This window comes from Mesoplodon densirostris, chromosome 4 (assembly GCF_025265405.1).
Source record: "Mesoplodon densirostris isolate mMesDen1 chromosome 4, mMesDen1 primary haplotype, whole genome shotgun sequence".
Taxonomy (NCBI): Eukaryota; Metazoa; Chordata; class Mammalia; order Artiodactyla; family Ziphiidae; genus Mesoplodon; species Mesoplodon densirostris.
This window is the reverse complement of record NC_082664.1, coordinates 7,795-77,454: the sequence shown is the minus strand read 5'-3', so window position 1 is coordinate 77,454 and position 69,660 is coordinate 7,795.

Sequence of the window (69,660 nt, the reverse complement as noted above, 5' to 3'; positions counted from 1 at the left end):
GGGTAACGTGTAGGGTTGGTGGTAGGATTCCGTGCAGGCCTAGGTTTAGGCTTAGGGAACGGCAAGGTTTAGGGCACAGGTTAGGGGACAGAAACGTGTTAGGGTCAGGGTATGTGCTGACGCACGGGTCATTGTCTGCGTACAGATTAGGATTAGGGTATGGCGTAGGGTAAGGTGTAGGGATGGTGGTAGGTTTCCGTTCAGGGTTAGGGTTAGGGTTAGGGAACGGCAAGGTTTAGGGCACAGGTGAGTGTACGGAAACGTGTTAGGGTCAGGGTACGTGCTGACGCACGCGTCAGTGTCAGCGTCTGGATTAGGATTAGGGTACGGCGTAGGGTAAGGTGTAGGGTTGGTGGTAGGTTTCCATTCTGGGCTAGGTTTAGGGTTAGGGAACTGCAAAGTTTAGGGCACAGGTGAGGGTACGGAAACGTGTTAGGGTCAGGGTACATGCTGACGCACGGGTTAGGATTAGGATACGGCATAGGGTAACGAGTAGGGTTGGTGGTAGGATTCCGTGCCGGCCTAGGGTTAGGCTTAGGGAACGGCAAGGTTTAGGGCACAGGTGAGGGTACGGAAACGTGTTAGGGTCAGGGTATGTGCTGACGCACGGGTCATTGTCAGCGTACAGATAAGGATTAGGGTACGGCGTAGGGTAAGGTGTAGGGATGGTGGTAGGTTTCCGTTCCGGGCTAGGGTTAGGGTTAGGGAACGGCAAGGTTTAGAGCACAGGTGAGTGTAAGGAAACGTGTTAGGGTCAGGGTACATGCTGACGCACGGGTTAGGATTAGGGTACAGAGTAGGGTAACGTGTAGGGTTGGTGGTAGGATTCCGTGCCGGCCTAGGGTTAGGCATAGGGAATGGCAAGGTTTAGGGCACAGGTGAGGGTACGGAAACGTGTTAGGTTCAGGGTATGTGCTGACGCATGGGTCATTGTCAGTGTATAGATTAGGATTAGGGTACGGCGTAGGGTAAGGTGTAGGGATGGTGGTAGGTTTCCGTTCCGGGCTAGGGTTAGGCTTAGGGAACGGCAAGGTTTAGGGCACAGGTGAGTGTACGGAAACATGTTAGGGTCAGGGTACGTGCTGACACACGGGTCTGTGTCAGCATAAGTTTAGGATTAGGGTACGGCGTAGGGCAAGGTGTAGGGTTGGTGGTAGGTTTCCATTCCTGGCTAGGGTTAGGGTTAGGGAACTGCAAGGTTTAGGGCACAGATGAGGGTACAGAAACGTGTTAGGGTCAGGGTACATGCTGACGCACGGGTTAGGATTAGGGTACGGCGTAGGGTAAGGTGTAGGGTTGGTGGTAGGTTTCCGTTCCGGGCTAGGGTTAGGCTTAGGGAACGGCAAGGTTTAGGGCACAGGTGAGTGTACGGAAACATGTTAGGGTCAGGGTATGTGCTGACGCACGAGTCAGTGTCAACGTACGGATTAGGATTAGGGTATGGCGTAGGGTAAGGTGTAGGTTTTGTGGTAGGTTTCTATTCCGCACTAGGGTTAGGGTTAGGGAACGGCAAGGTTTAGGACACAGGTGAGGGTACGGAAACGTGTTAGGGTCAGGGTACTTGCTGACGCACGGGTTAGTGTCAGCGTACGGATTAGGATTAGGGTACGGCGTAGGGTAAGGTGTAGGTTTTGTTGTAGGATTCCATTCCGCGCTAGGGTTAGGGTTAGGGAACGGCAAGGTTTAGGACACAGGTGAGGGTACGGAAACGTGTTAGGGTCAGGGTACATGCTGACGCACGGGTTAGGAGTAGGGTACGGCATAGGGTAACGTGTAGGGTTGGTGGTAGGTTTCTATTCCGCACTAGGGTTAGGGTTAGGGAACGGCAAGGTTTAGGACACAGGTGAGGGTACGGAAACGTGTTAGGGTCAGGGTACATGCTGACGCACGGGTTAGGAGTAGGGTACGGCATAGGGTAACGTGTAGGGTTGGTGGTAGGATTCCGTGCCGGCCTAGGGTTAGGCTTAGGGAACGGCAAGGTTTATGGCACAGGTGAGGGTACTGAAACGTGTTAGGGTCAGGGTATGTGCTGACGCACGGGTCATTGTCTGCGTACATATTATGATTAGGGTACGGCGTAGCATAAGGTGTAGGGATTTCCGTTCCAGTCTAGGGTTAGGGTTAGGGAACGGCAAGGTCTTGGGCACAGGTGAGTGTACGGAAACATGTTAGGGTCAGGGTACGTGCTGACGCACGGGTCAGTGTCAGCGTATGGATTAGGATTAGGGTACGGCGTAGGGTAAGGTGTAGGGTTGGTGGTAGGTTTCCATTCCGGGCTAGGGTTAGGGTTAGGGAACTGCAAGGTTTAGGGCACGGGTGAGGGTACGGAAACGTGTTAGGGTCAGGGTACATGCTGACGCACGGGTTAGGATTAGGGTACAGAGTAGGGTAACGTGTAGGGTTGGTGGTAGGATTCCGTGCCGGCCTAGGGTTAGGCATAGGGAATGGCAAGGTTTAGGGCACAGGTGAGGGTACGGAAACGTGTTAGGGTCAGGGTATGTGGTAACGCACGGGTTAGGATTAGGGTACGGAGTAGGGTAACGTGTAGGTTTGGTGGTAGGTTTCCGTTCCGGGCTAGGGTTAGGGTTAGGGAATGGCAAGGTTTAGGGCACAGGTGAGGGTATGGAAACGTGTTAGGGTCAGGGTACATGCTGACACACGTGTTAGGATTAGGGTACGGCGTAGGGTAACGTGTAGGTTTGGTGGTAGAATTCCGTGCCGGCCTAGGGTTAGGCTTAGGGAACGGCAAGGTTTAGGGCACAGGTGAGGGTACGGAAACGTGTTAGGGTCAGGGTATGTGCTGACACATGGGTCATTGTCAGTGTACAGATTAGGATTAGGGTACGGTGTAGGGTAAGGTGTAGTGATGGTGGTAGGTTTCCGTTCCGGGTTAGGGTTAGGGAATGGCAAGGTTTAGGGCACAGGTGAGGGTATGGAAACGTGATAGGGTCAGGGTACATGCTGATGCACGGGTTAGGATTAGGGTACGGCGTAGGGTAACGTGTAGGGTTGGTGGTAGGATTCCGTGCCGGCCTAGGGTTAGGCTTAGGGAACGGCAAGGTTTAGGGCACAGGTGAGGGTACGGAAACGTGTTAGGGTCAGGGTATGTGCTGACGCATGGGTCATTGTCAGCGTACAGATTAGGATTAGGGTACGGCGCAGGGTAAGGTGTAGGGATGGTGGTAGTTTTCCGTTCCTGGCTAGGGTTAGGGTTAGGGAACGGCAAGGTTTAGGGCACCGGTGATGGTACGGAAACGTGTTAGGGTCAGCGTACGTGCTGACGCACGTCTCCGTGTAAGCATACGGATTAGGATTTGGGTACGGCGTAGGGTAAGGTGTAAGTTTTGTGGTAGGTTTCCATTCCGCGCTAGGGTTAGGGTTAGGGAACGGCAAGGTTTAGGACAGAGGTGAGGGTACGGAAACGTGTTAGGGTCAGGGAACTTGCTGACGCACGGGTCAGTGTCAGCGAACGGATTAGGATTAGGGTACGGTGTAGGGTAAGGTGTAGGGTTGATGGTAGGTTTCTGTTCCGGGCTAGGGTTAGGGTTAGGGAACGGTAAGGTTTAGGGCACCGGTGAGGGTACAGAAACGTGTTAGTGTCAGGGTACATGCTGACGCACGGGTTAGGATTAGGGTACGGCGTATGGTAATGTGTAGGGTTGGTGGTAGGTTTCCGTTCCGGGCTAGCGTTAGGGTTAGGGAACGGCAAGGCTTAGGGCACAGGTGAAGATACGGAAACGTGTTAGGGTCAGGGTACATGCTGACGCACGGGTTAGGATTAGGGTACGGCGTAGGGTAACGTGTAGGGATGGTGGTAGGATTCCGTGCCGGCCTAGGGTTAGGCTAAGGGAACGGCAAGGTTTAGGGCACAGGTGAGGGTACGGAAACGTGTTAGGGTCAGGGTATGTGCTGACGCACGGGTCATTGTTTGCGTACATATTATGATTAGGGTACGGCGTAGGGTAAGGTGTAGGGATTTCCGTTCCGGGCTAGGGTTAGGGTTAGGGAACGGCAAGGTTTTGGGCACCGGTGACTGTACGGAAACATGTTAGGGTCAGGGTACGTGCTGACGCACGGGTCAGTGTCAGCGTACGGATTAGGATTAGGGTACGGCGTAGGGTAAGGTGTAGGGTTGGTGGTAGGTTTCCATTCCGGGCTAGGGTTAGGCTTAGGGAACGGCAAGGTTTAGGGCACAGGTGAGGGTACGGAAACGTGTTAGGGTCAGGGTATGTGCTGACGCACGGGTTAGGATTAGGGTACGGAGTAGGGTAACGTGTAGGTTTGGTGGTAGAATTCCGTGCCGGCCTAGGGTTAGGCTTAGGGAACGGCAAGGTTTATGGCACAGGTGAGGGTACTGAAACGTGTTAGGGTCAGGGTATGTGCTGACACATGGCTCATTGTCAGCGTACAGATTAGGATTAGGGTACGGCGTAGGGTAAGGTGTAGGGATGGTGGTAGGTTTCCGTTCCGGGCTAGGGTTAGGGTTAGGGAAGGGCAAGGTTTAGGGCACAGGTGAGGATACGGAAACGTGTTAGGGTCAGGGTACATGCTGACGCACGGGTTAGGATTAGGGTACAGAGTAGGGTAACGTGTAGGGTTGGTGGTAGGATTCCGTGCCGGCCTAGGGTTAGGCTGAGGGAATGGCAAGGTTTAGGGCACAGGTGAGGGTACGGAAACGTGTTAGGTTCAGGGTATGTGCTGACGCATGGGTCATTGTCAGCGTACAGATTAGGATTAGAGTACGGCGCAGGGTAAGGTGTAGGGATGGTGGTAGTTTTCCGTTCCTGGCTAGGGTTAGGGTTAGGGAACGGCAAGGTTTAGGGCACAGGTGAGTGTACGGAAACGTGTTAGGGTCAGCGTACGTGCTGACGCACGTCTCCGTGTAAGCGTACGGATTAGGATTTGGGTACGGTGTAGGGTAAGGTGTAGGTTTTGTGGTAGGTTTCCATTCAACGCTAGGGTTAGGGTGAGGGAACGGCAAGGTTTAGGACACAGGTGAGGATACGGAAACGTGTTAGGGTCAGGGTACTTGCTGACGCAAGGGTCAGTGTCAGCGTACGGATTAGGATTAGGGTACGGCCTAGAGTAAGGTGTAGGGTTGGTGGTAGGTTTCCATTCAGGGCTAGGGTTAGGGTTAGGGAATGGCAAGGTTTAGGGCACAGGTGAGGGTACGGAAACGTGTTAGGGTCAAGGTACATGCTGATGCACAGGTTAGGATTAGGGTACGGCGTAGGGTAACGTGTAGGGTTGGTGGTAGGATTCCGTGCAGGCCTAGGTTTAGGCTTAGGGAACGGCAAGGTTTAGGGCACAGGTTGGGGAAAGAAACGTGTTAGGGTCAGGGTATGTGCTGACGGACGGGTCATTGTCTGCGTACAGATTAGGATTAGGGTATGGCGTAGGGTAAGGTGTAGGGATGGTGGTAGGTTTCCGTTCAGGGTTAGGGTTAGGGTTAGGGAACGGCAAGGTTTAGGGCACAGGTGAGTGTACGGAAACGTGTTAGGGTCAGGGTACGTGCTGACGCACGCGTCAGTGTCAGCGTCTGGATTAGGATTAGGGTACGGCGTAGGGTAAGGTGTAGGGTTGGTGGTAGCTTTCCATTCTGGGCTAGGTTTAGGGTTAGGGAACTGCAAAGTTTAGGGCACAGGTGAGGGTACGGAAACGTGTTAGGGTCAGGGTACATGCTGACGCACGGGTTAGGATTAGGATACGGCGTAGGGTAACGAGTAGGGTTGGTGGTAGGATTCCGTGCCGGCCTAGGGTTAGGCTTAGGGAACGGCAAGGTTTAGGGCACAGGTGAGGGTACGGAAACGTGTTAGGGTCAGGGTATGTGCTGACGCACGGGTCATTGTCAGCGTACAGATAAGGATTAGGGTACGGCGTAGGGTAAGGTGTAGGGATGGTGGTAGGTTTCCGTTCCGGGCTAGGGTTAGGGTTAGGGAACGGCAAGGTTTAGAGCACAGGTGAGTGTAAGGAAACGTGTTAGGGTCAGGGTACATGCTGACGCACGGGTTAGGATTAGGGTACAGAGTAGGGTAACGTGTAGGGTTGGTGGTAGGATTCCGTGCCAGCCTAGGGTTAGGCTTTGGGAACGGCAAGGTTTAGGGCACAGGTGAGGGTACTGAAACGTGTTAGGGTCAGGGTATGTGCTGACGCACGGGTCATTGTCTGCGTACATATTATGATTAGGGTACGGCGTAGCATAAGGTGTAGGGATTTCCGTTCCAGTCTAGGGTTAGGGTTAGGGAACGGCAAGGTCTTGGGCACAGGTGAGTGTACGGAAACATGTTAGGGTCAGGGTACGTGCTGACGCACGGGTCAGTGTCAGCGTATGGATTAGGATTAGGGTACGGCGTAGGGTAAGGTGTAGGGTTGGTGGTAGGTTTCCATTCCGGGCTAGGGTTAGGGTTAGGGAACTGCAAGGTTTAGGGCACGGGTGAGGGTACGGAAACGTGTTAGGGTCAGGGTACATGCTGACGCACGGGTTAGGATTAGGGTACAGAGTAGGGTAACGTGTAGGGTTGGTGGTAGGATTCCGTGCCGGCCTAGGGTTAGGCATAGGGAATGGCAAGGTTTAGGGCACAGGTGAGGGTACGGAAACGTGTTAGGGTCAGGGTATGTGGTAACGCACGGGTTAGGATTAGGGTACGGAGTAGGGTAACGTGTAGGTTTGGTGGTAGGTTTCCGTTCCGGGCTAGGGTTAGGGTTAGGGAATGGCAAGGTTTAGGGCACAGGTGAGGGTATGGAAACGTGTTAGGGTCAGGGTACATGCTGACACACGTGTTAGGATTAGGGTACGGCGTAGGGTAACGTGTAGGTTTGGTGGTAGAATTCCGTGCCGGCCTAGGGTTAGGCTTAGGGAACGGCAAGGTTTAGGGCACAGGTGAGGGTACGGAAACGTGTTAGGGTCAGGGTATGTGCTGACACATGGGTCATTGTCAGTGTACAGATTAGGATTAGGGTACGGTGTAGGGTAAGGTGTAGTGATGGTGGTAGGTTTCCGTTCCGGGTTAGGGTTAGGGAATGGCAAGGTTTAGGGCACAGGTGAGGGTATGGAAACGTGATAGGGTCAGGGTACATGCTGATGCACGGGTTAGGATTAGGGTACGGCGTAGGGTAACGTGTAGGGTTGGTGGTAGGATTCCGTGCCGGCCTAGGGTTAGGCTTAGGGAACGGCAAGGTTTAGGGCACAGGTGAGGGTACGGAAACGTGTTAGGGTCAGGGTATGTGAGGACGCACGGGTTAGGATTAGGGTACGGAGTAGGGTAACGTGTAGGTTTGGTGGTAGAATTTCGTGCCGGCCTAGGGTTAGGCTTAGGGAACGGCAAGGTTTAGGGCACAGGTGAGGGTACGGAAACGTGTTAGGGTCAGGGTATGTGCTGACACATGGGTCATTGTCAGTGTACAGATTAGGATTAGGGTACGGTGTAGGGTAAGGTGTAGGGATGGTGGTAGGTTTCCGTTCCGGGCTAGGGTTAGGGTTAGGGAATGGCAAGGTTTAGGGCACAGGTGAGGGTATGGAAACGTGTTAGGGTCAGGGTACATGCTGACGCACGTGTTAGGATTAGGGTACGGCGTAGGGTAACGTGTAGGTTTGGTGGTAGAATTCCGTGCCGGCCTAGGGTTAGGCTTAGGGAACGGCATGGTTTAGGGCACAGGTGAGGGTACGGAAACGTGTTAGGGTCAGGGTATGTGCTGACACATGGGTCATTGTCAGCGTACTGAATAGGATTAGGGTACGGTGTAGGGTAAGGTGTAGGGATGGTGGTAGGTTTCCATTCCGGGCTAGGGTTAGGGTTAGGGAACGGCAAGGTTTAGGGCACAGGTGAGTGTACGGAAACATGTTAGGGTCAGGGTATGTGCTGACGCACGGGTCAGTGTCAACGTACGGATTAGGATTAGGGTATGGCGTAGGGTAAGGTGTAGGTTTTGTGGTAGGTTTCTATTCCGCACTAGGGTTAGGGTTAGGGAACGGCAAGGATTAGGACACAGGTGAGGGTACGGAAACGTGTTAGGGTCAGGGTACTTGCTGACGCACGGGTTAGTGTCAGCATACGGATTAGGATTAGGGTACGGCGTAGGGTAAGGTGTAGGTTTTGTTGTAGGATTCCATTCCGCGCTAGGGTTAGGGTTAGGGAACGGCAAGGTTTAGGACACAGGTGAGGGTATGGAAACGTGTTAGGGTCAGGGTACATGCTGACGCACGGGTTAGGAGTAGGGTACCGCATAGGGTAACGTGTAGGGTTGGTGGTAGGATTCCGTGCCGGCCTAGGGTTAGGCTTAGGGAACGGCAAGGTTTAGGGCACAGGTGAGGGTACTGAAACGTGTTAGGGTCAGGGTATGTGCTGACGCACGGGTCATTGTCTGCGTACATATTATGATTAGGGTACGGCGTAGGATAAGGTGTAGGGATTTCCGTTCCAGTCTAGGGTTAGGGTTAGGGAACGGCAAGGTCTTGGGCACAGGTGAGTGTACGGAAACATGTTAGGGTCAGGGTACGTGCTGACGCACGGGTCAGTGTCAGCGTATGGATTAGGATTAGGGTACGGCGTAGGGTAAGGTGTAGGGTTGGTGGTAGGTTTCCATTCCGGGCTAGGGTTAGGGTTAGGGAACTGCAAGGTTTAGGGCACGGGTGAGGGTACAGAAACGTGTTAGGGTCAGGGTACATGCTGACGCACGGGTTTGGATTAGGGTACGGTTTAGGGTAACGTGTAGGGTTGGTGGTAGGATTCCGTGCCAGCCTAGGGTTAGGCTTAGGGAACGGCATGGTTTAGGGCACAGGTGAGGGTACGGAAACGTGTTAGGGTCAGGGTACTTGCTGACGCACGGGTCAGTGTCAGCGTACGGATTAGGATTAGGGTACGGCGTAGGGTAAGGTGTAGGTTTTGTTGTAGGTTTGCATTCCGCGCTAGGGTTAGGGTTAGGGAACGGCAAGGTTTAGGACACAGGTGAGGGTATGGAAACGTGTTAGGGTCAGGGTACATGCTGAGGACGGGTTAGGATTAGGGTACGGCATAGGGTAAAGTGTAGGGTTGGTTGTAGGTTTCCATTCCGACCAGGGTTAGGGTTAGGGAACTGCAAGGTTTAGGGCACAGGTGAGGATACGGAAACGTGTTAGGGTCAGGGTACTTGCTGACGCACAGGTCAGTGTCAGCATACTTATTAGGATTAGGGTACGCCATAGGTTAAGGTGTAGGGTTGGTGGTAGTTTTCCGTTTGGGCTAGGGTTAGGGTTAGGGAACGGCAAGGTTTAGGACACAGGTGTGGGTACGGAAACGTGTTAGGGTCAGGGTACATGCTGACGCACGGGTTAGGATTAGGGTACAGAGTAGGGTAACGTGTAGGGTTGCTGGTAGGATTCCGTGCCGGCCTAGAGTTAGGCTTAGGGAATTGCAAGGTTTAGGGCACAGGTGAGGGTACGGAAACGTGTTAGGTTCAGGGTATGTGCTGACGCATGGGTCATTGTCAGCGTACAGATTAGGATTAGGGTACGGCGCAGGGTAAGGTGTAGGGATGGTGGTAGTTTTCCGTTCCTGGCTAGGGTTAGGGTTAGGGAACGGCAAGGTTTAGGGCACCGGTGATGGTACGGAAACGTGTTAGGGTCAGCGTACGTGCTGACGCACGTCTCCGTGTAAGCATACGGATTAGGATTTGGGTACGGCGTAGGGTAAGGTGTAAGTTTTGTGGTAGGTTTCCATTCCGCGCTAGGGTTAGGGTTAGGGAACGGCAAGGTTTAGGACAGAGGTGAGGGTACGGAAACGTGTTAGGGTCAGGGAACTTGCTGACGCACGGGTCAGTGTCAGCGAACGGATTAGGATTAGGGTACGGTGTAGGGTAAGGTGTAGGGTTGATGGTAGGTTTCTGTTCCGGGCTAGGGTTAGGGTTAGGGAACGGTAAGGTTTAGGGCACCGGTGAGGGTACAGAAACGTGTTAGTGTCAGGGTACATGCTGACGCACGGGTTAGGATTAGGGTACGGCGTATGGTAATGTGTAGGGTTGGTGGTAGGTTTCCGTTCCGGGCTAGCGTTAGGGTTAGGGAACGGCAAGGCTTAGGGCACAGGTGAAGGTACGGAAACGTGTTAGGGTCAGGGTACATGCTGACGCACGGGTTAGGATTAGGGTACGGCGTAGGGTAACGTGTAGGGATGGTGGTAGGATTCCGTGCCGGCCTAGGGTTAGGCTAAGGGAACGGCAAGGTTTAGGGCACAGGTGAGGGTACGGAAACGTGTTAGGGTCAGGGTATGTGCTGACGCACGGGTCATTGTTTGCGTACATATTATGATTAGGGTACGGCGTAGGGTAAGGTGTAGGGATTTCCGTTCCGGGCTAGGGTTAGGGTTAGGGAACGGCAAGGTTTTGGGCACCGGTGACTGTACGGAAACATGTTAGGGTCAGGGTACGTGCTGACGCACGGGTCAGTTTCAGCGTACGGATTAGGATTAGGGTACGGCGTAGGGTAAGGTGTAGGGTTGGTGGTAGGTTTCCATTCCGGGCTAGGGTTAGGGTTAGGGAACTGCAAGGTTTAGGGCACAGGTGAGGGTACGGAAACGTGTTAGGGTCAGGGTACATGCTGACGCACGTGTTTGGATTAGGGTACGGTGTAGGGTAACGTGTAGGTTTGGTGGTAGGATTCCGTGCCAGCCTAGGGTTAGGCTTAGGGAACGGCAAGGTTTATGGCACAGGTGAGGGTACGGAAACGTGTTACGTTCAGGGTATGTGCTGACGCATGGGTCATTGTCAGCGTACAGATTAGGATTAGGGTACGGCGCAGTGTAAGGTGTAGGGATGGTGGTAGTTTTCCGTTCCTGGCTAGGGTTAGGGTTAGGGAACGGCAAGGTTTAGGGCACAGGTGAGTGTACGGAAACGTGTTAGGGTCAGCGTACGTGCTGACGCACGTCTCCGTGTAAGCGTACGGATTAGGATTTGGGTACGGTGTAGGGTAAGGTGTAGGTTTTGTGGTAGGTTTCCATTCAACGCTAGGGTTAGGGTGAGGGAACGGCAAGGTTTAGGACACAGGTGAGGATACGGAAACGTGTTAGGGTCAGGGTACTTGCTGACGCAAGGGTCAGTGTCAGCGTACGGATTAGGATTAGGGTACGGCCTAGAGTAAGGTGTAGGGTTGGTGGTAGGTTTCCATTCAGGGCTAGGGTTAGGGTTAGGGAATGGCAAGGTTTAGGGCACAGGTGAGGGTACGGAAACGTGTTAGGGTCAAGGTACATGCTGATGCACAGGTTAGGATTAGGGTACGGCGTAGGGTAACGTGTAGGGTTGGTGGTAGGATTCCGTGCAGGCCTAGGTTTAGGCTTAGGGAACGGCAAGGTTTAGGGCACAGGTTAGGGGACAGAAACGTGTTAGGGTCAGGGTATGTGCTGACGCACGGGTCATTGTCTGCGTACAGATTAGGATTAGGGTATGGCGTAGGGTAAGGTGTAGGGATGGTGGTAGGTTTCCGTTCAGGGTTAGGGTTAGGGTTAGGGAACGGCAAGGTTTAGGGCACAGGTGAGTGTACGGAAACGTGTTAGGGTCAGGGTACGTGCTGACGCACGCGTCAGTGTCAGCGTCTGGATTAGGATTAGGGTACGGCGTAGGGTAAGGTGTAGGGTTGGTGGTAGGTTTCCATTCTGGGCTAGGTTTAGGGTTAGGGAACTGCAAAGTTTAGGGCACAGGTGAGGGTACGGAAACGTGTTAGGGTCAGGGTACATGCTGACGCACGGGTTAGGATTAGGATACGGCGTAGGGTAACGAGTAGGGTTGGTGGTAGGATTCCGTGCCGGCCTAGGGTTAGGCTTAGGGAACGGCCAGGTTTAGGGCACAGGTGAGGGTACGGAAACGTGTTAGGGTCAGGGTATGTGCTGACGCACGGGTCATTGTCAGCGTACAGATAAGGATTAGGGTACGGCGTAGGGTAAGGTGTAGGGATGGTGGTAGGTTTCCGTTCCGGGCTAGGGTTAGGGTTAGGGAACGGCAAGGTTTAGAGCACAGGTGAGTGTAAGGAAACGTGTTAGGGTCAGGGTACATGCTGACGCACGGGTTAGGATTAGGGTACAGAGTAGGGTAACGTGTAGGGTTGGTGGTAGGATTCCGTGCCGGCCTAGGGTTAGGCATAGGGAATGGCAAGGTTTAGGGCACAGGTGAGGGTACGGAAACGTGTTAGGTTCAGGGTATGTGCTGACGCATGGGTCATTGTCAGTGTATAGATTAGGATTAGGGTACGGCGTAGGGTAAGGTGTAGGGATGGTGGTAGGTTTCCGTTCCGGGCTAGGGTTAGGCTTAGGGAACGGCAAGGTTTAGGGCACAGGTGAGTGTACGGAAACATGTTAGGGTCAGGGTACGTGCTGACACACGGGTCTGTGTCAGCATAAGTTTAGGATTAGGGTACGGCGTAGGGCAAGGTGTAGGGTTGGTGGTAGGTTTCCATTCCTGGCTAGGGTTAGGGTTAGGGAACTGCAAGGTTTAGGGCACAGATGAGGGTACAGAAACGTGTTAGGGTCAGGGTACATGCTGACGCACGGGTTAGGATTAGGGTACGGCGTAGGGTAAGGTGTAGGGTTGGTGGTAGGTTTCCGTTCCGGGCTAGGGTTAGGCTTAGGGAACGGCAAGGTTTAGGGCACAGGTGAGTGTACGGAAACATGTTAGGGTCAGGGTATGTGCTGACGCACGAGTCAGTGTCAACGTACGGATTAGGATTAGGGTATGGCGTAGGGTAAGGTGTAGGTTTTGTGGTAGGTTTCTATTCCGCACTAGGGTTAGGGTTAGGGAACGGCAAGGTTTAGGACACAGGTGAGGGTACGGAAACGTGTTAGGGTCAGGGTACTTGCTGACGCACGGGTTAGTGTCAGCGTACGGATTAGGATTAGGGTACGGCGTAGGGTAAGGTGTAGGTTTTGTTGTAGGATTCCATTCCGCGCTAGGGTTAGGGTTAGGGAACGGCAAGGTTTAGGACACAGGTGAGGGTACGGAAACGTGTTAGGGTCAGGGTACATGCTGACGCACGGGTTAGGAGTAGGGTACGGCATAGGGTAACGTGTAGGGTTGGTGGTAGGATTCCGTGCCGGCCTAGGGTTAGGCTTAGGGAACGGCAAGGTTTATGGCACAGGTGAGGGTACTGAAACGTGTTAGGGTCAGGGTATGTGCTGACGCACGGGTCATTGTCTGCGTACATATTATGATTAGGGTACGGCGTAGCATAAGGTGTAGGGATTTCCGTTCCAGTCTAGGGTTAGGGTTAGGGAACGGCAAGGTCTTGGGCACAGGTGAGTGTACGGAAACATGTTAGGGTCAGGGTACGTGCTGACGCACGGGTCAGTGTCAGCGTATGGATTAGGATTAGGGTACGGCGTAGGGTAAGGTGTAGGGTTGGTGGTAGGTTTCCATTCCGGGCTAGGGTTAGGGTTAGGGAACTGCAAGGTTTAGGGCACGGGTGAGGGTACGGAAACGTGTTAGGGTCAGGGTACATGCTGACGCACGGGTTAGGATTAGGGTACAGAGTAGGGTAACGTGTAGGGTTGGTGGTAGGATTCCGTGCCGGCCTAGGGTTAGGCATAGGGAATGGCAAGGTTTAGGGCACAGGTGAGGGTACGGAAACGTGTTAGGGTCAGGGTATGTGGTAACGCACGGGTTAGGATTAGGGTACGGAGTAGGGTAACGTGTAGGTTTGGTGGTAGGTTTCCGTTCCGGGCTAGGGTTAGGGTTAGGGAATGGCAAGGTTTAGGGCACAGGTGAGGGTATGGAAACGTGTTAGGGTCAGGGTACATGCTGACACACGTGTTAGGATTAGGGTACGGCGTAGGGTAACGTGTAGGTTTGGTGGTAGAATTCCGTGCCGGCCTAGGGTTAGGCTTAGGGAACGGCAAGGTTTAGGGCACAGGTGAGGGTACGGAAACGTGTTAGGGTCAGGGTATGTGCTGACACATGGGTCATTGTCAGTGTACAGATTAGGATTAGGGTACGGTGTAGGGTAAGGTGTAGTGATGGTGGTAGGTTTCCGTTCCGGGTTAGGGTTAGGGAATGGCAAGGTTTAGGGCACAGGTGAGGGTATGGAAACGTGATAGGGTCAGGGTACATGCTGATGCACGGGTTAGGATTAGGGTACGGCGTAGGGTAACGTGTAGGGTTGGTGGTAGGATTCCGTGCCGGCCTAGGGTTAGGCTTAGGGAACGGCAAGGTTTAGGGCACAGGTGAGGGTACGGAAACGTGTTAGGGTCAGGGTATGTGCTGACGCATGGGTCATTGTCAGCGTACAGATTAGGATTAGGGTACGGCGCAGGGTAAGGTGTAGGGATGGTGGTAGTTTTCCGTTCCTGGCTAGGGTTAGGGTTAGGGAACGGCAAGGTTTAGGGCACCGGTGATGGTACGGAAACGTGTTAGGGTCAGCGTACGTGCTGACGCACGTCTCCGTGTAAGCATACGGATTAGGATTTGGGTACGGCGTAGGGTAAGGTGTAAGTTTTGTGGTAGGTTTCCATTCCGCGCTAGGGTTAGGGTTAGGGAACGGCAAGGTTTAGGACAGAGGTGAGGGTACGGAAACGTGTTAGGGTCAGGGAACTTGCTGACGCACGGGTCAGTGTCAGCGAACGGATTAGGATTAGGGTACGGTGTAGGGTAAGGTGTAGGGTTGATGGTAGGTTTCTGTTCCGGGCTAGGGTTAGGGTTAGGGAACGGTAAGGTTTATGGCACCGGTGAGGGTACAGAAACGTGTTAGTGTCAGGGTACATGCTGACGCACGGGTTAGGATTAGGGTACGGCGTATGGTAATGTGTAGGGTTGGTGGTAGGTTTCCGTTCCGGGCTAGCGTTAGGGTTAGGGAACGGCAAGGCTTAGGGCACAGGTGAAGATACGGAAACGTGTTAGGGTCAGGGTACATGCTGACGCACGGGTTAGGATTAGGGTACGGCGTAGGGTAACGTGTAGGGTTGGTGGTAGGATTCCGTGCAGGCCTAGGTTTAGGCTTAGGGAACGGCAAGGTTTAGGGCACAGGTTAGGGGACAGAAACGTGTTAGGGTCAGGGTATGTGCTGACGGACGGGTCATTGTCTGCGTACAGATTAGGATTAGGGTATGGCGTAGGGTAAGGTGTAGGGATGGTGGTAGGTTTCCGTTCAGGGTTAGGGTTAGGGTTAGGGAACGGCAAGGTTTAGGGCACAGGTGAGTGTACGGAAACGTGTTAGGGTCAGGGTACGTGCTGACGCACGCGTCAGTGTCAGCGTCTGGATTAGGATTAGGGTACGGCGTAGGGTAAGGTGTAGGGTTGGTGGTAGGTTTCCATTCTGGGCTAGGTTTAGGGTTAGGGAACTGCAAAGTTTAGGGCACAGGTGAGGGTACGGAAACGTGTTAGGGTCAGGGTACATGCTGACGCACGGGTTAGGATTAGGATACGGCATAGGGTAACGAGTAGGGTTGGTGGTAGGATTCCGTGCCGGCCTAGGGTTAGGCTTAGGGAACGGCAAGGTTTAGGGCACAGGTGAGGGTACGGAAACGTGTTAGGGTCAGGGTATGTGCTGACGCACGGGTCATTGTCAGCGTACAGATAAGGATTAGGGTACGGCGTAGGGTAAGGTGTAGGGATGGTGGTAGGTTTCCGTTCCGGGCTAGGGTTAGGGTTAGGGAACGGCAAGGTTTAGAGCACAGGTGAGTGTAAGGAAACGTGTTAGGGTCAGGGTACATGCTGACGCACGGGTTAGGATTAGGGTACAGAGTAGGGTAACGTGTAGGGTTGGTGGTAGGATTCCGTGCCGGCCTAGGGTTAGGCATAGGGAATGGCAAGGTTTAGGGCACAGGTGAGGGTACGGAAACGTGTTAGGTTCAGGGTATGTGCTGACGCATGGGTCATTGTCAGTGTATAGATTAGGATTAGGGTACGGCGTAGGGTAAGGTGTAGGGATGGCGGTAGGTTTCCGTTCCGGGCTAGGGTTAGGCTTAGGGAACGGCAAGGTTTAGGGCACAGGTGAGTGTACGGAAACATGTTAGGGTCAGGGTACGTGCTGACACACGGGTCTGTGTCAGCATAAGTTTAGGATTAGGGTACGGCGTAGGGCAAGGTGTAGGGTTGGTGGTAGGTTTCCATTCCTGGCTAGGGTTAGGGTTAGGGAACTGCAAGGTTTAGGGCACAGATGAGGGTACAGAAACGTGTTAGGGTCAGGGTACATGCTGACGCACGGGTTAGGATTAGGGTACGGCGTAGGGTAAGGTGTAGGGTTGGTGGTAGGTTTCCGTTCCGGGCTAGGGTTAGGCTTAGGGAACGGCAAGGTTTAGGGCACAGGTGAGTGTACGGAAACATGTTAGGGTCAGGGTATGTGCTGACGCACGAGTCAGTGTCAACGTACGGATTAGGATTAGGGTATGGCGTAGGGTAAGGTGTAGGTTTTGTGGTAGGTTTCTATTCCGCACTAGGGTTAGGGTTAGGGAACGGCAAGGTTTAGGACACAGGTGAGGGTACGGAAACGTGTTAGGGTCAGGGTACTTGCTGACGCACGGGTTAGTGTCAGCGTACGGATTAGGATTAGGGTACGGCGTAGGGTAAGGTGTAGGTTTTGTTGTAGGATTCCATTCCGCGCTAGGGTTAGGGTTAGGGAACGGCAAGGTTTAGGACACAGGTGAGGGTACGGAAACGTGTTAGGGTCAGGGTACATGCTGACGCACGGGTTAGGAGTAGGGTACGGCATAGGGTAACGTGTAGGGTTGGTGGTAGGATTCCGTGCCGGCCTAGGGTTAGGCTTAGGGAACGGCAAGGTTTAGGGCACAGGTGAGGGTACTGAAACGTGTTAGGGTCAGGGTATGTGCTGACGCACGGGTCATTGTCTGCGTACATATTATGATTAGGGTACGGCGTAGCATAAGGTGTAGGGATTTCCGTTCCAGTCTAGGGTTAGGGTTAGGGAACGGCAAGGTCTTGGGCACAGGTGAGTGTACGGAAACATGTTAGGGTCAGGGTACGTGCTGACGCACGGGTCAGTGTCAGCGTATGGATTAGGATTAGGGTACGGCGTAGGGTAAGGTGTAGGGTTGGTGGTAGGTTTCCATTCCGGGCTAGGGTTAGGGTTAGGGAACTGCAAGGTTTAGGGCACGGGTGAGGGTACGGAAACGTGTTAGGGTCAGGGTACATGCTGACGCACGGGTTAGGATTAGGGTACAGAGTAGGGTAACGTGTAGGGTTGGTGGTAGGATTCCGTGCCGGCCTAGGGTTAGGCATAGGGAATGGCAAGGTTTAGGGCACAGGTGAGGGTACGGAAACGTGTTAGGGTCAGGGTATGTGGTAACGCACGGGTTAGGATTAGGGTACGGAGTAGGGTAACGTGTAGGTTTGGTGGTAGGTTTCCGTTCCGGGCTAGGGTTAGGGTTAGGGAATGGCAAGGTTTAGGGCACAGGTGAGGGTATGGAAACGTGTTAGGGTCAGGGTACATGCTGACACACGTGTTAGGATTAGGGTACGTCGTAGGGTAACGTGTAGGTTTGGTGGTAGAATTCCGTGCCGGCCTAGGGTTAGGCTTAGGGAACGGCAAGGTTTAGGGCACAGGTGAGGGTACGGAAACGTGTTAGGGTCAGGGTATGTGCTGACACATGGGTCATTGTCAGTGTACAGATTAGGATTAGGGTACGGTGTAGGGTAAGGTGTAGTGATGGTGGTAGGTTTCCGTTCCGGGTTAGGGTTAGGGAATGGCAAGGTTTAGGGCACAGGTGAGGGTATGGAAACGTGATAGGGTCAGGGTACATGCTGATGCACGGGTTAGGATTAGGGTACGGCGTAGGGTAACGTGTAGGGTTGGTGGTAGGATTCCGTGCCGGCCTAGGGTTAGGCTTAGGGAACGGCAAGGTTTAGGGCACAGGTGAGGGTACGGAAACGTGTTAGGGTCAGGGTATGTGCTGACGCATGGGTCATTGTCAGCGTACAGATTAGGATTAGGGTACGGCGCAGGGTAAGGTGTAGGGATGGTGGTAGTTTTCCGTTCCTGGCTAGGGTTAGGGTTAGGGAACGGCAAGGTTTAGGGCACCGGTGATGGTACGGAAACGTGTTAGGGTCAGCGTACGTGCTGACGCACGTCTCCGTGTAAGCATACGGATTAGGATTTGGGTACGGCGTAGGGTAAGGTGTAAGTTTTGTGGTAGGTTTCCATTCCGCGCTAGGGTTAGGGTTAGGGAACAGCAAGGTTTAGGACAGAGGTGAGGGTACGGAAACGTGTTAGGGTCAGGGAACTTGCTGACGCACGGGTCAGTGTCAGCGAACGGATTAGGATTAGGGTACGGTGTAGGGTAAGGTGTAGGGTTGATGGTAGGTTTCTGTTCCGGGCTAGGGTTAGGGTTAGGGAACGGTAAGGTTTAGGGCACCGGTGAGGGTACAGAAACGTGTTAGTGTCAGGGTACATGCTGACGCACGGGTTAGGATTAGGGTACGGCGTATGGTAATGTGTAGGGTTGGTGGTAGGTTTCCGTTCCGGGCTAGCGTTAGGGTTAGGGAACGGCAAGGCTTAGGGCACAGGTGAAGATACGGAAACGTGTTAGGGTCAGGGTACATGCTGACGCACGGGTTAGGATTAGGGTACGGCGTAGGGTAACGTGTAGGGATGGTGGTAGGATTCCGTGCCGGCCTAGGGTTAGGCTAAGGGAACGGCAAGGTTTAGGGCACAGGTGAGGGTACGGAAACGTGTTAGGGTCAGGGTATGTGCTGACGCACGGGTCATTGTTTGCGTACATATTATGATTAGGGTACGGCGTAGGGTAAGGTGTAGGGATTTCCGTTCAGGGCTAGGGTTAGGGTTAGGGAACGGCAAGGTTTTGGGCACCGGTGACTGTACGGAAACATGTTAGGGTCAGGGTACGTGCTGACGCACGGGTCAGTGTCAGCGTACGGATTAGGATTAGGGTACGGCGTAGGGTAAGGTGTAGGGTTGGTGGTAGGTTTCCATTCCGGGCTAGGGTTAGGCTTAGGGAACGGCAAGGTTTAGGGCACAGGTGAGGGTACGGAAACGTGTTAGGGTCAGGGTATGTGCTGACGCACGGGTTAGGATTAGGGTACGGAGTAGGGTAACGTGTAGGTTTGGTGGTAGAATTCCGTGCCGGCCTAGGGTTAGGCTTAGGGAACGGCAAGGTTTATGGCACAGGTGAGGGTACTGAAACGTGTTAGGGTCAGGGTATGTGCTGACACATGGCTCATTGTCAGCGTACAGATTAGGATTAGGGTACGGCGTAGGGTAAGGTGTAGGGATGGTGGTAGGTTTCCGTTCCGGGCTAGGGTTAGGGTTAGGGAAGGGCAAGGTTTAGGGCACAGGTGAGGATACGGAAACGTGTTAGGGTCAGGGTACATGCTGACGCACGGGTTAGGATTAGGGTACAGAGTAGGGTAACGTGTAGGGTTGGTGGTAGGATTCCGTGCCGGCCTAGGGTTAGGCTGAGGGAATGGCAAGGTTTAGGGCACAGGTGAGGGTACGGAAACGTGTTAGGTTCAGGGTATGTGCTGACGCATGGGTCATTGTCAGCGTACAGATTAGGATTAGGGTACGGCGCAGGGTAAGGTGTAGGGATGGTGGTAGTTTTCCGTTCCTGGCTAGGGTTAGGGTTAGGGAACGGCAAGGTTTAGGGCACAGGTGAGTGTACGGAAACGTGTTAGGGTCAGCGTACGTGCTGACGCACGTCTCCGTGTAAGCGTACGGATTAGGATTTGGGTACGGTGTAGGGTAAGGTGTAGGTTTTGTGGTAGGTTTCCATTCAACGCTAGGGTTAGGGTGAGGGAACGGCAAGGTTTAGGACACAGGTGAGGATACGGAAACGTGTTAGGGTCAGGGTACTTGCTGACGCAAGGGTCAGTGTCAGCGTACGGATTAGGATTAGGGTACGGCCTAGAGTAAGGTGTAGGGTTGGTGGTAGGTTTCCATTCAGGGCTAGGGTTAGGGTTAGGGAATGGCAAGGTTTAGGGCACAGGTGAGGGTACGGAAACGTGTTAGGGTCAAGGTACATGCTGATGCACAGGTTAGGATTAGGGTACGGCGTAGGGTAACGTGTAGGGTTGGTGGTAGGATTCCGTGCAGGCCTAGGTTTAGGCTTAGGGAACGGCAAGGTTTAGGGCACAGGTTGGGGAAAGAAACGTGTTAGGGTCAGGGTATGTGCTGACGGACGGGTCATTGTCTGCGTACAGATTAGGATTAGGGTATGGCGTAGGGTAAGGTGTAGGGATGGTGGTAGGTTTCCGTTCAGGGTTAGGGTTAGGGTTAGGGAACGGCAAGGTTTAGGGCACAGGTGAGTGTACGGAAACGTGTTAGGGTCAGGGTACGTGCTGACGCACGCGTCAGTGTCAGCGTCTGGATTAGGATTAGGGTACGGCGTAGGGTAAGGTGTAGGGTTGGTGGTAGGTTTCCATTCTGGGCTAGGTTTAGGGTTAGGGAACTGCAAAGTTTAGGGCACAGGTGAGGGTACGGAAACGTGTTAGGGTCAGGGTACATGCTGACGCACGGGTTAGGATTAGGATACGGCGTAGGGTAACGAGTAGGGTTGGTGGTAGGATTCCGTGCCGGCCTAGGGTTAGGCTTAGGGAACGGCAAGGTTTAGGGCACAGGTGAGGGTACGGAAACGTGTTAGGGTCAGGGTATGTGCTGACGCACGGGTCATTGTCAGCGTACAGATAAGGATTAGGGTACGGCGTAGGGTAAGGTGTAGGGATGGTGGTAGGTTTCCGTTCCGGGCTAGGGTTAGGGTTAGGGAACGGCAAGGTTTAGAGCACAGGTGAGTGTAAGTAAACGTGTTAGGGTCAGGGTACATGCTGACGCACGGGTTAGGATTAGGGTACAGAGTAGGGTAACGTGTAGGGTTGGTGGTAGGATTCCGTGCCAGCCTAGGGTTAGGCTTTGGGAACGGCAAGGTTTAGGGCACAGGTGAGGGTACTGAAACGTGTTAGGGTCAGGGTATGTGCTGACGCACGGGTCATTGTCTGCGTACATATTATGATTAGGGTACGGCGTAGCATATGGTGTAGGGATTTCCGTTCCAGTCTAGGGTTAGGGTTAGGGAACGGCAAGGTCTTGGGCACAGGTGAGTGTACGGAAACATGTTAGGGTCAGGGTACGTGCTGACGCACGGGTCAGTGTCAGCGTATGGATTAGGATTAGGGTACGGCGTAGGGTAAGGTGTAGGGTTGGTGGTAGGTTTCCATTCCGGGCTAGGGTTAGGGTTAGGGAACTGCAAGGTTTAGGGCACGGGTGAGGGTACGGAAACGTGTTAGGGTCAGGGTACATGCTGACGCACGGGTTAGGATTAGGGTACAGAGTAGGGTAACGTGTAGGGTTGGTGGTAGGATTCCGTGCCGGCCTAGGGTTAGGCATAGGGAATGGCAAGGTTTAGGGCACAGGTGAGGGTACGGAAACGTGTTAGGGTCAGGGTATGTGGTAACGCACGGGTTAGGATTAGGGTACGGAGTAGGGTAACGTGTAGGTTTGGTGGTAGGTTTCCGTTCCGGGCTAGGGTTAGGGTTAGGGAATGGCAAGGTTTAGGGCACAGGTGAGGGTATGGAAACGTGTTAGGGTCAGGGTACATGCTGACACACGTGTTAGGATTAGGGTACGGCGTAGGGTAACGTGTAGGTTTGGTGGTAGAATTCCGTGCCGGCCTAGGGTTAGGCTTAGGGAACGGCAAGGTTTAGGGCACAGGTGAGGGTACGGAAACGTGTTAGGGTCAGGGTATGTGCTGACACATGGGTCATTGTCAGTGTACAGATTAGGATTAGGGTACGGTGTAGGGTAAGGTGTAGTGATGGTGGTAGGTTTCCGTTCCGGGTTAGGGTTAGGGAATGGCAAGGTTTAGGGCACAGGTGAGGGTATGGAAACGTGATAGGGTCAGGGTACATGCTGATGCACGGGTTAGGATTAGGGTACGGCGTAGGGTAACGTGTAGGGTTGGTGGTAGGATTCCGTGCAGGCCTAGGGTTAGGCTTAGGGAACGGCAAGGTTTAGGGCACAGGTGAGGGTACGGAAACGTGTTAGGGTCAGGGTATGTGAGGACGCACGGGTTAGGATTAGGGTACGGAGTAGGGTAACGTGTAGGTTTGGTGGTAGAATTTCGTGCCGGCCTAGGGTTAGGCTTAGGGAACGGCAAGGTTTAGGGCACAGGTGAGGGTACGGAAACGTGTTAGGGTCAGGGTATGTGCTGACACATGGGTCATTGTCAGTGTACAGATTAGGATTAGGGTACGGTGTAGGGTAAGGTGTAGGGATGGTGGTAGGTTTCCGTTCCGGGCTAGGGTTAGGGTTAGGGAATGGCAAGGTTTAGGGCACAGGTGAGGGTATGGAAACGTGTTAGGGTCAGGGTACATGCTGACGCACGTGTTAGGATTAGGGTACGGCGTAGGGTAAAGTGTAGGTTTGGTGGTAGAATTCCGTGCCGGCCTAGGGTTAGGCTTAGGGAACGGCATGGTTTAGGGCACAGGTGAGGGTACGGAAACGTGTTAGGGTCAGGGTATGTGCTGACACATGGGTCATTGTCAGCGTACTGAATAGGATTAGGGTACGGTGTAGGGTAAGGTGTAGGGATGGTGGTAGGTTTCCATTCCGGGCTAGGGTTAGGGTTAGGGAACGGCAAGGTTTAGGGCACAGGTGAGTGTACGGAAACATGTTAGGGTCAGGGTATGTGCTGACGCACGGGTCAGTGTCAACGTACGGATTAGGATTAGGGTATGGCGTAGGGTAAGGTGTAGGTTTTGTGGTAGGTTTCTATTCCGCACTAGGGTTAGGGTTAGGGAACGGCAAGGATTAGGACACAGGTGAGGGTACGGAAACGTGTTAGGGTCAGGGTACTTGCTGACGCACGGGTTAGTGTCAGCATACGGATTAGGATTAGGGTACGGCGTAGGGTAAGGTGTAGGTTTTGTTGTAGGATTCCATTCCGCGCTAGGGTTAGGGTTAGGGAACGGCAAGGTTTAGGACACAGGTGAGGGTATGGAAACGTGTTAGGGTCAGGGTACATGCTGACGCACGGGTTAGGAGTAGGGTACCGCATAGGGTAACGTGTAGGGTTGGTGGTAGGATTCCGTGCCGGCCTAGGGTTAGGCTTAGGGAACGGCAAGGTTTAGGGCACAGGTGAGGGTACTGAAACGTGTTAGGGTCAGGGTATGTGCTGACGCACGGGTCATTGTCTGCGTACATATTATGATTAGGGTACGGCGTAGGATAAGGTGTAGGGATTTCCGTTCCAGTCTAGGGTTAGGGTTAGGGAACGGCAAGGTCTTGGGCACAGGTGAGTGTACGGAAACATGTTAGGGTCAGGGTACGTGCTGACGCACGGGTCAGTGTCAGCGTATGGATTAGGATTAGGGTACGGCGTAGGGTAAGGTGTAGGGTTGGTGGTAGGTTTCCATTCCGGGCTAGGGTTAGGGTTAGGGAACTGCAAGGTTTAGGGCACGGGTGAGGGTACAGAAACGTGTTAGGGTCAGGGTACATGCTGACGCACGGGTTTGGATTAGGGTACGGTTTAGGGTAACGTGTAGGGTTGGTGGTAGGATTCCGTGCCAGCCTAGGGTTAGGCTTAGGGAACGGCATGGTTTAGGGCACAGGTGAGGGTACGGAAACGTGTTAGGGTCAGGGTACTTGCTGACGCACGGGTCAGTGTCAGCGTACGGATTAGGATTAGGGTACGGCGTAGGGTAAGGTGTAGGTTTTGTTGTAGGTTTGCATTCCGCGCTAGGGTTAGGGTTAGGGAACGGCAAGGTTTAGGACACAGGTGAGGGTATGGAAACGTGTTAGGGTCAGGGTACATGCTGAGGACGGGTTAGGATTAGGGTACGGCATAGGGTAAAGTGTAGGGTTGGTTGTAGGTTTCCATTCCGACCAGGGTTAGGGTTAGGGAACTGCAAGGTTTAGGGCACAGGTGAGGATACGGAAACGTGTTAGGGTCAGGGTACTTGCTGACGCACAGGTCAGTGTCAGCATACTTATTAGGATTAGGGTACGCCATAGGTTAAGGTGTAGGGTTGGTGGTAGTTTTCCGTTTGGGCTAGGGTTAGGGTTAGGGAACGGCAAGGTTTAGGACACAGGTGTGGGTACGGAAACGTGTTAGGGTCAGGGTACATGCTGACGCACGGGTTAGGATTAGGGTACAGAGTAGGGTAACGTGTAGGGTTGCTGGTAGGATTCCGTGCCGGCCTAGAGTTAGGCTTAGGGAATTGCAAGGTTTAGGGCACAGGTGAGGGTACGGAAACGTGTTAGGTTCAGGGTATGTGCTGACGCATGGGTCATTGTCAGCGTACAGATTAGGATTAGGGTACGGCGCAGGGTAAGGTGTAGGGATGGTGGTAGTTTTCCGTTCCTGGCTAGGGTTAGGGTTAGGGAACGGCAAGGTTTAGGGCACCGGTGATGGTACGGAAACGTGTTAGGGTCAGCGTACGTGCTGACGCACGTCTCCGTGTAAGCATACGGATTAGGATTTGGGTACGGCGTAGGGTAAGGTGTAAGTTTTGTGGTAGGTTTCCATTCCGCGCTAGGGTTAGGGTTAGGGAACGGCAAGGTTTAGGACAGAGGTGAGGGTACGGAAACGTGTTAGGGTCAGGGAACTTGCTGACGCACGGGTCAGTGTCAGCGAACGGATTAGGATTAGGGTACGGTGTAGGGTAAGGTGTAGGGTTGATGGTAGGTTTCTGTTCCGGGCTAGGGTTAGGGTTAGGGAACGGTAAGGTTTAGGGCACCGGTGAGGGTACAGAAACGTGTTAGTGTCAGGGTACATGCTGACGCACGGGTTAGGATTAGGGTACGGCGTATGGTAATGTGTAGGGTTGGTGGTAGGTTTCCGTTCCGGGCTAGCGTTAGGGTTAGGGAACGGCAAGGCTTAGGGCACAGGTGAAGGTACGGAAACGTGTTAGGGTCAGGGTACATGCTGACGCACGGGTTAGGATTAGGGTACGGCGTAGGGTAACGTGTAGGGATGGTGGTAGGATTCCGTGCCGGCCTAGGGTTAGGCTAAGGGAACGGCAAGGTTTAGGGCACAGGTGAGGGTACGGAAACGTGTTAGGGTCAGGGTATGTGCTGACGCACGGGTCATTGTTTGCGTACATATTATGATTAGGGTACGGCGTAGTGTAAGGTGTAGGGATTTCCGTTCCGGGCTAGGGTTAGGGTTAGGGAACGGCAAGGTTTTGGGCACCGGTGACTGTACGGAAACATGTTAGGGTCAGGGTACGTGCTGACGCACGGGTCAGTTTCAGCGTACGGATTAGGATTAGGGTACGGCGTAGGGTAAGGTGTAGGGTTGGTGGTAGGTTTCCATTCCGGGCTAGGGTTAGGGTTAGGGAACTGCAAGGTTTAGGGCACAGGTGAGGGTACGGAAACGTGTTAGGGTCAGGGTACATGCTGACGCACGTGTTTGGATTAGGGTACGGTGTAGGGTAACGTGTAGGTTTGGTGGTAGGATTCCGTGCCAGCCTAGGGTTAGGCTTAGGGAACGGCAAGGTTTATGGCACAGGTGAGGGTACGGAAACGTGTTACGTTCAGGGTATGTGCTGACGCATGGGTCATTGTCAGCGTACAGATTAGGATTAGGGTACGGCGCAGTGTAAGGTGTAGGGATGGTGGTAGTTTTCCGTTCCTGGCTAGGGTTAGGGTTAGGGAACGGCAAGGTTTAGGGCACAGGTGAGTGTACGGAAACGTGTTAGGGTCAGCGTACGTGCTGACGCACGTCTCCGTGTAAGCGTACGGATTAGGATTTGGGTACGGTGTAGGATAAGGTGTAGGTTTTGTGGTAGGTTTCCATTCAACGCTAGGGTTAGGGTGAGGGAACGGCAAGGTTTAGGACACAGGTGAGGATACGGAAACGTGTTAGGGTCAGGGTACTTGCTGACGCAAGGGTCAGTGTCAGCGTACGGATTAGGATTAGGGTACGGCCTAGAGTAAGGTGTAGGGTTGGTGGTAGGTTTCCATTCAGGGCTAGGGTTAGGGTTAGGGAATGGCAAGGTTTAGGGCACAGGTGAGGGTACGGAAACGTGTTAGGGTCAAGGTACATGCTGATGCACAGGTTAGGATTAGGGTACGGCGTAGGGTAACGTGTAGGGTTGGTGGTAGGATTCCGTGCAGGCCTAGGTTTAGGCTTAGGGAACGGCAAGGTTTAGGGCACAGGTTAGGGGACAGAAACGTGTTAGGGTCAGGGTATGTGCTGACGCACGGGTCATTGTCTGCGTACAGATTAGGATTAGGGTATGGCGTAGGGTAAGGTGTAGGGATGGTGGTAGGTTTCCGTTCAGGGTTAGGGTTAGGGTTAGGGAACGGCAAGGTTTAGGGCACAGGTGAGTGTACGGAAACGTGTTAGGGTCAGGGTACGTGCTGACGCACGCGTCAGTGTCAGCGTCTGGATTAGGATTAGGGTACGGCGTAGGGTAAGGTGTAGGGTTGGTGGTAGGTTTCCATTCTGGGCTAGGTTTAGGGTTAGGGAACTGCAAAGTTTAGGGCACAGGTGAGGGTACGGAAACGTGTTAGGGTCAGGGTACATGCTGACGCACGGGTTAGGATTAGGATACGGCGTAGGGTAACGAGTAGGGTTGGTGGTAGGATTCCGTGCCGGCCTAGGGTTAGGCTTAGGGAACGGCCAGGTTTAGGGCACAGGTGAGGGTACGGAAACGTGTTAGGGTCAGGGTATGTGCTGACGCACGGGTCATTGTCAGCGTACAGATAAGGATTAGGGTACGGCGTAGGGTAAGGTGTAGGGATGGTGGTAGGTTTCCGTTCCGGGCTAGGGTTAGGGTTAGGGAACGGCAAGGTTTAGAGCACAGGTGAGTGTAAGGAAACGTGTTAGGGTCAGGGTACATGCTGACGCACGGGTTAGGATTAGGGTACAGAGTAGGGTAACGTGTAGGGTTGGTGGTAGGATTCCGTGCCGGCCTAGGGTTAGGCATAGGGAATGGCAAGGTTTAGGGCACAGGTGAGGGTACGGAAACGTGTTAGGTTCAGGGTATGTGCTGACGCATGGGTCATTGTCAGTGTATAGATTAGGATTAGGGTACGGCGTAGGGTAAGGTGTAGGGATGGTGGTAGGTTTCCGTTCCGGGCTAGGGTTAGGCTTAGGGAACGGCAAGGTTTAGGGCACAGGTGAGTGTACGGAAACATGTTAGGGTCAGGGTACGTGCTGACACACGGGTCTGTGTCAGCATAAGTTTAGGATTAGGGTACGGCGTAGGGCAAGGTGTAGGGTTGGTGGTAGGTTTCCATTCCTGGCTAGGGTTAGGGTTAGGGAACTGCAAGGTTTAGGGCACAGATGAGGGTACAGAAACGTGTTAGGGTCAGGGTACATGCTGACGCACGGGTTAGGATTAGGGTACGGCGTAGGGTAAGGTGTAGGGTTGGTGGTAGGTTTCCGTTCCGGGCTAGGGTTAGGCTTAGGGAACGGCAAGGTTTAGGGCACAGGTGAGTGTACGGAAACATGTTAGGGTCAGGGTATGTGCTGACGCACGAGTCAGTGTCAACGTACGGATTAGGATTAGGGTATGGCGTAGGGTAAGGTGTAGGTTTTGTGGTAGGTTTCTATTCCGCACTAGGGTTAGGGTTAGGGAACGGCAAGGTTTAGGACACAGGTGAGGGTACGGAAACGTGTTAGGGTCAGGGTACTTGCTGACGCACGGGTTAGTGTCAGCGTACGGATTAGGATTAGGGTACGGCGTAGGGTAAGGTGTAGGTTTTGTTGTAGGATTCCATTCCGCGCTAGGGTTAGGGTTAGGGAACGGCAAGGTTTAGGACACAGGTGAGGGTACGGAAACGTGTTAGGGTCAGGGTACATGCTGACGCACGGGTTAGGAGTAGGGTACGGCATAGGGTAACGTGTAGGGTTGGTGGTAGGATTCCGTGCCGGCCTAGGGTTAGGCTTAGGGAACGGCAAGGTTTATGGCACAGGTGAGGGTACTGAAACGTGTTAGGGTCAGGGTATGTGCTGACGCACGGGTCATTGTCTGCGTACATATTATGATTAGGGTACGGCGTAGCATAAGGTGTAGGGATTTCCGTTCCAGTCTAGGGTTAGGGTTAGGGAACGGCAAGGTCTTGGGCACAGGTGAGTGTACGGAAACATGTTAGGGTCAGGGTACGTGCTGACGCACGGGTCAGTGTCAGCGTATGGATTAGGATTAGGGTACGGCGTAGGGTAAGGTGTAGGGTTGGTGGTAGGTTTCCATTCCGGGCTAGGGTTAGGGTTAGGGAACTGCAAGGTTTAGGGCACGGGTGAGGGTACGGAAACGTGTTAGGGTCAGGGTACATGCTGACGCACGGGTTAGGATTAGGGTACAGAGTAGGGTAACGTGTAGGGTTGGTGGTAGGATTCCGTGCCGGCCTAGGGTTAGGCATAGGGAATGGCAAGGTTTAGGGCACAGGTGAGGGTACGGAAACGTGTTAGGGTCAGGGTATGTGGTAACGCACGGGTTAGGATTAGGGTACGGAGTAGGGTAACGTGTAGGTTTGGTGGTAGGTTTCCGTTCCGGGCTAGGGTTAGGGTTAGGGAATGGCAAGGTTTAGGGCACAGGTGAGGGTATGGAAACGTGTTAGGGTCAGGGTACATGCTGACACACGTGTTAGGATTAGGGTACGGCGTAGGGTAACGTGTAGGTTTGGTGGTAGAATTCCGTGCCGGCCTAGGGTTAGGCTTAGGGAACGGCAAGGTTTAGGGCACAGGTGAGGGTACGGAAACGTGTTAGGGTCAGGGTATGTGCTGACACATGGGTCATTGTCAGTGTACAGATTAGGATTAGGGTACGGTGTAGGGTAAGGTGTAGTGATGGTGGTAGGTTTCCGTTCCGGGTTAGGGTTAGGGAATGGCAAGGTTTAGGGCACAGGTGAGGGTATGGAAACGTGATAGGGTCAGGGTACATGCTGATGCACGGGTTAGGATTAGGGTACGGCGTAGGGTAACGTGTAGGGTTGGTGGTAGGATTCCGTGCCGGCCTAGGGTTAGGCTTAGGGAACGGCAAGGTTTAGGGCACAGGTGAGGGTACGGAAACGTGTTAGGGTCAGGGTATGTGCTGACGCATGGGTCATTGTCAGCGTACAGATTAGGATTAGGGTACGGCGCAGGGTAAGGTGTAGGGATGGTGGTAGTTTTCCGTTCCTGGCTAGGGTTAGGGTTAGGGAACGGCAAGGTTTAGGGCACCGGTGATGGTACGGAAACGTGTTAGGGTCAGCGTACGTGCTGACGCACGTCTCCGTGTAAGCATACGGATTAGGATTTGGGTACGGCGTAGGGTAAGGTGTAAGTTTTGTGGTAGGTTTCCATTCCGCGCTAGGGTTAGGGTTAGGGAACGGCAAGGTTTAGGACAGAGGTGAGGGTACGGAAACGTGTTAGGGTCAGGGAACTTGCTGACGCACGGGTCAGTGTCAGCGAACGGATTAGGATTAGGGTACGGTGTAGGGTAAGGTGTAGGGTTGATGGTAGGTTTCTGTTCCGGGCTAGGGTTAGGGTTAGGGAACGGTAAGGTTTATGGCACCGGTGAGGGTACAGAAACGTGTTAGTGTCAGGGTACATGCTGACGCACGGGTTAGGATTAGGGTACGGCGTATGGTAATGTGTAGGGTTGGTGGTAGGTTTCCGTTCCGGGCTAGCGTTAGGGTTAGGGAACGGCAAGGCTTAGGGCACAGGTGAAGATACGGAAACGTGTTAGGGTCAGGGTACATGCTGACGCACGGGTTAGGATTAGGGTACGGCGTAGGGTAACGTGTAGGGTTGGTGGTAGGATTCCGTGCAGGCCTAGGTTTAGGCTTAGGGAACGGCAAGGTTTAGGGCACAGGTTAGGGGACAGAAACGTGTTAGGGTCAGGGTATGTGCTGACGGACGGGTCATTGTCTGCGTACAGATTAGGATTAGGGTATGGCGTAGGGTAAGGTGTAGGGATGGTGGTAGGTTTCCGTTCAGGGTTAGGGTTAGGGTTAGGGAACGGCAAGGTTTAGGGCACAGGTGAGTGTACGGAAACGTGTTAGGGTCAGGGTACGTGCTGACGCACGCGTCAGTGTCAGCGTCTGGATTAGGATTAGGGTACGGCGTAGGGTAAGGTGTAGGGTTGGTGGTAGGTTTCCATTCTGGGCTAGGTTTAGGGTTAGGGAACTGCAAAGTTTAGGGCACAGGTGAGGGTACGGAAACGTGTTAGGGTCAGGGTACATGCTGACGCACGGGTTAGGATTAGGATACGGCATAGGGTAACGAGTAGGGTTGGTGGTAGGATTCCGTGCCGGCCTAGGGTTAGGCTTAGGGAACGGCAAGGTTTAGGGCACAGGTGAGGGTACGGAAACGTGTTAGGGTCAGGGTATGTGCTGACGCACGGGTCATTGTCAGCGTACAGATAAGGATTAGGGTACGGCGTAGGGTAAGGTGTAGGGATGGTGGTAGGTTTCCGTTCCGGGCTAGGGTTAGGGTTAGGGAACGGCAAGGTTTAGAGCACAGGTGAGTGTAAGGAAACGTGTTAGGGTCAGGGTACATGCTGACGCACGGGTTAGGATTAGGGTACAGAGTAGGGTAACGTGTAGGGTTGGTGGTAGGATTCCGTGCCGGCCTAGGGTTAGGCATAGGGAATGGCAAGGTTTAGGGCACAGGTGAGGGTACGGAAACGTGTTAGGTTCAGGGTATGTGCTGACGCATGGGTCATTGTCAGTGTATAGATTAGGATTAGGGTACGGCGTAGGGTAAGGTGTAGGGATGGTGGTAGGTTTCCGTTCCGGGCTAGGGTTAGGCTTAGGGAACGGCAAGGTTTAGGGCACAGGTGAGTGTACGGAAACATGTTAGGGTCAGGGTACGTGCTGACACACGGGTCTGTGTCAGCATAAGTTTAGGATTAGGGTACGGCGTAGGGCAAGGTGTAGGGTTGGTGGTAGGTTTCCATTCCTGGCTAGGGTTAGGGTTAGGGAACTGCAAGGTTTAGGGCACAGATGAGGGTACAGAAACGTGTTAGGGTCAGGGTACATGCTGACGCACGGGTTAGGATTAGGGTACGGCGTAGGGTAAGGTGTAGGGTTGGTGGTAGGTTTCCGTTCCGGGCTAGGGTTAGGCTTAGGGAACGGCAAGGTTTAGGGCACAGGTGAGTGTACGGAAACATGTTAGGGTCAGGGTATGTGCTGACGCACGAGTCAGTGTCAACGTACGGATTAGGATTAGGGTATGGCGTAGGGTAAGGTGTAGGTTTTGTGGTAGGTTTCTATTCCGCACTAGGGTTAGGGTTAGGGAACGGCAAGGTTTAGGACACAGGTGAGGGTACGGAAACGTGTTAGGGTCAGGGTACTTGCTGACGCACGGGTTAGTGTCAGCGTACGGATTAGGATTAGGGTACGGCGTAGGGTAAGGTGTAGGTTTTGTTGTAGGATTCCATTCCGCGCTAGGGTTAGGGTTAGGGAACGGCAAGGATTAGGACACAGGTGAGGGTACGGAAACGTGTTAGGGTCAGGGTACATGCTGACGCACGGGTTAGGAGTAGGGTACGGCATAGGGTAACGTGTAGGGTTGGTGGTAGGATTCCGTGCCGGCCTAGGGTTAGGCTTAGGGAACGGCAAGGTTTAGGGCACAGGTGAGGGTACTGAAACGTGTTAGGGTCAGGGTATGTGCTGACGCACGGGTCATTGTCTGCGTACATATTATGATTAGGGTACGGCGTAGCATAAGGTGTAGGGATTTCCGTTCCAGTCTAGGGTTAGGGTTAGGGAACGGCAAGGTCTTGGGCACAGGTGAGTGTACGGAAACATGTTAGGGTCAGGGTACGTGCTGACGCACGGGTCAGTGTCAGCGTATGGATTAGGATTAGGGTACGGCGTAGGGTAAGGTGTAGGGTTGGTGGTAGGTTTCCATTCCGGGCTAGGGTTAGGGTTAGGGAACTGCAAGGTTTAGGGCACGGGTGAGGGTACGGAAACGTGTTAGGGTCAGGGTACATGCTGACGCACGGGTTAGGATTAGGGTACAGAGTAGGGTAACGTGTAGGGTTGGTGGTAGGATTCCGTGCCGGCCTAGGGTTAGGCATAGGGAATGGCAAGGTTTAGGGCACAGGTGAGGGTACGGAAACGTGTTAGGGTCAGGGTATGTGGTAACGCACGGGTTAGGATTAGGGTACGGAGTAGGGTAACGTGTAGGTTTGGTGGTAGGTTTCCGTTCCGGGCTAGGGTTAGGGTTAGGGAATGGCAAGGTTTAGGGCACAGGTGAGGGTATGGAAACGTGTTAGGGTCAGGGTACATGCTGACACACGTGTTAGGATTAGGGTACGGCGTAGGGTAACGTGTAGGTTTGGTGGTAGAATTCCGTGCCGGCCTAGGGTTAGGCTTAGGGAACGGCAAGGTTTAGGGCACAGGTGAGGGTACGGAAACGTGTTAGGGTCAGGGTATGTGCTGACACATGGGTCATTGTCAGTGTACAGATTAGGATTAGGGTACGGTGTAGGGTAAGGTGTAGTGATGGTGGTAGGTTTCCGTTCCGGGTTAGGGTTAGGGAATGGCAAGGTTTAGGGCACAGGTGAGGGTATGGAAACGTGATAGGGTCAGGGTACATGCTGATGCACGGGTTAGGATTAGGGTACGGCGTAGGGTAACGTGTAGGGTTGGTGGTAGGATTCCGTGCCGGCCTAGGGTTAGGCTTAGGGAACGGCAAGGTTTAGGGCACAGGTGAGGGTACGGAAACGTGTTAGGGTCAGGGTATGTGCTGACGCATGGGTCATTGTCAGCGTACAGATTAGGATTAGGGTACGGCGCAGGGTAAGGTGTAGGGATGGTGGTAGTTTTCCGTTCCTGGCTAGGGTTAGGGTTAGGGAACGGCAAGGTTTAGGGCACCGGTGATGGTACGGAAACGTGTTAGGGTCAGCGTACGTGCTGACGCACGTCTCCGTGTAAGCATACGGATTAGGATTTGGGTACGGCGTAGGGTAAGGTGTAAGTTTTGTGGTAGGTTTCCATTCCGCGCTAGGGTTAGGGTTAGGGAACGGCAAGGTTTAGGACAGAGGTGAGGGTACGGAAACGTGTTAGGGTCAGGGAACTTGCTGACGCACGGGTCAGTGTCAGCGAACGGATTAGGATTAGGGTACGGTGTAGGGTAAGGTGTAGGGTTGATGGTAGGTTTCTGTTCCGGGCTAGGGTTAGGGTTAGGGAACGGTAAGGTTTAGGGCACCGGTGAGGGTACAGAAACGTGTTAGTGTCAGGGTACATGCTGACGCACGGGTTAGGATTAGGGTACGGCGTATGGTAATGTGTAGGGTTGGTGGTAGGTTTCCGTTCCGGGCTAGCGTTAGGGTTAGGGAACGGCAAGGCTTAGGGCACAGGTGAAGATACGGAAACGTGTTAGGGTCAGGGTACATGCTGACGCACGGGTTAGGATTAGGGTACGGCGTAGGGTAACGTGTAGGGATGGTGGTAGGATTCCGTGCCGGCCTAGGGTTAGGCTAAGGGAACGGCAAGGTTTAGGGCACAGGTGAGGGTACGGAAACGTGTTAGGGTCAGGGTATGTGCTGACGCACGGGTCATTGTTTGCGTACATATTATGATTAGGGTACGGCGTAGGGTAAGGTGTAGGGATTTCCGTTCAGGGCTAGGGTTAGGGTTAGGGAACGGCAAGGTTTTGGGCACCGGTGACTGTACGGAAACATGTTAGGGTCAGGGTACGTGCTGACGCACGGGTCAGTGTCAGCGTACGGATTAGGATTAGGGTACGGCGTAGGGTAAGGTGTAGGGTTGGTGGTAGGTTTCCATTCCGGGCTAGGGTTAGGCTTAGGGAACGGCAAGGTTTAGGGCACAGGTGAGGGTACGGAAACGTGTTAGGGTCAGGGTATGTGCTGACGCACGGGTTAGGATTAGGGTACGGAGTAGGGTAACGTGTAGGTTTGGTGGTAGAATTCCGTGCCGGCCTAGGGTTAGGCTTAGGGAACGGCAAGGTTTATGGCACAGGTGAGGGTACTGAAACGTGTTAGGGTCAGGGTATGTGCTGACACATGGCTCATTGTCAGCGTACAGATTAGGATTAGGGTACGGCGTAGGGTAAGGTGTAGGGATGGTGGTAGGTTTCCGTTCCGGGCTAGGGTTAGGGTTAGGGAAGGGCAAGGTTTAGGGCACAGGTGAGGATACGGAAACGTGTTAGGGTCAGGGTACATGCTGACGCACGGGTTAGGATTAGGGTACAGAGTAGGGTAACGTGTAGGGTTGGTGGTAGGATTCCGTGCCGGCCTAGGGTTAGGCTGAGGGAATGGCAAGGTTTAGGGCACAGGTGAGGGTACGGAAACGTGTTAGGTTCAGGGTATGTGCTGACGCATGGGTCATTGTCAGCGTACAGATTAGGATTAGGGTACGGCGCAGGGTAAGGTGTAGGGATGGTGGTAGTTTTCCGTTCCTGGCTAGGGTTAGGGTTAGGGAACGGCAAGGTTTAGGGCACAGGTGAGTGTACGGAAACGTGTTAGGGTCAGCGTACGTGCTGACGCACGTCTCCGTGTAAGCGTACGGATTAGGATTTGGGTACGGTGTAGGGTAAGGTGTAGGTTTTGTGGTAGGTTTCCATTCAACGCTAGGGTTAGGGTGAGGGAACGGCAAGGTTTAGGACACAGGTGAGGATACGGAAACGTGTTAGGGTCAGGGTACTTGCTGACGCAAGGGTCAGTGTCAGCGTACGGATTAGGATTAGGGTACGGCCTAGAGTAAGGTGTAGGGTTGGTGGTAGGTTTCCATTCAGGGCTAGGGTTAGGGTTAGGGAATGGCAAGGTTTAGGGCACAGGTGAGGGTACGGAAACGTGTTAGGGTCAAGGTACATGCTGATGCACAGGTTAGGATTAGGGTACGGCGTAGGGTAACGTGTAGGGTTGGTGGTAGGATTCCGTGCAGGCCTAGGTTTAGGCTTAGGGAACGGCAAGGTTTAGGGCACAGGTTGGGGAAAGAAACGTGTTAGGGTCAGGGTATGTGCTGACGGACGGGTCATTGTCTGCGTACAGATTAGGATTAGGGTATGGCGTAGGGTAAGGTGTAGGGATGGTGGTAGGTTTCCGTTCAGGGTTAGGGTTAGGGTTAGGGAACGGCAAGGTTTAGGGCACAGGTGAGTGTACGGAAACGTGTTAGGGTCAGGGTACGTGCTGACGCACGCGTCAGTGTCAGCGTCTGGATTAGGATTAGGGTACGGCGTAGGGTAAGGTGTAGGGTTGGTGGTAGGTTTCCATTCTGGGCTAGGTTTAGGGTTAGGGAACTGCAAAGTTTAGGGCACAGGTGAGGGTACGGAAACGTGTTAGGGTCAGGGTACATGCTGACGCACGGGTTAGGATTAGGATACGGCGTAGGGTAACGAGTAGGGTTGGTGGTAGGATTCCGTGCCGGCCTAGGGTTAGGCTTAGGGAACGGCAAGGTTTAGGGCACAGGTGAGGGTACGGAAACGTGTTAGGGTCAGGGTATGTGCTGACGCACGGGTCATTGTCAGCGTACAGATAAGGATTAGGGTACGGCGTAGGGTAAGGTGTAGGGATGGTGGTAGGTTTCCGTTCCGGGCTAGGGTTAGGGTTAGGGAACGGCAAGGTTTAGAGCACAGGTGAGTGTAAGTAAACGTGTTAGGGTCAGGGTACATGCTGACGCACGGGTTAGGATTAGGGTACAGAGTAGGGTAACGTGTAGGGTTGGTGGTAGGATTCCGTGCCAGCCTAGGGTTAGGCTTTGGGAACGGCAAGGTTTAGGGCACAGGTGAGGGTACTGAAACGTGTTAGGGTCAGGGTATGTGCTGACGCACGGGTCATTGTCTGCGTACATATTATGATTAGGGTACGGCGTAGCATATGGTGTAGGGATTTCCGTTCCAGTCTAGGGTTAGGGTTAGGGAACGGCAAGGTCTTGGGCACAGGTGAGTGTACGGAAACATGTTAGGGTCAGGGTACGTGCTGACGCACGGGTCAGTGTCAGCGTATGGATTAGGATTAGGGTACGGCGTAGGGTAAGGTGTAGGGTTGGTGGTAGGTTTCCATTCCGGGCTAGGGTTAGGGTTAGGGAACTGCAAGGTTTAGGGCACGGGTGAGGGTACGGAAACGTGTTAGGGTCAGGGTACATGCTGACGCACGGGTTAGGATTAGGGTACAGAGTAGGGTAACGTGTAGGGTTGGTGGTAGGATTCCGTGCCGGCCTAGGGTTAGGCATAGGGAATGGCAAGGTTTAGGGCACAGGTGAGGGTACGGAAACGTGTTAGGGTCAGGGTATGTGGTAACGCACGGGTTAGGATTAGGGTACGGAGTAGGGTAACGTGTAGGTTTGGTGGTAGGTTTCCGTTCCGGGCTAGGGTTAGGGTTAGGGAATGGCAAGGTTTAGGGCACAGGTGAGGGTATGGAAACGTGTTAGGGTCAGGGTACATGCTGACACACGTGTTAGGATTAGGGTACGGCGTAGGGTAACGTGTAGGTTTGGTGGTAGAATTCCGTGCCGGCCTAGGGTTAGGCTTAGGGAACGGCAAGGTTTAGGGCACAGGTGAGGGTACGGAAACGTGTTAGGGTCAGGGTATGTGCTGACACATGGGTCATTGTCAGTGTACAGATTAGGATTAGGGTACGGTGTAGGGTAAGGTGTAGTGATGGTGGTAGGTTTCCGTTCCGGGTTAGGGTTAGGGAATGGCAAGGTTTAGGGCACAGGTGAGGGTATGGAAACGTGATAGGGTCAGGGTACATGCTGATGCACGGGTTAGGATTAGGGTACGGCGTAGGGTAATGTGTAGGGTTGGTGGTAGGATTCCGTGCAGGCCTAGGGTTAGGCTTAGGGAACGGCAAGGTTTAGGGCACAGGTGAGGGTACGGAAACGTGTTAGGGTCAGGGTATGTGAGGACGCACGGGTTAGGATTAGGGTACGGAGTAGGGTAACGTGTAGGTTTGGTGGTAGAATTTCGTGCCGGCCTAGGGTTAGGCTTAGGGAACGGCAAGGTTTAGGGCACAGGTGAGGGTACGGAAACGTGTTAGGGTCAGGGTATGTGCTGACACATGGGTCATTGTCAGTGTACAGATTAGGATTAGGGTACGGTGTAGGGTAAGGTGTAGGGATGGTGGTAGGTTTCCGTTCCGGGCTAGGGTTAGGGTTAGGGAATGGCAAGGTTTAGGGCACAGGTGAGGGTATGGAAACGTGTTAGGGTCAGGGTACATGCTGACGCACGTGTTAGGATTAGGGTACGGCGTAGGGTAAAGTGTAGGTTTGGTGGTAGAATTCCGTGCCGGCCTAGGGTTAGGCTTAGGGAACGGCATGGTTTAGGGCACAGGTGAGGGTACGGAAACGTGTTAGGGTCAGGGTATGTGCTGACACATGGGTCATTGTCAGCGTACTGAATAGGATTAGGGTACGGTGTAGGGTAAGGTGTAGGGATGGTGGTAGGTTTCCATTCCGGGCTAGGGTTAGGGTTAGGGAACGGCAAGGTTTAGGGCACAGGTGAGTGTACGGAAACATGTTAGGGTCAGGGTATGTGCTGACGCACGGGTCAGTGTCAACGTACGGATTAGGATTAGGGTATGGCGTAGGGTAAGGTGTAGGTTTTGTGGTAGGTTTCTATTCCGCACTAGGGTTAGGGTTAGGGAACGGCAAGGATTAGGACACAGGTGAGGGTACGGAAACGTGTTAGGGTCAGGGTACTTGCTGACGCACGGGTTAGTGTCAGCATACGGATTAGGATTAGGGTACAGCGTAGGGTAAGGTGTAGGTTTTGTTGTAGGATTCCATTCCGCGCTAGGGTTAGGGTTAGGGAACGGCAAGGTTTAGGACACAGGTGAGGGTATGGAAACGTGTTAGGGTCAGGGTACATGCTGACGCACGGGTTAGGAGTAGGGTACCGCATAGGGTAACGTGTAGGGTTGGTGGTAGGATTCCGTGCCGGCCTAGGGTTAGGCTTAGGGAACGGCAAGGTTTAGGGCACAGGTGAGGGTACTGAAACGTGTTAGGGTCAGGGTATGTGCTGACGCACGGGTCATTGTCTGCGTACATATTATGATTAGGGTACGGCGTAGGATAAGGTGTAGGGATTTCCGTTCCAGTCTAGGGTTAGGGTTAGGGAACGGCAAGGTCTTGGGCACAGGTGAGTGTACGGAAACATGTTAGGGTCAGGGTACGTGCTGACGCACGGGTCAGTGTCAGCGTATGGATTAGGATTAGGGTACGGCGTAGGGTAAGGTGTAGGGTTGGTGGTAGGTTTCCATTCCGGGCTAGGGTTAGGGTTAGGGAACTGCAAGGTTTAGGGCACGGGTGAGGGTACAGAAACGTGTTAGGGTCAGGGTACATGCTGACGCACGGGTTTGGATTAGGGTACGGTTTAGGGTAACGTGTAGGGTTGGTGGTAGGATTCCGTGCCAGCCTAGGGTTAGGCTTAGGGAACGGCATGGTTTAGGGCACAGGTGAGGGTACGGAAACGTGTTAGGGTCAGGGTACTTGCTGACGCACGGGTCAGTGTCAGCGTACGGATTAGGATTAGGGTACGGCGTAGGGTAAGGTGTAGGTTTTGTTGTAGGTTTGCATTCCGCGCTAGGGTTAGGGTTAGGGAACGGCAAGGTTTAGGACACAGGTGAGGGTATGGAAACGTGTTAGGGTCAGGGTACATGCTGAGGACGGGTTAGGATTAGGGTACGGCATAGGGTAAAGTGTAGGGTTGGTTGTAGGTTTCCATTCCGACCAGGGTTAGGGTTAGGGAACTGCAAGGTTTAGGGCACAGGTGAGGATACGGAAACGTGTTAGGGTCAGGGTACTTGCTGACGCACAGGTCAGTGTCAGCATACTTATTAGGATTAGGGTACGCCATAGGTTAAGGTGTAGGGTTGGTGGTAGTTTTCCGTTTGGGCTAGGGTTAGGGTTAGGGAACGGCAAGGTTTAGGACACAGGTGTGGGTACGGAAACGTGTTAGGGTCAGGGTACATGCTGACGCACGGGTTAGGATTAGGGTACAGAGTAGGGTAACGTGTAGGGTTGCTGGTAGGATTCCGTGCCGGCCTAGAGTTAGGCTTAGGGAATTGCAAGGTTTAGGGCACAGGTGAGGGTACGGAAACGTGTTAGGTTCAGGGTATGTGCTGACGCATGGGTCATTGTCAGCGTACAGATTAGGATTAGGGTACGGCGCAGGGTAAGGTGTAGGGATGGTGGTAGTTTTCCGTTCCTGGCTAGGGTTAGGGTTAGGGAACGGCAAGGTTTAGGGCACCGGTGATGGTACGGAAACGTGTTAGGGTCAGCGTACGTGCTGACGCACGTCTCCGTGTAAGCATACGGATTAGGATTTGGGTACGGCGTAGGGTAAGGTGTAAGTTTTGTGGTAGGTTTCCATTCCGCGCTAGGGTTAGGGTTAGGGAACGGCAAGGTTTAGGACAGAGGTGAGGGTACGGAAACGTGTTAGGGTCAGGGAACTTGCTGACGCACGGGTCAGTGTCAGCGAACGGATTAGGATTAGGGTACGGTGTAGGGTAAGGTGTAGGGTTGATGGTAGGTTTCTGTTCCGGGCTAGGGTTAGGGTTAGGGAACGGTAAGGTTTAGGGCACCGGTGAGGGTACAGAAACGTGTTAGTGTCAGGGTACATGCTGACGCACGGGTTAGGATTAGGGTACGGCGTATGGTAATGTGTAGGGTTGGTGGTAGGTTTCCGTTCCGGGCTAGCGTTAGGGTTAGGGAACGGCAAGGCTTAGGGCACAGGTGAAGGTACGGAAACGTGTTAGGGTCAGGGTACATGCTGACGCACGGGTTAGGATTAGGGTACGGCGTAGGGTAACGTGTAGGGATGGTGGTAGGATTGCGTGCCGGCCTAGGGTTAGGCTAAGGGAACGGCAAGGTTTAGGGCACAGGTGAGGGTACGGAAACGTGTTAGGGTCAGGGTATGTGCTGACGCACGGGTCATTGTTTGCGTACATATTATGATTAGGGTACGGCGTAGGGTAAGGTGTAGGGATTTCCGTTCCGGGCTAGGGTTAGGGTTAGGGAACGGCAAGGTTTTGGGCACCGGTGACTGTACGGAAACATGTTAGGGTCAGGGTACGTGCTGACGCACGGGTCAGTGTCAGCGTACGGATTAGGATTAGGGTACGGCGTAGGGTAAGGTGTAGGGTTGGTGGTAGGTTTCCATTCCGGGCTAGGGTTAGGCTTAGGGAACTGCAAGGTTTAGGGCACAGGTGAGGGTACGGAAACGTGTTAGGGTCAGGGTACATGCTGACGCACGGGTTTGGATTAGGGTAGGGTGTAGGGTAACGTGTAGGTTTGGTGGTAGGATTCCGTGCCAGCCTAGGGTTAGGCTTAGGGAACGGCAAGGTTTAGGGCACAGGTGAGGGTACGGAAACGTGTTAGGGTCAGGGTATGTGCTGACGCACGGGTTAGGATTAGGGTACGGAGTAGGGTAACGTGTAGGTTTGGTGGTAGAATTCCGTGCCGGCCTAGGGTTAGGCTTAGGGAACGGGAAGGTTTAGGGCACAGGTGAGGGTACGGAAACGTGTTAGGGTCAGGGTATGTGCTGACACATGGGTCATTGTCAGCGTACAGATTAGGATTAGGGTACGGCGTAGGGTAAGGTGTAGGGATGGTGGTAGGTTTCCGTTCCGGGCTAGGGTTAGGGTTAGGGAACGGCAAGGTTTAGGGCACAGGTGAGGATACGGAAACGTGTTAGGGTCAGGGTACATGCTGACGCACGGGTTAGGATTAGGGTACAGAGTAGGGTAACGTGTAGGGTTGGTGGTAGGATTCCGTGCCGGCCTAGGGTTAGGCTGAGGGAATGGCAAGGTTTAGGGCACAGGTGAGGGTACGGAAACGTGTTAGGTTCAGGGTATGTGCTGACGCATGGGTCATTGTCAGCGTACAGATTAGGATTAGGGTACGGCGCAGGGTAAGGTGTAGGGATGGTGGTAGTTTTCCGTTCCTGGCTAGGGTTAGGGTTAGGGAACGGCAAGGTTTAGGGCACAGGTGAGTGTACGGAAACGTGTTAGGGTCAGCGTACGTGCTGACGCACGTCTCCGTGTAAGCGTACGGATTAGGATTTGGGTACGGTGTAGGGTAAGGTGTAGGTTTTGTGGTAGGTTTCCATTCAACGCTAGGGTTAGGGTGAGGGAACGGCAAGGTTTAGGACACAGGTGAGGATACGGAAACGTGTTAGGGTCAGGGTACTTGCTGACGCAAGGGTCAGTGTCAGCGTACGGATTAGGATTAGGGTACGGCCTAGAGTAAGGTGTAGGGTTGGTGGTAGGTTTCCATTCAGGGTTAGGGTTAGGGTTAGGGAATGGCAAGGTTTAGGGCACAGGTGAGGGTACGGAAACGTGTTAGGGTCAAGGTACATGCTGATGCACAGGTTAGGATTAGGGTACGGCGTAGGGTAACGTGTAGGGTTGGTGGTAGGATTCCGTGCAGGCCTAGGTTTAGGCTTAGGGAACGGCAAGGTTTAGGGCACAGGTTAGGGGACAGAAACGTGTTTGGGTCAGGGTATGTGCTGACGGACGGGTCATTGTCTGCGTACAGATTAGGATTAGGGTATGGCGTAGGGTAAGGTGTAGGGATGGTGGTAGGTTTCCGTTCAGGGTTAGGGTTAGGGTTAGGGAACGGCAAGGTTTAGGGCACAGGTGAGTGTACGGAAACGTGTTAGGGTCAGGGTACGTGCTGACGCACGCGTCAGTGTCAGCGTCTGGATTAGGATTAGGGTACGGCGTAGGGTAAGGTGTAGGGTTGGTGGTAGGTTTCCATTCTGGGCTAGGTTTAGGGTTAGGGAACTGCAAAGTTTAGGGCACAGGTGAGGGTACGGAAACGTGTTAGGGTCAGGGTACATGCTGACGCACGGGTTAGGATTAGGATACGGCGTAGGGTAACGAGTAGGGTTGGTGGTAGGATTCCGTGCCGGCCTAGGGTTAGGCTTAGGGAACGGCAAGGTTTAGGGCACAGGTGAGGGTACGGAAACGTGTTAGGTTCAGGGTATGTGCTGACGCACGGATCATTGTCAGCGTACAGATAAGGATTAGGGTACGGCGTAGGGTAAGGTGTAGGGATGGTGGTAGGTTTCCGTTCCGGGCTAGGGTTAGGGTTAGGGAACGGCAAGGTTTAGAGCACAGGTGAGTGTAAGGAAACGTGTTAGGGTCAGGGTACATGCTGACGCACGGGTTAGGATTAGGGTACAGAGTAGGGTAACGTGTAGGGTTGGTGGTAGGATTCCGTGCCGGCCTAGGGTTAGGCATAGGGAATGGCAAGGTTTAGGGCACAGGTGAGGGTACGGAAACGTGTTAGGTTCAGGGTATGTGCTGACGCATGGGTCATTGTCAGTGTATAGATTAGGATTAGGGTACGGCGTAGGGTAAGGTGTAGGGATGGTGGTAGGTTTCCGTTCCGGGCTAGGGTTAGGCTTAGGGAACGACAAGGTTTAGGGCACAGGTGAGTGTACGGAAACATTTTAGGGTCAGGGTACGTGCTGACACACGGGTCTGTGTCAGCATAAGTTTAGGATTAGGGTACGGCGTAGGGCAAGGTGTAGGGTTGGTGGTAGGTTTCCATTCCTGGCTAGGGTTAGGGTTAGGGAACTGCAAGGTTTAGGGCACAGATGAGGGTACAGAAACGTGTTAGGGTCAGGGTACATGCTGACGCACGGGTTAGGATTAGGGTACGGCGTAGGGTAAGGTGTAGGGTTGGTGGTAGGTTTCCGTTCCGGGCTAGGGTTAGGCTTAGGGAACGGCAAGGTTTAGGGCACAGGTGAGTGTACGGAAACATGTTAGGGTCATGGTATGTGCTGACGCACGAGTCAGTGTCAACGTACGGATTAGGATTAGGGTATGGCGTAGGGTAAGGTGTAGGTTTTGTGGTAGGTTTCTATTCCGCACTAGGGTTAGGGTTAGGGAACGGCAAGGTTTAGGACACAGGTGAGGGTACGGAAACGTGTTAGGGTCAGGGTACTTGCTGACGCACGGGTTAGTGTCAGCGTACGGATTAGGATTAGGGTACGGCGTAGGGTAAGGTGTAGGTTTTGTTGTAGGATTCCATTCCGCGCTAGGGTTAGGGTTAGGGAACGGCAAGGTTTAGGACACAGGTGAGGGTACGGAAACGTGTTAGGGTCAGGGTACATGCTGACGCACGGGTTAGGAGTAGGGTACGGCATAGGGTAACGTGTAGGGTTGGTGGTAGGATTCCGTGCCGGCCTAGGGTTAGGCTTAGGGAACGGCAAGGTTTAGGGCACAGGTGAGGGTACTGAAACGTGTTAGGGTCAGGGTATGTGCTGACGCACGGGTCATTGTCTGCGTACATATTATGATTAGGGTACGGCGTAGCATAAGGTGTAGGGATTTCCGTTCCAGTCTAGGGTTAGGGTTAGGGAACGGCAAGGTCTTGGGCACAGGTGAGTGTACGGAAACATGTTAGGGTCAGGGTACGTGCTGACGCACGGGTCAGTGTCAGCGTATGGATTAGGATTAGGGTACGGCGTAGGGTAAGGTGTAGGGTTGGTGGTAGGTTTCCATTCCGGGCTAGGGTTAGGGTTAGGGAACTGCAAGGTTTAGGGCACGGGTGAGGGTACGGAAACGTGTTAGGGTCAGGGTACATGCTGACGCACGGGTTAGGATTAGGGTACAGAGTAGGGTAACGTGTAGGGTTGGTGGTAGGATTCCGTGCCGGCCTAGGGTTAGGCATAGGGAATGGCAAGGTTTAGGGCACAGGTGAGGGTACGGAAACGTGTTAGGGTCAGGGTATGTGGTAACGCACGGGTTAGGATTAGGGTACGGAGTAGGGTAACGTGTAGGTTTGGTGGTAGGTTTCCGTTCCGGGCTAGGGTTAGGGTTAGGGAATGGCAAGGTTTAGGGCACAGGTGAGTGTACGGAAACGTGTTAGGGTCAGCGTACGTGCTGACGCACGTCTCCGTGTAAGCGTACGGATTAGGATTTGGGTACGGTGTAGGGTAAGGTGTAGGTTTTGTGGTAGGTTTCCATTCAACGCTAGGGTTAGGGTGAGGGAACGGCAAGGTTTAGGACACAGGTGAGGATACGGAAACGTGTTAGGGTCAGGGTACTTGCTGACGCAAGGGTCAGTGTCAGCGTACGGATTAGGATTAGGGTACGGCCTAGAGTAAGGTGTAGGGTTGGTGGTAGGTTTCCATTCAGGGCTAGGGTTAGGGTTAGGGAATGGCAAGGTTTAGGGCACAGGTGAGGGTACGGAAACGTGTTAGGGTCAAGGTACATGCTGATGCACAGGTTAGGATTAGGGTACGGCGTAGGGTAACGTGTAGGGTTGGTGGTAGGATTCCGTGCAGGCCTAGGTTTAGGCTTAGGGAACGGCAAGGTTTAGGGCACAGGTTAGGGGACAGAAACGTGTTAGGGTCAGGGTATGTGCTGACGGACGGGTCATTGTCTGCGTACAGATTAGGATTAGGGTATGGCGTAGGGTAAGGTGTAGGGATGGTGGTAGGTTTCCGTTCAGGGTTAGGGTTAGGGTTAGGGAACGGCAAGGTTTAGGGCACAGGTGAGTGTACGGAAACGTGTTAGGGTCAGGGTACGTGCTGACGCACGCGTCAGTGTCAGCGTCTGGATTAGGATTAGGGTACGGCGTAGGGTAAGGTGTAGGGTTGGTGGTAGGTTTCCATTCTGGGCTAGGTTTAGGGTTAGGGAACTGCAAAGTTTAGGGCACAGGTGAGGGTACGGAAACGTGTTAGGGTCAGGGTACATGCTGACGCACGGGTTAGGATTAGGATACGGCGTAGGGTAACGAGTAGGGTTGGTGGTAGGATTCCGTGCCGGCCTAGGGTTAGGCTTAGGGAACGGCAAGGTTTAGGGCACAGGTGAGGGTACGGAAACGTGTTAGGGTCAGGGTATGTGCTGACGCACGGGTCATTGTCAGCGTACAGATAAGGATTAGGGTACGGCGTAGGGTAAGGTGTAGGGATGGTGGTAGGTTTCCGTTCCGGGCTAGGGTTAGGGTTAGGGAACGGCAAGGTTTAGAGCACAGGTGAGTGTAAGGAAACGTGTTAGGGTCAGGGTACATGCTGACGCACGGGTTAGGATTAGGGTACAGAGTAGGGTAACGTGTAGGGTTGGTGGTAGGATTCCGTGCCGGCCTAGGGTTAGGCATAGGGAATGGCAAGGTTTAGGGCACAGGTGAGGGTACGGAAACGTGTTAGGTTCAGGGTATGTGCTGACGCATGGGTCATTGTCAGTGTATAGATTAGGATTAGGGTACGGCGTAGGGTAAGGTGTAGGGATGGTGGTAGGTTTCCGTTCCGGGCTAGGGTTAGGCTTAGGGAACGGCAAGGTTTAGGGCACAGGTGAGTGTACGGAAACATTTTAGGGTCAGGGTACGTGCTGACACACGGGTCTGTGTCAGCATAAGTTTAGGATTAGGGTACGGCGTAGGGCAAGGTGTAGGGTTGGTGGTAGGTTTCCATTCCTGGCTAGGGTTAGGGTTAGGGAACTGCAAGGTTTAGGGCACAGATGAGGGTACAGAAACGTGTTAGGGTCAGGGTACATGCTGACGCACGGGTTAGGATTAGGGTACGGCGTAGGGTAAGGTGTAGGGTTGGTGGTAGGTTTCCGTTCCGGGCTAGGGTTAGGCTTAGGGAACGGCAAGGTTTAGGGCACAGGTGAGTGTACGGAAACATGTTAGGGTCATGGTATGTGCTGACGCACGAGTCAGTGTCAACGTACGGATTAGGATTAGGGTATGGCGTAGGGTAAGGTGTAGGTTTTGTGGTAGGATTCTATTCCGCACTAGGGTTAGGGTTAGGGAACGGCAAGGTTTAGGACACAGGTGAGGGTACGGAAACGTGTTAGGGTCAGGGTACTTGCTGACGCACGGGTTAGTGTCAGCGTACGGATTAGGATTAGGGTACGGCGTAGGGTAAGGTGTAGGTTTTGTTGTAGGATTCCATTCCGCGCTAGGGTTAGGGTTAGGGAACGGCAAGGTTTAGGACACAGGTGAGGGTACGGAAACGTGTTAGGGTCAGGGTACATGCTGACGCACGGGTTAGGAGTAGGGTACGGCATAGGGTAACGTGTAGGGTTGGTGGTAGGATTCCGTGCCGGCCTAGGGTTAGGCTTAGGGAACGGCAAGGTTTAGGGCACAGGTGAGGGTACTGAAACGTGTTAGGGTCAGGGTATGTGCTGACGCACGGGTCATTGTCTGCGTACATATTATGATTAGGGTACGGCGTAGCATAAGGTGTAGGGATTTCCGTTCCAGTCTAGGGTTAGGGTTAGGGAACGGCAAGGTCTTGGGCACAGGTGAGTGTACGGAAACATGTTAGGGTCAGGGTACGTGCTGACGCACGGGTCAGTGTCAGCGTATGGATTAGGATTAGGGTACGGCGTAGGGTAAGGTGTAGGGTTGGTGGTAGGTTTCCATTCCGGGCTAGGGTTAGGGTTAGGGAACTGCAAGGTTTAGGGCACGGGTGAGGGTACGGAAACGTGTTAGGGTCAGGGTACATGCTGACGCACGGGTTAGGATTAGGGTACAGAGTAGGGTTACGTGTAGGGTTGGTGGTAGGATTCCGTGCCGGCCTAGGGTTAGGCATAGGGAATGGCAAGGTTTAGGGCACAGGTGAGGGTACGGAAACGTGTTAGGGTCAGGGTATGTGGTAACGCACGGGTTAGGATTAGGGTACGGAGTAGGGTAACGTGTAGGTTTGGTGGTAGGTTTCCGTTCCGGGCTAGGGTTAGGGTTAGGGAATGGCAAGGTTTAGGGCACAGGTGAGGGTATGGAAACGTGTTAGGGTCAGGGTACATGCTGACACACGTGTTAGGATTAGGGTACGGCGTAGGGTAACGTGTAGGTTTGGTGGTAGAATTCCGTGCCGGCCTAGGGTTAGGCTTAGGGAACGGCAAGGTTTAGGGCACAGGTGAGGGTACGGAAACGTGTTAGGGTCAGGGTATGTGCTGACACATGGGTCATTGTCAGTGTACAGATTAGGATTAGGGTACGGTGTAGGGTAAGGTGTAGTGATGGTGGTAGGTTTCCGTTCCGGGTTAGGGTTAGGGAATGGCAAGGTTTAGGGCACAGGTGAGGGTACGGAAACGTGTTAGGGTCAGGGTATGTGAGGACGCACGGGTTAGGATTAGGGTACGGAGTAGGGTAACGTGTAGGTTTGGTGGTAGAATTTCGTGCCGGCCTAGGGTTAGGCTTAGGGAACGGCAAGGTTTAGGGCACAGGTGAGGGTACGGAAACGTGTTAGGGTCAGGGTATGTGCTGACACATGGGTCATTGTCAGTGTACAGATTAGGATTAGGGTACAGTGTAGGGTAAGGTGTAGGGATGGTGGTAGGTTTCCGTTCTGGGCTAGGGTTAGGGTTAGGGAATGGCAAGGTTTAGGGCACAGGTGAGGGTATGGAAACGTGTTAGGGTCAGGGTACATGCTGACGCACGTGTTAGGATTAGGGTACGGCGTAGGGTAACGTGTAGGTTTGGTGGTAGAATTCCGTGCCGGCCTAGGGTTAGGCTTAGGGAACGGCATGGTTTAGGGCACAGGTGAGGGTACGGAAACGTGTTAGGGTCAGGGTATGTGCTGACACATGGGTCATTGTCAGCGTACTGAATAGGATTAGGGTACGGTGTAGGGTAAGGTGTAGGGATGGTGGTAGGTTTCCATTCCGGGCTAGGGTTAGGGTTAAGGAACGGCAAGGTTTAGGGCACAGGTGAGTGTACGGAAACATGTTAGGGTCAGGGTACGTGCTGACGCACGGGTCAGTGTCAGCGTACGGATTAGGATTAGGGTATGGCGTAGGGTAAGGTGTAGGTTTTGTGGTAGGTTTCCATTCAACGCTAGGGTTAGGGTGAGGGAACGGCAAGGTTTAGGACACAGGTGAGGATACGGAAACGTGTTAGGGTCAGGGTACATGCTGACGCACGGGTTAGGATTAGGGTACAGAGTAGGGCAACGTGTAGGGTTGGTGGTAGGATTCCGTGCCGGCCTAGGTTTAGGCTGAGGGAATGGCAAGGTTTAGGGCACAGGTGAGGGTACGGAAACGTGTTAGGTTCAGGGTATGTGCTGACGCATGGGTCATTGTCAGCGTACAGATTAGGATTAGGGTACGGCGCAGGGTAAGGTGTAGGGATGGTGGTAGTTTTCCGTTCCTGGCTAGGGTTAGGGTTAGGGAACGGCAAGGTTTAGGGCACAGGTGAGTGTACGGAAACGTGTTAGGGTCAGCGTACGTGCTGACGCACGTCTCCGTGTAAGCGTACGGATTAGGATTTGGGTACGGCGTAGGGTAAGGTGTAGGTTTTGTGGTAGGTTTCCATTCAACGCTAGGGTTAGGGTGAGGGAACGGCAAGGTTTAGGACACAGGTGAGGATACGGAAACGTGTTAGGGTCAGGGTACTTGCTGACGCACGGGTCAGTGTCAGCGTACGGATTAGGATTAGGGTACGGCCTAGAGTAAGGTGTAGGGTTGGTGGTAGGTTTCCATTCAGGGCTAGGGTTAGGGTTAGGGAATGGCTAGGTTTAGGGCACAGGTGAGGGTACGGAAACGTGTTAGGGTCAAGGTACATGCTGATGCACAGGTTAGGATTAGGGTACGGCGTAGGGTAACGTGTAGGGTTGGTGGTAGGATTCCGTGCAGGCCTAGGTTTAGGCTTAGGGAACGGCAAGGTTTAGGGCACAGGTTAGGGGACAGAAACGTGTTAGGGTCAGGGTATGTGCTGACGCACGGGTCATTGTCTGCGTACAGATTAGGATTAGGGTACGGCGTAGGGTAAGGTGTAGGGATGGTGGTAGGTTTCCGTTCAGGGTTAGGGTTAGGGTTAGGGAACGGCAAGGTTTAGGGCACAGGTGAGTGTACGGAAACGTGTTAGGGTCAGGGTACGTGCTGACGCACGCGTCAGTGTCAGCGTCTGGATTAGGATTAGGGTACGGCGTAGGGTAAGGTGTAGGGTTGGTGGTAGGTTTCCATTCTGGGCTAGGTTTAGGGTTAGGGAACTGCAAGGTTTAGGGCACAGGTGAGGGTACGGAAACGTGTTAGGGTCAGGGTACATGCTGACGCACGGGTTAGGATTAGGATACGGCGTAGGGTAACGAGTAGGGTTGGTGGTAGGATTCCGTGCTGGCCTAGGGTTAGGCTTAGGGAACGGCAAGGTTTAGGGCACAGGTGAGGGTACGGAAACGTGTTAGGGTCAGGGTATGTGCTGACGCACGGGTCATTGTCAGCGTACAGATAAGGATTAGGGTACGGCGTAGGGTAATGTGTAGGGATGGTGGTAGGTTTCCGTTCCGGGCTAGGGTTAGGGTTAGGGAACGGCAAGGTTTAGAGCACAGGTGAGTGTAAGTAAATGTGTTAGGGTCAGGGTACATGATGACGCACGGGTTAGGATTAGGGTACAGAGTAGGGTAACGTGTAGGGTTGGTGGTAGGATTCCGTGCCGGCCTAGGGTTAGGCATAGGGAATGGCAAGGTTTAGGGCACAGGTGAGGGTACGGAAACGTGTTAGGTTCAGGGTATGTGCTGACGCATGGGTCATTGTCAGTGTATAGATTAGGATTAGGGTACGGCGTAGGGTAAGGTGTAGGGATGGTGGTAGGTTTCCGTTCCGGGCTAGGGTTAGGCTTAGGGAACGGCAAGGTTTAGGGCACAGGTGAGTGTACGGAAACATGTTAGGGTCAGGGTACGTGCTGACACACGGGTCTGTGTCAGCATAAGTTTAGGATTAGGGTACGGCGTAGGGCAAGGTGTAGGGTTGGTGGTAGGTTTCCATTCCTGGCTAGGGTTAGGGTTAGGGAACTGCAAGGTTTAGGGCACAGATGAGGGTACAGAAACGTGTTAGGGTCAGGGTACATGCTGACGCACGGGTTAGGATTAGGGTATGGCGTAGGGTAAGGTGTAGGGTTGGTGGTAGGTTTCCGTTCCGGGCTAGGGTTAGGCTTAGGGAACGGCAAGGTTTAGGGCACAGGTGAGTGTACGGAAACATGTTAGGGTCAGGGTATGTGCTGACGCACGGGTCAGTGTCAACGTACGGATTAGGATTAGGGTATGGCGTAGGGTAAGGTGTAGGTTTTGTGGTAGGTTTCTATTCCGCACTAGGGTTAGGGTTAGGGAACGGCAAGGATTAGGACACAGGTGAGGGTACGGAAACGTGTTAGGGTCAGGGTACTTGCTGACGCACGGGTTAGTGTCAGCATACGGATTAGGATTAGGGTACGGCGTAGGGTAAGGTGTAGGTTTTGTTGTAGGATTCCATTCCGCGCTAGGGTTAGGGTTAGGGAACGGCAAGGTTTAGGACACAGGTGAGGGTATGGAAACGTGTTAGGGTCAGGGTACATGCTGACGCACGGGTTAGGAGTAGGGTACCGCATAGGGTAACGTGTAGGGTTGGTGGTAGGATTCCGTGCCGGCCTAGGGTTAGGCTTAGGGAACGGCAAGGTTTAGGGCACAGGTGAGGGTACTGAAACGTGTTAGGGTCAGGGTATGTGCTGACGCACGGGTCATTGTCTGCGTACATATTATGATTAGGGTACGGCGTAGGATAAGGTGTAGGGATTTCCGTTCCAGTCTAGGGTTAGGGTTAGGGAACGGCAAGGTCTTGGGCACAGGTGAGTGTACGGAAACATGTTAGGGTCAGGGTACGTGCTGACGCACGGGTCAGTGTCAGCGTATGGATTAGGATTAGGGTACGGCGTAGGGTAAGGTGTAGGGTTGGTGGTAGGTTTCCATTCCGGGCTAGGGTTAGGGTTAGGGAACTGCAAGGTTTAGGGCACGGGTGAGGGTACAGAAACGTGTTAGGGTCAGGGTACATGCTGACGCACGGGTTTGGATTAGGGTACGGTTTAGGGTAACGTGTAGGGTTGGTGGTAGGATTCCGTGCCAGCCTAGGGTTAGGCTTAGGGAACGGCATGGTTTAGGGCACAGGTGAGGGTACGGAAACGTGTTAGGGTCAGGGTACTTGCTGACGCACGGGTCAGTGTCAGCGTACGGATTAGGATTAGGGTACGGCGTAGGGTAAGGTGTAGGTTTTGTTGTAGGTTTGCATTCCGCGCTAGGGTTAGGGTTAGGGAACGGCAAGGTTTAGGACACAGGTGAGGGTATGGAAACGTGTTAGGGTCAGGGTACATGCTGAGGACGGGTTAGGATTAGGGTACGGCATAGGGTAAAGTGTAGGGTTGGTTGTAGGTTTCCATTCCGACCAGGGTTAGGGTTAGGGAACTGCAAGGTTTAGGGCACAGGTGAGGATACGGAAACGTGTTAGGGTCAGGGTACTTGCTGACGCACAGGTCAGTGTCAGCATACTTATTAGGATTAGGGTACGCCATAGGTTAAGGTGTAGGGTTGGTGGTAGTTTTCCGTTTGGGCTAGGGTTAGGGTTAGGGAACGGCAAGGTTTAGGACACAGGTGTGGGTACGGAAACGTGTTAGGGTCAGGGTACATGCTGACGCACGGGTTAGGATTAGGGTACAGAGTAGGGTAACGTGTAGGGTTGCTGGTAGGATTCCGTGCCGGCCTAGAGTTAGGCTTAGGGAATTGCAAGGTTTAGGGCACAGGTGAGGGTACGGAAACGTGTTAGGTTCAGGGTATGTGCTGACGCATGGGTCATTGTCAGCGTACAGATTAGGATTAGGGTACGGCGCAGGGTAAGGTGTAGGGATGGGGGTAGTTTTCCGTTCCTGGCTAGGGTTAGGGTTAGGGAACGGCAAGGTTTAGGGCACCGGTGATGGTACGGAAACGTGTTAGGGTCAGCGTACGTGCTGACGCACGTCTCCGTGTAAGCATACGGATTAGGATTTGGGTACGGCGTAGGGTAAGGTGTAAGTTTTGTGGTAGGTTTCCATTCCGCGCTAGGGTTAGGGTTAGGGAACGGCAAGGTTTAGGACAGAGGTGAGGGTACGGAAACGTGTTAGGGTCAGGGAACTTGCTGACGCACGGGTCAGTGTCAGCGAACGGATTAGGATTAGGGTACGGTGTAGGGTAAGGTGTAGGGTTGATGGTAGGTTTCTGTTCCGGGCTAGGGTTAGGGTTAGGGAACGGTAAGGTTTAGGGCACCGGTGAGGGTACAGAAACGTGTTAGTGTCAGGGTACATGCTGACGCACGGGTTAGGATTAGGGTACGGCGTATGGTAATGTGTAGGGTTGGTGGTAGGTTTCCGTTCCGGGCTAGCGTTAGGGTTAGGGAACGGCAAGGCTTAGGGCACAGGTGAAGGTACGGAAACGTGTTAGGGTCAGGGTACATGCTGACGCACGGGTTAGGATTAGGGTACGGCGTAGGGTAACGTGTAGGGATGGTGGTAGGATTCCGTGCCGGCCTAGGGTTAGGCTAAGGGAACGGCAAGGTTTAGGGCACAGGTGAGGGTACGGAAACGTGTTAGGGTCAGGGTATGTGCTGACGCACGGGTCATTGTTTGCGTACATATTATGATTAGGGTACGGCGTAGGGTAAGGTGTAGGGATTTCCGTTCCGGGCTAGGGTTAGGGTTAGGGAACGGCAAGGTTTTGGGCACCGGTGACTGTACGGAAACATGTTAGGGTCAGGGTACGTGCTGACGCACGGGTCAGTGTCAGCGTACGGATTAGGATTAGGGTACGGCGTAGGGTAAGGTGTAGGGTTGGTGGTAGGTTTCCATTCCGGGCTAGGGTTAGGGTTAGGGAACTGCAAGGTTTAGGGCACAGGTGAGGGTACGGAAACGTGTTAGGGTCAGGGTACATGCTGACGCACGGGTTTGGATTAGGGTACGGTGTAGGGTAACGTGTAGGTTTGGTGGTAGGATTCCGTGCCAGCCTAGGGTTAGGCTTAGGGAACGGCAAGGTTTAGGGCACAGGTGAGGGTACGGAAACGTGTTAGGGTCAGGGTATGTGCTGACGCACGGGTTAGGATTAGGGTACGGAGTAGGGTAACGTGTAGGTTTGGTGGTAGAATTCCGTGCCGGCCTAGGGTTAGGCTTAGGGAACGGCAAGGTTTAGGGCACAGGTGAGGGTACGGAAACGTGTTAGGGTCAGGGTATGTGCTGACACATGGGTCATTGTCAGCGTACAGATTAGGATTAGGGTACGGCGTAGGGTAAGGTGTAGGGATGGTGGTAGGTTTCCGTTCCGGGCTAGGGTTAGGGTTAGGGAACGGCAAGGTTTAGGGCACAGGTGAGGATACGGAAACGTGTTAGGGTTAGGGTACATGCTGACGCACGGGTTAGGATTAGGGTACAGAGTAGGGTAACGTGTAGGGTTGGTGGTAGGATTCCGTGCCGGCCTAGGGTTAGGCTGAGGGAATGGCAAGGTTTAGGGCACAGGTGAGGGTACGGAAACGTGTTAGGTTCAGGGTATGTGCTGACGCATGGGTCATTGTCAGCGTACAGATTAGGATTAGGGTACGGCGCAGGGTAAGGTGTAGGGATGGTGGTAGTTTTCCGTTCCTGGCTAGGGTTAGGGTTAGGGAACGGCAAGGTTTAGGGCACAGGTGAGTGTACGGAAACGTGTTAGGGTCAGCGTACGTGCTGACGCACGTCTCCGTGTAAGCGTACGGATTAGGATTTGGGTACGGTGTAGGGTAAGGTGTAGGTTTTGTGGTAGGTTTCCATTCAACGCTAGGGTTAGGGTGAGGGAACGGCAAGGTTTAGGACACAGGTGAGGATACGGAAACGTGTTAGGGTCAGGGTACTTGCTGACGCAAGGGTCAGTGTCAGCGTACGGATTAGGATTAGGGTACGGCCTAGAGTAAGGTGTAGGGTTGGTGGTAGGTTTCCATTCAGGGTTAGGGTTAGGGTTAGGGAATGGCAAGGTTTAGGGCACAGGTGAGGGTACGGAAACGTGTTAGGGTCAAGGTACATGCTGATGCACAGGTTAGGATTAGGGTACGGCGTAGGGTAACGTGTAGGGTTGGTGGTAGGATTCCGTGCAGGCCTAGGTTTAGGCTTAGGGAACGGCAAGGTTTAGGGCACAGGTTAGGGGACAGAAACGTGTTTGGGTCAGGGTATGTGCTGACGGTCGGGTCATTGTCTGCGTACAGATTAGGATTAGGGTATGGCGTAGGGTAAGGTGTAGGGATGGTGGTAGGTTTCCGTTCAGGGTTAGGGTTAGGGTTAGGGAATGGCAAGGTTTAGGGCACAGGTGAGTGTACGGAAACGTGTTAGGGTCAGGGTACGTGCTGACGCACGCGTCAGTGTCAGCGTCTGGATTAGGATTAGGGTACGGCGTAGGGTAAGGTGTAGGGTTGGTGGTAGGTTTCCATTCTGGGCTAGGTTTAGGGTTAGGGAACTGCAAAGTTTAGGGCACAGGTGAGGGTACGGAAACGTGTTAGGGTCAGGGTACATGCTGACGCACGGGTTAGGATTAGGATACGGCGTAGGGTAACGAGTAGGGTTGGTGGTAGGATTCCGTGCCGGCCTAGGGTTAGGCTTAGGGAACGGCAAGGTTTAGGGCACAGGTGAGGGTACGGAAACGTGTTAGGGTCAGGGTATGTGCTGACGCACGGATCATTGTCAGCGTACAGATAAGGATTAGGGTACGGCGTAGGGTAAGGTGTAGGGATGGTGGTAGGTTTCCGTTCCGGGCTAGGGTTAGGGTTAGGGAACGGCAAGGTTTAGAGCACAGGTGAGTGTAAGGAAACGTGTTAGGGTCAGGGTACATGCTGACGCACGGGTTAGGATTAGGGTACAGAGTAGGGTAACGTGTAGGGTTGGTGGTAGGATTCCGTGCCGGCCTAGGGTTAGGCATAGGGAATGGCAAGGTTTAGGGCACAGGTGAGGGTACGGAAACGTGTTAGGTTCAGGGTATGTGCTGACGCATGGGTCATTGTCAGTGTATAGATTAGGATTAGGGTACGGCGTAGGGTAAGGTGTAGGGATGGTGGTAGGTTTCCGTTCCGGGCTAGGGTTAGGCTTAGGGAACGACAAGGTTTAGGGCACAGGTGAGTGTACGGAAACATTTTAGGGTCAGGGTACGTGCTGACACACGGGTCTGTGTCAGCATAAGTTTAGGATTAGGGTACGGCGTAGGGCAAGGTGTAGGGTTGGTGGTAGGTTTCCATTCCTGGCTAGGGTTAGGGTTAGGGAACTGCAAGGTTTAGGGCACAGATGAGGGTACAGAAACGTGTTAGGGTCAGGGTACATGCTGACGCACGGGTTAGGATTAGGGTACGGCGTAGGGTAAGGTGTAGGGTTGGTGGTAGGTTTCCGTTCCGGGCTAGGGTTAGGCTTAGGGAACGGCAAGGTTTAGGGCACAGGTGAGTGTACGGAAACATGTTAGGGTCATGGTATGTGCTGACGCACGAGTCAGTGTCAACGTACGGATTAGGATTAGGGTATGGCGTAGGGTAAGGTGTAGGTTTTGTGGTAGGTTTCTATTCCGCACTAGGGTTAGGGTTAGGGAACGGCAAGGTTTAGGACACAGGTGAGGGTACGGAAACGTGTTAGGGTCAGGGTACTTGCTGACGCACGGGTTAGTGTCAGCGTACGGATTAGGATTAGGGTACGGCGTAGGGTAAGGTGTAGGTTTTGTTGTAGGATTCCATTCCGCGCTAGGGTTAGGGTTAGGGAACGGCAAGGTTTAGGACACAGGTGAGGGTACGGAAACGTGTTAGGGTCAGGGTACATGCTGACGCACGGGTTAGGAGTAGGGTACGGCATAGGGTAACGTGTAGGGTTGGTGGTAGGATTCCGTGCCGGCCTAGGGTTAGGCTTAGGGAACGGCAAGGTTTAGGGCACAGGTGAGGGTACTGAAACGTGTTAGGGTCAGGGTATGTGCTGACGCACGGGTCATTGTCTGCGTACATATTATGATTAGGGTACGGCGTAGCATAAGGTGTAGGGATTTCCGTTCCAGTCTAGGGTTAGGGTTAGGGAACGGCAAGGTCTTGGGCACAGGTGAGTGTACGGAAACATGTTAGGGTCAGGGTACGTGCTGACGCACGGGTCAGTGTCAGCGTATGGATTAGGATTAGGGTACGGCGTAGGGTAAGGTGTAGGGTTGGTGGTAGGTTTCCATTCCGGGCTAGGGTTAGGGTTAGGGAACTGCAAGGTTTAGGGCACGGGTGAGGGTACGGAAACGTGTTAGGGTCAGGGTACATGCTGACGCACGGGTTAGGATTAGGGTACAGAGTAGGGTAACGTGTAGGGTTGGTGGTAGGATTCCGTGCCGGCCTAGGGTTAGGCATAGGGAATGGCAAGGTTTAGGGCACAGGTGAGGGTACGGAAACGTGTTAGGGTCAGGGTATGTGGTAACGCACGGGTTAGGATTAGGGTACGGAGTAGGGTAACGTGTAGGTTTGGTGGTAGGTTTCCGTTCCGGGCTAGGGTTAGGGTTAGGGAATGGCAAGGTTTAGGGCACAGGTGAGTGTACGGAAACGTGTTAGGGTCAGCGTACGTGCTGACGCACGTCTCCGTGTAAGCGTACGGATTAGGATTTGGGTACGGTGTAGGGTAAGGTGTAGGTTTTGTGGTAGGTTTCCATTCAACGCTAGGGTTAGGGTGAGGGAACGGCAAGGTTTAGGACACAGGTGAGGATACGGAAACGTGTTAGGGTCAGGGTACTTGCTGACGCAAGGGTCAGTGTCAGCGTACGGATTAGGATTAGGGTACGGCCTAGAGTAAGGTGTAGGGTTGGTGGTAGGTTTCCATTCAGGGCTAGGGTTAGGGTTAGGGAATGGCAAGGTTTAGGGCACAGGTGAGGGTACGGAAACGTGTTAGGGTCAAGGTACATGCTGATGCACAGGTTAGGATTAGGGTACGGCGTAGGGTAACGTGTAGGGTTGGTGGTAGGATTCCGTGCAGGCCTAGGTTTAGGCTTAGGGAACGGCAAGGTTTAGGGCACAGGTTAGGGGACAGAAACGTGTTAGGGTCAGGGTATGTGCTGACGGACGGGTCATTGTCTGCGTACAGATTAGGATTAGGGTATGGCGTAGGGTAAGGTGTAGGGATGGTGGTAGGTTTCCGTTCAGGGTTAGGGTTAGGGTTAGGGAACGGCAAGGTTTAGGGCACAGGTGAGTGTACGGAAACGTGTTAGGGTCAGGGTACGTGCTGACGCACGCGTCAGTGTCAGCGTCTGGATTAGGATTAGGGTACGGCGTAGGGTAAGGTGTAGGGTTGGTGGTAGGTTTCCATTCTGGGCTAGGTTTAGGGTTAGGGAACTGCAAAGTTTAGGGCACAGGTGAGGGTACGGAAACGTGTTAGGGTCAGGGTACATGCTGACGCACGGGTTAGGATTAGGATACGGCGTAGGGTAACGAGTAGGGTTGGTGGTAGGATTCCGTGCCGGCCTAGGGTTAGGCTTAGGGAACGGCAAGGTTTAGGGCACAGGTGAGGGTACGGAAACGTGTTAGGGTCAGGGTATGTGCTGACGCACGGGTCATTGTCAGCGTACAGATAAGGATTAGGGTACGGCGTAGGGTAAGGTGTAGGGATGGTGGTAGGTTTCCGTTCCGGGCTAGGGTTAGGGTTAGGGAACGGCAAGGTTTAGAGCACAGGTGAGTGTAAGGAAACGTGTTAGGGTCAGGGTACATGCTGACGCACGGGTTAGGATTAGGGTACAGAGTAGGGTAACGTGTAGGGTTGGTGGTAGGATTCCGTGCCGGCCTAGGGTTAGGCATAGGGAATGGCAAGGTTTAGGGCACAGGTGAGGGTACGGAAACGTGTTAGGTTCAGGGTATGTGCTGACGCATGGGTCATTGTCAGTGTATAGATTAGGATTAGGGTACGGCGTAGGGTAAGGTGTAGGGATGGTGGTAGGTTTCCGTTCCGGGCTAGGGTTAGGCTTAGGGAACGGCAAGGTTTAGGGCACAGGTGAGTGTACGGAAACATTTTAGGGTCAGGGTACGTGCTGACACACGGGTCTGTGTCAGCATAAGTTTAGGATTAGGGTACGGCGTAGGGCAAGGTGTAGGGTTGGTGGTAGGTTTCCATTCCTGGCTAGGGTTAGGGTTAGGGAACTGCAAGGTTTAGGGCACAGATGAGGGTACAGAAACGTGTTAGGGTCAGGGTACATGCTGACGCACGGGTTAGGATTAGGGTACGGCGTAGGGTAAGGTGTAGGGTTGGTGGTAGGTTTCCGTTCCGGGCTAGGGTTAGGCTTAGGGAACGGCAAGGTTTAGGGCACAGGTGAGTGTACGGAAACATGTTAGGGTCATGGTATGTGCTGACGCACGAGTCAGTGTCAACGTACGGATTAGGATTAGGGTATGGCGTAGGGTAAGGTGTAGGTTTTGTGGTAGGTTTCTATTCCGCACTAGGGTTAGGGTTAGGGAACGGCAAGGTTTAGGACACAGGTGAGGGTACGGAAACGTGTTAGGGTCAGGGTACTTGCTGACGCACGGGTTAGTGTCAGCGTACGGATTAGGATTAGGGTACGGCGTAGGGTAAGGTGTAGGTTTTGTTGTAGGATTCCATTCCGCGCTAGGGTTAGGGTTAGGGAACGGCAAGGTTTAGGACACAGGTGAGGGTACGGAAACGTGTTAGGGTCAGGGTACATGCTGACGCACGGGTTAGGAGTAGGGTACGGCATAGGGTAACGTGTAGGGTTGGTGGTAGGATTCCGTGCCGGCCTAGGGTTAGGCTTAGGGAACGGCAAGGTTTAGGGCACAGGTGAGGGTACTGAAACGTGTTAGGGTCAGGGTATGTGCTGACGCACGGGTCATTGTCTGCGTACATATTATGATTAGGGTACGGCGTAGCATAAGGTGTAGGGATTTCCGTTCCAGTCTAGGGTTAGGGTTAGGGAACGGCAAGGTCTTGGGCACAGGTGAGTGTACGGAAACATGTTAGGGTCAGGGTACGTGCTGACGCACGGGTCAGTGTCAGCGTATGGATTAGGATTAGGGTACGGCGTAGGGTAAGGTGTAGGGTTGGTGGTAGGTTTCCATTCCGGGCTAGGGTTAGGGTTAGGGAACTGCAAGGTTTAGGGCACGGGTGAGGGTACGGAAACGTGTTAGGGTCAGGGTACATGCTGACGCACGGGTTAGGATTAGGGTACAGAGTAGGGTAACGTGTAGGGTTGGTGGTAGGATTCCGTGCCGGCCTAGGGTTAGGCATAGGGAATGGCAAGGTTTAGGGCACAGGTGAGGGTACGGAAACGTGTTAGGGTCAGGGTATGTGGTAACGCACGGGTTAGGATTAGGGTACGGAGTAGGGTAACGTGTAGGTTTGGTGGTAGGTTTCCGTTCCGGGCTAGGGTTAGGGTTAGGGAATGGCAAGGTTTAGGGCACAGGTGAGGGTATGGAAACGTGTTAGGGTCAGGGTACATGCTGACACACGTGTTAGGATTAGGGTACGGCGTAGGGTAACGTGTAGGTTTGGTGGTAGAATTCCGTGCCGGCCTAGGGTTAGGCTTAGGGAACGGCAAGGTTTAGGGCACAGGTGAGGGTACGGAAACGTGTTAGGGTCAGGGTATGTGCTGACACATGGGTCATTGTCAGTGTACAGATTAGGATTAGGGTACGGTGTAGGGTAAGGTGTAGTGATGGTGGTAGGTTTCCGTTCCGGGTTAGGGTTAGGGAATGGCAAGGTTTAGGGCACATGTGAGGGTATGGAAACGTGATAGGGTCAGGGTACATGCTGATGCACGGGTTAGGATTAGGGTACGGCGTAGGGTAACGTGTAGGGTTGGTGGTAGGATTCCGTGCCGGCCTAGGGTTAGGCTTAGGGAACGGCAAGGTTTAGGGCACAGGTGAGGGTACGGAAACGTGTTAGGGTCAGGGTATGTGAGGACGCACGGGTTAGGATTAGGGTACGGAGTAGGGTAACGTGTAGGTTTGGTGGTAGAATTTCGTGCCGGCCTAGGGTTAGGCTTAGGGAACGGCAAGGTTTAGGGCACAGGTGAGGGTACGGAAACGTGTTAGGGTCAGGGTATGTGCTGACACATGGGTCATTGTCAGTGTACAGATTAGGATTAGGGTACAGTGTAGGGTAAGGTGTAGGGATGGTGGTAGGTTTCCGTTCTGGGCTAGGGTTAGGGTTAGGGAATGGCAAGGTTTAGGGCACAGGTGAGGGTATGGAAACGTGTTAGGGTCAGGGTACATGCTGACGCACGTGTTAGGATTAGGGTACGGCGTAGGGTAACGTGTAGGTTTGGTGGTAGAATTCCGTGCCGGCCTAGGGTTAGGCTTAGGGAACGGCATGGTTTAGGGCACAGGTGAGGGTATGGAAACGTGTTAGGGTCAGGGTATGTGCTGACACATGGGTCATTGTCAGCGTACTGAATAGGATTAGGGTACGGTGTAGGGTAAGGTGTAGGGATGGTGGTAGGTTTCCATTCCGGGCTAGGGTTAGGGTTAAGGAACGGCAAGGTTTAGGGCACAGGTGAGTGTACGGAAACATGTTAGGGTCAGGGTACGTGCTGACGCACGGGTCAGTGTCAGCGTACGGATTAGGATTAGGGTATGGCGTAGGGTAAGGTGTAGGTTTTGTGGTAGGTTTCCATTCAACGCTAGGGTTAGGGTGAGGGAACGGCAAGGTTTAGGACACAGGTGAGGATACGGAAACGTGTTAGGGTCAGGGTACATGCTGACGCACGGGTTAGGATTAGGGTACAGAGTAGGGCAACGTGTAGGGTTGGTGGTAGGATTCCGTGCCGGCCTAGGTTTAGGCTGAGGGAATGGCAAGGTTTAGGGCACAGGTGAGGGTACGGAAACGTGTTAGGTTCAGGGTATGTGCTGACGCATGGGTCATTGTCAGCGTACAGATTAGGATTAGGGTACGGCGCAGGGTAAGGTGTAGGGATGGTGGTAGTTTTCCGTTCCTGGCTAGGGTTAGGGTTAGGGAACGGCAAGGTTTAGGGCACAGGTGAGTGTACGGAAACGTGTTAGGGTCAGCGTACGTGCTGACGCACGTCTCCGTGTAAGTGTACGGATTAGGATTTGGGTACGGCGTAGGGTAAGGTGTAGGTTTTGTGGTAGGTTTCCATTCAACGCTAGGGTTAGGGTGAGGGAACGGCAAGGTTTAGGACACAGGTGAGGATACGGAAACGTGTTAGGGTCAGGGTACTTGCTGACGCACGGGTCAGTGTCAGCGTACGGATTAGGATTAGGGTACGGCCTAGAGTAAGGTGTAGGGTTGGTGGTAGGTTTCCATTCAGGGCTAGGGTTAGGGTTAGGGAATGGCAAGGTTTAGGGCACAGGTGAGGGTACGGAAACGTGTTAGGGTCAAGGTACATGCTGATGCACAGGTTAGGATTAGGGTACGGCGTAGGGTAACGTGTAGGGTTGGTGGTAGGATTCCGTGCAGGCCTAGGTTTAGGCTTAGGGAACGGCAAGGTTTAGGGCACAGGTTAGGGGACAGAAACGTGTTAGGGTCAGGGTATGTGCTGACGCACGGGTCATTGTCTGCGTACAGATTAGGATTAGGGTACGGCGTAGGGTAAGGTGTAGGGATGGTGGTAGGTTTCCGTTCAGGGTTAGGGTTAGGGTTAGGGAACGGCAAGGTTTAGGGCACAGGTGAGTGTACGGAAACGTGTTAGGGTCAGGGTACGTGCTGACGCACGCGTCAGTTTCAGCGTCTGGATTAGGATTAGGGTACGGCGTAGGGTAAGGTGTAGGGTTGGTGGTAGGTTTCCATTCTGGGCTAGGTTTAGGGTTAGGGAACTGCAAGGTTTAGGGCACAGGTGAGGGTACGGAAACGTGTTAGGGTCAGGGTACATGCTGACGCACGGGTTAGGATTAGGATACGGCGTAGGGTAACGAGTAGGGTTGGTGGTAGGATTCCGTGCTGGCCTAGGGTTAGGCTTAGGGAACGGCAAGGTTTAGGGCACAGGTGAGGGTACGGAAACGTGTTAGGGTCAGGGTATGTGCTGACGCACGGGTCATTGTCAGCGTACAGATAAGGATTAGGGTACGGCGTAGGGTAATGTGTAGGGATGGTGGTAGGTTTCCGTTCCGGGCTAGGGTTAGGGTTAGGGAACGGCAAGGTTTAGAGCACAGGTGAGTGTAAGTAAATGTGTTAGGGTCAGGGTACATGATGACGCACGGGTTAGGATTAGGGTACAGAGTAGGGTAACGTGTAGGGTTGGTGGTAGGATTCCGTGCCGGCCTAGGGTTAGGCATAGGGAATGGCAAGGTTTAGGGCACAGGTGAGGGTACGGAAACGTGTTAGGTTCAGGGTATGTGCTGACGCATGGGTCATTGTCAGTGTATAGATTAGGATTAGGGTACGGCGTAGGGTAAGGTGTAGGGATGGTGGTAGGTTTCCGTTCCGGGCTAGGGTTAGGCTTAGGGAACGGCAAGGTTTAGGGCACAGGTGAGTGTACGGAAACATGTTAGGGTCAGGGTACGTGCTGACACACGGGTCTGTGTCAGCATAAGTTTAGGATTAGGGTACGGCGTAGGGCAAGGTGTAGGGTTGGTGGTAGGTTTCCATTCCTGGCTAGGGTTAGGGTTAGGGAACTGCAAGGTTTAGGGCACAGATGAGGGTACAGAAACGTGTTAGGGTCAGGGTACATGCTGACGCACGGGTTAGGATTAGGGTATGGCGTAGGGTAAGGTGTAGGGTTGGTGGTAGGTTTCCGTTCCGGGCTAGGGTTAGGCTTAGGGAACGGCAAGGTTTAGGGCACAGGTGAGTGTACGGAAACATGTTAGGGTCAGGGTATGTGCTGACGCACGGGTCAGTGTCAACGTACGGATTAGGATTAGGGTATGGCGTAGGGTAAGGTGTAGGTTTTGTGGTAGGTTTCTATTCCGCACTAGGGTTAGGGTTAGGGAACGGCAAGGATTAGGACACAGGTGAGGGTACGGAAACGTGTTAGGGTCAGGGTACTTGCTGACGCACGGGTTAGTGTCAGCATACGGATTAGGATTAGGGTACGGCATAGGGTAAGGTGTAGGTTTTGTTGTAGGATTCCATTCCGCGCTAGGGTTAGGGTTAGGGAACGGCAAGGTTTAGGACACAGGTGAGGGTATGGAAACGTGTTAGGGTCAGGGTACATGCTGACGCACGGGTTAGGAGTAGGGTACGGCATAGGGTAACGTGTAGGGTTGGTGGTAGGATTCCGTGCCGGCCTAGGGTTAGGCTTAGGGAACGGCAAGGTTTAGGGCACAGGTGAGGGTACTGAAACGTGTTAGGGTCAGGGTATGTGCTGACGCACGGGTCATTGTCTGCGTACATATTATGATTAGGGTACGGCGTAGGATAAGGTGTAGGGATTTCCGTTCCAGTCTAGGGTTAGGGTTAGGGAACGGCAAGGTCTTGGGCACAGGTGAGTGTACGGAAACATGTTAGGGTCAGGGTACGTGCTGACGCACGGGTCAGTGTCAGCGTATGGATTAGGATTAGGGTACGGCGTAGGGTAAGGTGTAGGGTTGGTGGTAGGTTTCCATTCCGGGCTAGGGTTAGGGTTAGGGAACTGCAAGGTTTAGGGCACGGGTGAGGGTACAGAAACGTGTTAGGGTCAGGGTACATGCTGACGCACGGGTTTGGATTAGGGTACGGTTTAGGGTAACGTGTAGGGTTGGTGGTAGGATTCCGTGCCGGCCTAGGGTTAGGGTTAGGGAACGGCAAGGTTTAGGGCACAGGTGAGGGTACGGAAACGTGTTAGGGTCAGGGTATGTGCTGACGCACGGGTCATTGTCAGCGTACAGATAAGGATTAGGGTACGGCGTAGGGTAAGGTGTAGGGATGGTGGTAGGTTTACATTCCGGGCTAGGGTTAGGGTTAGGGAACTGCAAGGTTTAGGGCACAGGTGAGGGTACGGAAACGTGTTAGGGTTAGGGTTAGGGTTAGGGTTAGGGTTAGGGTTAGGGTTAGGGTTAGGGTTAGGGTTAGGGTTAGGGTTAGGGTTAGGGTTAGGGTTAGGGTTAGGGTTAGGGTTAGGGTTAGGGTTAGGGTTAGGGTTAGGGTTAGGGTTAGGGTTAGGGTTAGGGTTAGGGTTAGGGTTAGGGTTAGGGTTAGGGTTAGGGGTTAGGGTTAGGGTTAGGGTTAGGGTTAGGGTTAGGGTTAGGGTTAGGGTTAGGGTTAGGGTTAGGGTTAGGGTTAGGGTTAGGGTTAGGGTTAGGGTTAGGGTTAGGGTTAGGGTTAGGGTTAGGGTTAGGGTTAGGGTTAGGGTTAGGGTTAGGGTTAGGGTTAGGGTTAGGGTTAGGGTTAGGGTTAGGGTTAGGGTTAGGGTTAGGGTTAGGGTTAGGGTTAGGGTTAGGGTTAGGGTTAGGGTTAGGGTTAGGGTTAGGGTTAGGGTTAGGGTTAGGGTTAGGGTTAGGGTTAGGGTTAGGGTTAGGGTTAGGGTTAGGGTTAGGGTTAGGGTTAGGGTTAGGGTTAGGGTTAGGGTTAGGGTTAGGGTTAGGGTTAGGGTTAGGGTTAGGGTTAGGGTTAGGGTTAGGGTTAGGGTTAGGGTTAGGGTTAGGGTTAGGGTTAGGGTTAGGGTTAGGGTTAGGGTTAGGGTTAGGGTTAGGGTTAGGGTTAGGGTTAGGGTTAGGGTTAGGGTTAGGGTTAGGGTTAGGGTTAGGGTTAGGGTTAGGGTTAGGGTTAGGGTTAGGGTTAGGGTTAGGGTTAGGGTTAGGGTTAGGGTTAGGGTTAGGGTTAGGGTTAGGGTTAGGGTTAGGGTTAGGGTTAGGGTTAGGGTTAGGGTTAGGGTTAGGGTTAGGGTTAGGGTTAGGGTTAGGGTTAGGGTTAGGGTTAGGGTTAGGGTTAGGGTTAGGGTTAGGGTTAGGGTTAGGGTTAGGGTTAGGGTTAGGGTTAGGGTTAGGGTTAGGGTTAGGGTTAGGGTTAGGGTTAGGGTTAGGGTTAGGGTTAGGGTTAGGGTTAGGGTTAGGGTTAGGGTTAGGGTTAGGGTTAGGGTTAGGGTTAGGGTTAGGGTTAGGGTTAGGGTTAGGGTTAGGGTTAGGGTTAGGGTTAGGGTTAGGGTTAGGGTTAGGGTTAGGGTTAGGGTTAGGGTTAGGGTTAGGGTTAGGGTTAGGGTTAGGGTTAGGGTTAGGGTTAGGGTTAGGGTTAGGGTTAGGGTTAGGGTTAGGGTTAGGGTTAGGGTTAGGGTTAGGGTTAGGGTTAGGGTTAGGGTTAGGGTTAGGGTTAGGGTTAGGGTTAGGGTTAGGGTTAGGGTTAGGGTTAGGGTTAGGGTTAGGGTTAGGGTTAGGGTTAGGGTTAGGGTTAGGGTTAGGGTTAGGGTTAGGGTTAGGGTTAGGGTTAGGGTTAGGGTTAGGGTTAGGGTTAGGGTTAGGGTTAGGGTTAGGGTTAGGGTTAGGGTTAGGGTTAGGGTTAGGGTTAGGGTTAGGGTTAGGGTTAGGGTTAGGGTTAGGGTTAGGGTTAGGGTTAGGGTTAGGGTTAGGGTTAGGGTTAGGGTTAGGGTTAGGGTTAGGGTTAGGGTTAGGGTTAGGGTTAGGGTTAGGGTTAGGGTTAGGGTTAGGGTTAGGGTTAGGGTTAGGGTTAGGGTTAGGGTTAGGGTTAGGGTTAGGGTTAGGGTTAGGGTTAGGGTTAGGGTTAGGGTTAGGGTTAGGGTTAGGGTTAGGGTTAGGGTTAGGGTTAGGGTTAGGGTTAGGGTTAGGGTTAGGGTTAGGGTTAGGGTTAGGGTTAGGGTTAGGGTTAGGGTTAGGGTTAGGGTTAGGGTTAGGGTTAGGGTTAGGGTTAGGGTTAGGGTTAGGGTTAGGGTTAGGGTTAGGGTTAGGGTTAGGGTTAGGGTTAGGGTTAGGGTTAGGGTTAGGGTTAGGGTTAGGGTTAGGGTTAGGGTTAGGGTTAGGGTTAGGGTTAGGGTTAGGGTTAGGGTTAGGGTTAGGGTTAGGGTTAGGGTTAGGGTTAGGGTTAGGGTTAGGGTTAGGGTTAGGGTTAGGGTTAGGGTTAGGGTTAGGGTTAGGGTTAGGGTTAGGGTTAGGGTTAGGGTTAGGGTTAGGGTTAGGGTTAGGGTTAGGGTTAGGGTTAGGGTTAGGGTTAGGGTTAGGGTTAGGGTTAGGGTTAGGGTTAGGGTTAGGGTTAGGGTTAGGGTTAGGGTTAGGGTTAGGGTTAGGGTTAGGGTTAGGGTTAGGGTTAGGGTTAGGGTTAGGGTTAGGGTTAGGGTTAGGGTTAGGGTTAGGGTTAGGGTTAGGGTTAGGGTTAGGGTTAGGGTTAGGGTTAGGGTTAGGGTTAGGGTTAGGGTTAGGGTTAGGGTTAGGGTTAGGGTTAGGGTTAGGGTTAGGGTTAGGGTTAGGGTTAGGGTTAGGGTTAGGGTTAGGGTTAGGGTTAGGGTTAGGGTTAGGGTTAGGGTTAGGGTTAGGGTTAGGGTTAGGGTTAGGGTTAGGGTTAGGGTTAGGGTTAGGGTTAGGGTTAGGGTTAGGGTTAGGGTTAGGGTTAGGGTTAGGGTTAGGGTTAGGGTTAGGGTTAGGGTTAGGGTTAGGGTTAGGGTTAGGGTTAGGGTTAGGGTTAGGGTTAGGGTTAGGGTTAGGGTTAGGGTTAGGGTTAGGGTTAGGGTTAGGGTTAGGGTTAGGGTTAGGGTTAGGGTTAGGGTTAGGGTTAGGGTTAGGGTTAGGGTTAGGGTTAGGGTTAGGGTTAGGGTTAGGGTTAGGGTTAGGGTTAGGGTTAGGGTTAGGGTTAGGGTTAGGGTTAGGGTTAGGGTTAGGGTTAGGGTTAGGGTTAGGGTTAGGGTTAGGGTTAGGGTTAGGGTTAGGGTTAGGGTTAGGGTTAGGGTTAGGGTTAGGGTTAGGGTTAGGGTTAGGGTTAGGGTTAGGGTTAGGGTTAGGGTTAGGGTTAGGGTTAGGGTTAGGGTTAGGGTTAGGGTTAGGGTTAGGGTTAGGGTTAGGGTTAGGGTTAGGGTTAGGGTTAGGGTTAGGGTTAGGGTTAGGGTTAGGGTTAGGGTTAGGGTTAGGGTTAGGGTTAGGGTTAGGGTTAGGGTTAGGGTTAGGGTTAGGGTTAGGGTTAGGGTTAGGGTTAGGGTTAGGGTTAGGGTTAGGGTTAGGGTTAGGGTTAGGGTTAGGGTTAGGGTTAGGGTTAGGGTTAGGGTTAGGGTTAGGGTTAGGGTTAGGGTTAGGGTTAGGGTTAGGGTTAGGGTTAGGGTTAGGGTTAGGGTTAGGGTTAGGGTTAGGGTTAGGGTTAGGGTTAGGGTTAGGGTTAGGGTTAGGGTTAGGGTTAGGGTTAGGGTTAGGGTTAGGGTTAGGGTTAGGGTTAGGGTTAGGGTTAGGGTTAGGGTTAGGGTTAGGGTTAGGGTTAGGGTTAGGGTTAGGGTTAGGGTTAGGGTTAGGGTTAGGGTTAGGGTTAGGGTTAGGGTTAGGGTTAGGGTTAGGGTTAGGGTTAGGGTTAGGGTTAGGGTTAGGGTTAGGGTTAGGGTTAGGGTTAGGGTTAGGGTTAGGGTTAGGGTTAGGGTTAGGGTTAGGGTTAGGGTTAGGGTTAGGGTTAGGGTTAGGGTTAGGGTTAGGGTTAGGGTTAGGGTTAGGGTTAGGGTTAGGGTTAGGGTTAGGGTTAGGGTTAGGGTTAGGGTTAGGGTTAGGGTTAGGGTTAGGGTTAGGGTTAGGGTTAGGGTTAGGGTTAGGGTTAGGGTTAGGGTTAGGGTTAGGGTTAGGGTTAGGGTTAGGGTTAGGGTTAGGGTTAGGGTTAGGGTTAGGGTTAGGGTTAGGGTTAGGGTTAGGGTTAGGGTTAGGGTTAGGGTTAGGGTTAGGGTTAGGGTTAGGGTTAGGGTTAGGGTTAGGGTTAGGGTTAGGGTTAGGGTTAGGGTTAGGGTTAGGGTTAGGGTTAGGGTTAGGGTTAGGGTTAGGGTTAGGGTTAGGGTTAGGGTTAGGGTTAGGGTTAGGGTTAGGGTTAGGGTTAGGGTTAGGGTTAGGGTTAGGGTTAGGGTTAGGGTTAGGGTTAGGGTTAGGGTTAGGGTTAGGGTTAGGGTTAGGGTTAGGGTTAGGGTTAGGGTTAGGGTTAGGGTTAGGGTTAGGGTTAGGGTTAGGGTTAGGGTTAGGGTTAGGGTTAGGGTTAGGGTTAGGGTTAGGGTTAGGGTTAGGGTTAGGGTTAGGGTTAGGGTTAGGGTTAGGGTTAGGGTTAGGGTTAGGGTTAGGGTTAGGGTTAGGGTTAGGGTTAGGGTTAGGGTTAGGGTTAGGGTTAGGGTTAGGGTTAGGGTTAGGGTTAGGGTTAGGGTTAGGGTTAGGGTTAGGGTTAGGGTTAGGGTTAGGGTTAGGGTTAGGGTTAGGGTTAGGGTTAGGGTTAGGGTTAGGGTTAGGGTTAGGGTTAGGGTTAGGGTTAGGGTTAGGGTTAGGGTTAGGGTTAGGGTTAGGGTTAGGGTTAGGGTTAGGGTTAGGGTTAGGGTTAGGGTTAGGGTTAGGGTTAGGGTTAGGGTTAGGGTTAGGGTTAGGGTTAGGGTTAGGGTTAGGGTTAGGGTTAGGGTTAGGGTTAGGGTTAGGGTTAGGGTTAGGGTTAGGGTTAGGGTTAGGGTTAGGGTTAGGGTTAGGGTTAGGGTTAGGGTTAGGGTTAGGGTTAGGGTTAGGGTTAGGGTTAGGGTTAGGGTTAGGGTTAGGGTTAGGGTTAGGGTTAGGGTTAGGGTTAGGGTTAGGGTTAGGGTTAGGGTTAGGGTTAGGGTTAGGGTTAGGGTTAGGGTTAGGGTTAGGGTTAGGGTTAGGGTTAGGGTTAGGGTTAGGGTTAGGGTTAGGGTTAGGGTTAGGGTTAGGGTTAGGGTTAGGGTTAGGGTTAGGGTTAGGGTTAGGGTTAGGGTTAGGGTTAGGGTTAGGGTTAGGGTTAGGGTTAGGGTTAGGGTTAGGGTTAGGGTTAGGGTTAGGGTTAGGGTTAGGGTTAGGGTTAGGGTTAGGGTTAGGGTTAGGGTTAGGGTTAGGGTTAGGGTTAGGGTTAGGGTTAGGGTTAGGGTTAGGGTTAGGGTTAGGGTTAGGGTTAGGGTTAGGGTTAGGGTTAGGGTTAGGGTTAGGGTTAGGGTTAGGGTTAGGGTTAGGGTTAGGGTTAGGGTTAGGGTTAGGGTTAGGGTTAGGGTTAGGGTTAGGGTTAGGGTTAGGGTTAGGGTTAGGGTTAGGGTTAGGGTTAGGGTTAGGGTTAGGGTTAGGGTTAGGGTTAGGGTTAGGGTTAGGGTTAGGGTTAGGGTTAGGGTTAGGGTTAGGGTTAGGGTTAGGGTTAGGGTTAGGGTTAGGGTTAGGGTTAGGGTTAGGGTTAGGGTTAGGGTTAGGGTTAGGGTTAGGGTTAGGGTTAGGGTTAGGGTTAGGGTTAGGGTTAGGGTTAGGGTTAGGGTTAGGGTTAGGGTTAGGGTTAGGGTTAGGGTTAGGGTTAGGGTTAGGGTTAGGGTTAGGGTTAGGGTTAGGGTTAGGGTTAGGGTTAGGGTTAGGGTTAGGGTTAGGGTTAGGGTTAGGGTTAGGGTTAGGGTTAGGGTTAGGGTTAGGGTTAGGGTTAGGGTTAGGGTTAGGGTTAGGGTTAGGGTTAGGGTTAGGGTTAGGGTTAGGGTTAGGGTTAGGGTTAGGGTTAGGGTTAGGGTTAGGGTTAGGGTTAGGGTTAGGGTTAGGGTTAGGGTTAGGGTTAGGGTTAGGGTTAGGGTTAGGGTTAGGGTTAGGGTTAGGGTTAGGGTTAGGGTTAGGGTTAGGGTTAGGGTTAGGGTTAGGGTTAGGGTTAGGGTTAGGGTTAGGGTTAGGGTTAGGGTTAGGGTTAGGGTTAGGGTTAGGGTTAGGGTTAGGGTTAGGGTTAGGGTTAGGGTTAGGGTTAGGGTTAGGGTTAGGGTTAGGGTTAGGGTTAGGGTTAGGGTTAGGGTTAGGGTTAGGGTTAGGGTTAGGGTTAGGGTTAGGGTTAGGGTTAGGGTTAGGGTTAGGGTTAGGGTTAGGGTTAGGGTTAGGGTTAGGGTTAGGGTTAGGGTTAGGGTTAGGGTTAGGGTTAGGGTTAGGGTTAGGGTTAGGGTTAGGGTTAGGGTTAGGGTTAGGGTTAGGGTTAGGGTTAGGGTTAGGGTTAGGGTTAGGGTTAGGGTTAGGGTTAGGGTTAGGGTTAGGGTTAGGGTTAGGGTTAGGGTTAGGGTTAGGGTTAGGGTTAGGGTTAGGGTTAGGGTTAGGGTTAGGGTTAGGGTTAGGGTT